General features: G+C 44.6%; 2 protein-coding genes across 3 annotated transcripts; one reads left to right on the forward strand and one right to left on the reverse strand.

The window, feature by feature from the left end:
• Positions 1 to 25,226: 25,226 nt before the first annotated feature.
• CCNE1 (cyclin E1) lies at positions 25,227 to 37,263 on the reverse strand. Of its 2 annotated transcripts, none has more exons than XM_063167696.1 (11): positions 37,197 to 37,263; positions 36,816 to 36,906; positions 36,531 to 36,599; positions 30,253 to 30,395; positions 30,042 to 30,177; positions 29,096 to 29,242; positions 28,231 to 28,326; positions 27,729 to 27,863; positions 27,535 to 27,646; positions 27,293 to 27,450; positions 25,227 to 26,428 (listed from the first exon to the last, which is right to left on the reverse strand). In XM_063167696.1, the coding sequence occupies exons 2-11, from the start codon at positions 36,849 to 36,851 to the stop codon at positions 26,306 to 26,308; spliced, it is 1,155 nt and encodes a 384-aa protein (XP_063023766.1). In that variant the 5' UTR covers positions 36,852 to 36,906; positions 37,197 to 37,263; the 3' UTR covers positions 25,227 to 26,305. The 2 variants fall into 2 exon arrangements, with proteins under 2 accessions (XP_063023766.1, XP_063023765.1); XM_063167695.1 differs by lacking the exon at positions 37,197 to 37,263 and adding an exon at positions 37,003 to 37,044.
• A 299-nt stretch (positions 37,264 to 37,562) lies between these two features.
• Positions 37,563 to 60,483, forward strand: LOC134424163 (uncharacterized protein F13E9.13, mitochondrial-like). Its single transcript, XM_063167698.1, has 7 exons — positions 37,563 to 37,591; positions 37,767 to 37,842; positions 38,962 to 39,044; positions 46,067 to 46,247; positions 50,837 to 50,987; positions 52,927 to 53,054; positions 58,354 to 60,483. Exons 2-7 carry the CDS (start codon positions 37,770 to 37,772, stop codon positions 58,542 to 58,544), a joined length of 807 nt encoding a protein of 268 aa, XP_063023768.1. The 5' UTR covers positions 37,563 to 37,591; positions 37,767 to 37,769; the 3' UTR covers positions 58,545 to 60,483.
• Positions 60,484 to 62,816: the final 2,333 nt, after the last annotated feature.

Here is a 62,816-nt window from a genome sequence, read left to right on the forward strand (position 1 = left end):
AGCACCAGTGAAATGGTGTGAAAATGGAAATATTTTGCATTACAGTTGTACCTTTTCAGGAACACGCTGACCTCTACCCCAGAAGTGTGTTTCTATCAAACTCATGCCTGCAGTGCACTGAGCTGTGGTCTGCTTGGCACTAACAGGGGGGAACCACCCTTTCATCTGCAGTGAAATCCATCCTCCCCATTTTCAACATCCAAGTAATAAAATTCACACAGCTAAATGAAAGATGTTGTTAATTATTTTATGGACTCGCTGCCAATTCATTCTCTGCCGTGTTCTGGTGAGGTCAGGTGCTGAGGTGTACAGTGAGGGGCTGCTGGGGGAGCACAAAGCTGCAGTTCCACACGTGCCACATGGAGAAAAATGGGCAAGAAGGTGTCCTGCTTCAAGCCAAACAAGGTAAGGCGTGTTTGCCAGTTGATTACTAAACCTAGGAAAGATCAAACGGCTCCACTGGAGGAGAACTGGGTACAGCAGCTCGTAGCAAGTGCTGTGGCTAATTCCAGACCAAAGGGGAAGCAGGATAAGAGGAAATTTATGAGTAAGCTCTTGAAGTAATGAAACGAAAGTAATGCTGATTGGCCTCATTTGCAGCAGTTCAAAAGCTGATCAGCATCGCTGAAGGAGTGAAGGATCACCTGACAATCATTGCCGTGCTGAGGAGCGGGGCTGACCCCGAGCACGGCACGGGGGTCCGGGCACGGGGCCGCAGCTGCTCCCAAATCCCCTCTCTGCATCCCCCGCACATCCTGCTGCTGGCCAGGGCAGCTTCCTTGGGGAACGGGGCATGCAGCGCTGCGTGGCGCCCGGAGCAGCTCACAGGGCGCTGTAAAATGGGGAGACAGAGCTGGAGAGTGGGGAGTGCCCGGAGACACCTGCCAGGAGTGAGCACCGAGCGTGGCAGGCACTGCCCCAGGGCAAAGAGGAACCTGTCACAGGTGGGCTTCACTAGGACAGGACATGGCTGAGGTCCTAGCAAGAGCTCCTGTCCTGTCCTCCTGCCGTCCGGGGGGACCATGGCCCCTGCAGCACATCATCTTCCCTGTGCACAACCACGGGAGCCAGGAACCCACAAATCCACATGGAAGCTGCTGGATCTTCAGCCGCCCTAGAGCCTGTATTTAGGATAACAAGAGTTCGTAGTGCGCTCGCTCAGAAATGGGGCGGGGAGGAAGAGTGGCACATTTGTTACTAATATACCTCTGCCTCAAGAGTGAGTCTGACCCGTGTCCCGGTCAGAGCGGTATGGGAATACATTATTTGTGAGCATGGAGCCATCTGGAACACGTGTGATTCCACTGGATTTGGAAAAAACCATCTGCCTATAGGTTGCAATGAAACGCTGATGGAACATGCAGTTTATGGAAATGTTTGTCTCTTCCTGGCTGATGTGCTGTATTATGACTAATTTTTGAAGGCCACATTGCATTAAGTCAGGATGTGCAGTGGAAACAACATGCCTGATAAAATCTTATGTGAGACAATGAATTGTAATATGTACATTTTAAGACTGTAGAGGAAAAAAAGGGCCTTTTTCATCTACATATTGAGTCAAGTCCTTGCGTAAGCACAAAATCACTGACCATAAACAAATACAGCCCAAACCATTGTGTTTCCACTAGTGTTTCACATACCTGGGAGGGAAAAAAAATATTAACCCCAAATTAGTAGAGTACTTTTGAGCTTTATATTTTGACAAGCGAGCTGGTATAGTTTAGTCACTGTAATGGGGAGAATACTAATCCACTCCTGCACCAGCAGTATCACAGTGGCTGTGCCTCAGTGAATTTCTTCCACACCAAACTTTATTCACGTGGATAACAAAATCCTCTAAGGGCCCAAAAGCCCCCGTGTGCCTGTGCTGGCCCTGCATGAGGCTCTAGGGCCGGGCTGCTCCGACAGAAATTCCCCGCACCAGGACCTTGTTCTTGTGGGGTGGGAGGGATGGAGCGGCGGGAGGATGGACGGGAGTCTGTGGGTGCTGTAAGGGGGTTCGGGATGCGGTACCACGGGGAGGATGCGGGGCTGTGGAAGGATGCGGTACCACAGGGAGGATGCAGGATGCAGTACCACGGGAGGATGCAGGATGAGGTACCGCAGGAGGATGCGGTATTGAGGGCCCGATGCGGTACCACAGGAGGGATGCAGCCCCGCCGGAGGATGCGGCACCGCGGGAGGATGCGAGGCCGTGCGGGGCTCGGCGGCGGGGCCGGGCGCGGCGCGGCCCACGAGGTGGCAGCAGACCCTTTGGAATGCGGCGGCGGGGCCGGCGGCGGGCGGGGGCTCCGCCGGGACTGCCCGGCCGCCTCCAGAGGGGTCGGTGTGACGGAGCGGCGGCACCGCCCGCCCCGGCGGGGCTCTGGCAGCGCTGGGCGGGGCGGGAGCACCCCCAGGCGGTACCTGGGAAGGAGGGGAGCATCCCCAGGCCGAACCGGAGCATCCCCAGGCCGTGCCGTACTGCAGCCCGAGGGGCAGAGGGCTCAGCCCCAAGAAGCGCTGCCCGGGCTCCAGCCCCCTCTGCCCTTCCCGCTGCCGGCACAGCGGCTGCGGGGCTGCCAGAACGAGAAGGAATTTAATGTTGTCGAGCTCTTTTAAACTCGCGACAGGAGGAAATTGTTCCTGGAATACCTGTGGTTCCCTCGGGGCAGTGGGGCTGCTGAGGACACGGCAGTGCTGGGGCTCACACGGCCCCTGGCCCACCCGGTGTGTCACAGGAGGAACCAGGTTCCTCTTTTCCTCTTTTTCTGCTTCATCTGCCTGCCGGGGCAAAATTGAGACCGAGCAGCCCTGCACTGTCACCCTGCTCCGGAGCCGCGTCGGGACGCGGGTGCTGGGTTTAACCACGGCTCCACGGCAAACCCAGACACGGCACCGTCAAAATCCAGCGGCTGCCAGCCGTGTCTGGGGACCTGCGGGGTGATGGCAGATGGCGGGAGGAGTTTCTTTATAAACTGAGAATGCAGACGTGGAATTGCTGTCCGCACTGATTTCCCCCCCTAAAGAGCTCGCTCACTGTTAGAGGCTGCTACACATCTCCGCAATTAAGCAGTCAAGACGTGCTGAATAATAAATGAGCGCAGGAAGGCCTGGGCTGCAGCTGGGGCCAGGTCCCCGTTGATGTGACAAGTGCAGCAGGCACACATCGAGCAGAGCGCTCCCAGCACGGCTGAGCTGGGGAAGCGCCCTGTGAGGAGAGCAGTGTTCCCATCAGCCCAGGGCCTTCTCCATCCCCTGTGTCAGCACGGCTTAACTGGGGAAGCTCCCTGTGAGGAGAGTGTTCCCACCAGCCCAGGGCCTTCTCCATCCCCTGTCAGCACAGTACAGCCAGGGAAGCTCCCTGTGAGGAGAGTGGTGTTCCCATCAGCCCAGGGCCTTCTCCATCCCCTGTGTCAGCACAGCTTAACTGGGGAAGCTCCCTGTGAGGAGAGCGGCACCAGCCCAGGGCCTTCTCCATCCCCTGTGTCAGCACGGCCTAGCTGGGGAAGTTCCCTGTGAGGAGAGTGTTCCCACCAGCCCAGGGCCTTCTCCATCCCCTGTCAGCACAGTACAGCCAGGGAAGCTCCCTGTGAGGAGAGCGGTGTTCCCATCAGCCCAGGGCCTTCTCCATCCCCTGTGTCAGCATGGCTGAGCTGGGGAAGCTCCCTGTGAGGAGAGCAGCGTTCTCAGGAAGCGCCCTCTGAGGAGAGCGGCACCAGCCCAGGGCCTTCTCCATCCCCTGTCAGCATGGCTGAGCTGGGGAAGCGCCCTGTGAAGAGAGCATTCTCACCAGCCCAGGGCCTTCTCCATCCCCTGTCAGCACGGTACAGCCAGGGAAGCTCCCTGTGAGGAGAGCGGCGTTCTCAGGAAGTGCTCTCTGAGGAGAGCATTCTCACCAGCTCAGGGCCTTCTCCATCCCCTGTGCTCCCCACCCAGCCCGGGTCCCACCCCAGCCCCACAGTTTCTGTCCCCACCCGTCCCCTCTCTGCTCATAGGGGGTTCCTGCCTCCCTCGCACCTCTGCTGCACAGCCCGCTGTAAATGAGCTGCGGAGGCAGGCTGTGTACACCTGAGAATAAAGGGAAAGGTAATTAAAAGACATGCCCTACATCAAGCGAGACCATCAAGCGCCTGTTACATTCAATGAGGTGGATGAATCCTCCATCCTGCCGAGTTTTAGCATTTATTTTTGGGCAAAGCGTTAGCACAATGGCATTTTACCTCCCCCTCCATACTTTGGGTGGCAATATACCTTTGTTTAAAAGACTGTAAGGAGCAGAGAAGTGAAAGGAATGGATGTAGTTTGAGGTTATTGCTTGAGTGGGCAGAAGAACATGAAAATTCAAAAACATCCCAGCAGCCTATAGATGTAGGCAAACTCCTGGCTGTTCAGGCAACTGATTGTTCAATAAATGCAAATGGACAAAGCAAAGCATCACTGAACTTGAGAGATAAAGGTCCCCTAACAATAGAGGCTTTTTACAGCATTGAGGACAATTTTTTTTTCCTGTTTGTATAAGTAAAACCCAATTTGAGCAACTGAAGCATCAGCTCTTTACAGTGAAAGATAATTTGTCTGGAGCAGCCAATAAGATAGTGTAAGATCCTCTAAAGAAAGCCCAAAATATGTATCCTCATTTCATTAATAAATGGCTTGAATCCAAGCATAAAAATGATGTGACTTTAATGGTTTTTCCAACTGGTAGCCACATTCCTTGTTAGCGAGAGATCCCATGTGGGAACATTAAAGTGAGACAACCCCACACAGGCTGGGAGTGATGAAACATGACCCAGCAGCTTCAGCATGCATCAGAGGATGGAGCTTGCTGATAAAATATTCAGATAAGCAATTCAGCCCTAAATGATGCTCACTGTCCAAATTTTGAAACTGGGGTTTAAAGAGCTTCATATTTTTGAAGTGCTAAGTTTCCATAAGTAAATGTGAATCTGAAAGTCAAAAGCTGGTAATTACGAACTGGTTGTGCCTGGATATCTGTCTGGTTAATTTAAACATGTGGTTTGGGTTAGTCCAGGAAAACTATCGAAATCTAGCATCTCTTTGTGAATAAATCTTTGTGAAGTTGGCATGCCACAGGTAGCAGAGGGCTCATGTGATATGGTATGTTCTCATTTTTTGCTTCAGTAGACTCATTTTTTATTGAATAGCAGAGTAAATATTTAAGCAAAACTAGTGTAAACTGCTGGCAGGTATGCCATGCTAAGTAGCAATCATTTACTTTTAAATAATTAAAAGTCAATATACAAGCATAGCATTCTTGTTGCAGTGCAGCACACGGTGCCACTGCTCTGCCTACATGTCACTTCAGAGCCTGGTTTACTAACAAAGCTTTTAGTTCAGCTCATTTGGAGGGGAAAAAGAAAAAATGAGGTTTTTAATAATCCACCTTCTCTGTTGTGTGTGCTTGCAGGTATTTTGGCTGTGCAGACCCCAGCTATTTCTGAGTAAGGCTGAGTCTGCATTACTTGTGGGGCTGGTGAGGAAAGCCCTGATTTCCTTTGCATTATGCATAGTGGAAGTGTCAGGATGGCTCTGATGGTGTTTAATTAAATATTTGGCAGTGTTTAATTAATTAAATATTTAAACATTAAATACTAAATAGGATGTGATGTCTGCTTAGTGGACATTATGTCTCAATAGCCATTAGTCATTAAATAGGACTCAAATTGGCCCTAGAAGACTCCCCTTAGCTAAGCAAGGTCTTAAGTACATGCACTTTTGGATCTTCATTAATAAGTAATAGAGGCCAATTCAGACTATGTAGCAACACAGAGCTCCCTATTAATGGAAACATTAATGTCTCTGTTTGAGACCAGGCTCTCAGTCTAGACAGCAGATGAGCTGCTGGGGGCAGAGGGCTGGCATGGGGCAGGGACAGCACACAGACCCCTCCGTGGCTGTGGGGTGCCTGCAGCCCCTTCCCTGGCCAGGACAGGGGTGCAGCCAGCTGTGCCTGCAGTCTGCCAGCACCACAGAGCCTCTGTGGGACAGTTTGGGTTAACTTTGGGGGATTTTAAATTCGTTACATGGTTTAGTGTTCACACACGCTTAGGCTTGCTGCAGGAGCCCTGCTCGCCCAGGGAGCCCTGTGCAGCCACCTCGGGGTGAACGAGAACCAGGCTCCTCACAGCCACCCTTGGCCACATTCCCACGAGTCTGGCCACAGGCTGATCCAGCCAAACGTCCCCACTGCCAGCTCTCTCAGCCTGTGCTGCTCCCACAGGCACAGCAGCTCTGCTGAAGTGGGGTCTGTAAAAGTGAAGGGGACTGATGTTTTAAAGATTTTTCTGTAATATAATTTCAGCAGGGAAACAACATTTTACAGGCCCATGCGGTTTTGAATTCGCTAATTTATTATTCTCTATTCCCCAGACAACCACTAGTGGCAAACACTTCATACTTTTCACCTCGGTGGTATTTTTGGTGAGATTTATTGGTTTTACCATCAGATCCAGCGCTGCACTCTAGCACACAGTGACACTGCCTTCCAGCACCACGCTGCTCAGCAGGGGCTGTGTAACCCACACAGGGGACTCAGACCCCTGGGGACAACAAACAACCCTGACACCCACCCTGCCAGGGATCTGGGGCTTTTCAGGGTGTGGCAAACTGATTGCAACTTGAAGCAAGTCTGAGATTGTTTTAATTGATGCTAAAGTCAAATTATTATCCAGCAGGGGGATCCCTAATTAACTCAAGGTTTTACTTCTTTTGGGAAATGTGGTAACAAGCCACATGCCATCAGTGGGATCCGGGCAGGCAGCCACTGCAAGGGGCCTGGTGTGCTCCTGTCCTGGTGCTCCTCTGTGGATTCAGCATCCATAGATCTCCCGTGCCTCCCAGGCTGCAAACACACTGCTAATCAGATTGTGCTTCTGCCTAGTAGTTCTTACTTGAAATATCATTGAGTTAGCTCTTGAGGGATTTGTGTCTGGTGACATATATATTGGTAGTGAAGTCAGAGGTCGCCTATTGCACAGATCATCTTGATAGGATGATTTTGAAAAAAGCCATGCTGGTTAGAAGACCCTCTAACTAGATTTGGCCATCTTCTTTCAGCATCACATTAGCGGATCCTGGTTTCTCTCTCAGTTTTAGTGATCCAATCTTTCTTCTCTTGAATTTCTCCCTTGGGAGCTTTCCACACAGACATTTTAATATATCACACTATTCTCTGCAGAAGTCATTTGCTTAATAAAGAGACTGGATATTTTTTAATTGTAATATTATCAGTGTTCAGGAGCAGCCGCGATACCCGCACCTACACCTGGCAGGGGCTGGGAAGGGCTGGTCCTGGGCCAGAGCCATCCCAGCAGAGAGTCAGTGCTTTCACCCTCACATTTCCACCAGGCACAGCTCCCAGGGCAGCTGGCACTGGCTCTGGAGGGATGGTGTGGCTGCTGGAGCAGTGCTCTGCACAAGGTGTTCCTCCACCATTTTGCTCCACGCAGACTACAGCTGAACCTTTTGCAGTTTTTAAGAAATTGTCAGAGATGGGATAGGCACTCTAAAGCAAGCACCCTATCAAATATTAAGCAGCACAGTCAGCTGCTGAATTACCAGCTAGCTGCCAAACACAGGGTTCTTTTTCAGTTTTAACACTTCTTGTTGCACAATGTCAAGCTGTCAGAAGACACTGTCTGCAGAACACAAAACAAATACCAGTGCCACGCTGCCTGGCAGCTCAGGCAGCCTGCTCAGCATCCCTGCCCACACCAGGTGGCACGAGGTGAGCCCACAGGAGCTGCAGGTGGGCTGTGCTGCTCCCCACACTCACTGCTCTCCCAGCGATTTCTCCTGGTAGCTTTGCATGCTTGTTGCGTGCTGTTAAAAGGCTTTTCATTTCCTGACAATGTATAAATATGTATTGGGCCTGAAGGATGAGGGTAAAGCAACTGCTGTTTCTTTTTTTAAAGAAAATTAAACATGACAAACTTAGTTATTCATGCAAACCATCCGCCTGTTATCTCTGATTATGCAGGATCCAAATGGTGAAGCTGAGTGAATGAGTGCATTCATCAAAGTAAACTGTCAGAGGCAGGAACACTGGCTTTAACCTACCCCTACCTATTCTCTTTTGTACTTATGTTTCATCATCCTCAACAAGGCAGTGCAGTTGCTTGGTATCAGGAGCACCTATTTCACTACCCTCTCTCTTTAAGGGGATTAATTAACCTCTAGAAAATAGGAGAGACCCTATGTGTAGTGCTCTCCTGCTTTAAAACATCACTTCACCAGGATATTTTGGCCAGATGATGTGGTATTTCAGGGGCAGAGGCTGGAGGCACAGTGCGCTGTGTCCCTGCCCTCACACAGAGTGAAAGGATCTGCAGTGTTTGGTTAAGCCTTAGCACTCGTGCATGTGCACACGTGTGTGGGAGAAATACATAGAAATAAACCTCACACACTAGGAAGTGACAGATTGACTCCCACCCATCCACCAACCTGTCCCACAGCAACAGAGAAAACCTGGGACATGTAAACATGGGAAAACAAGAAATATTGGATCATACTGTCTGAAATTTGTGGGAAGAGCCGCTGTTTACTGGTGTGCTTTAGTGCAGAGAAGCTGCTTCAGACACCAGCTCTGATACTCAGGAGCAGCTTTGATGTATCCTATGAGGAAGATGCCCCTTACCTGGCCTGGGAGGGTTGGATGGGGCCAGGTCCCTTCCTGAGGCCCCAGAATTACAGAATGAGCTGAAGGGTCCCACAGGGATCATGGAGTGCAGCTCCTGGTCTGCCCAGCACCATGCCCAGGAGTTACACCATGTGCCCAGTGCCACGTGTCCAAATGCCTCTCGACCCCTGACAGGCTCACAAACCATTCCTTCTTCTCCCCCACAACCATCACCAGTGCTCTGAATGGTACCTCCTACCTGGATGATGCCCAGGTGCCCACTGAGACCCCCTCTGTCCTGCACTCCCCTTCACTGTCAATTCTGCTCATTTTGGTGCAAGCCAGGGACAGAATTTGAAGCCCCATGGTGCTGAGCCACGCCAGGGGGGTTAAAGTGCCCAAGGATTTCTAGGGTGGGCCAGAGGGCAAGGAGGACTTCCTGCAGCTTGCAATACCTTCTGTGGTACAATAGAATGCAGGAAAAAGCCCCAGCACTCTCCCAGCATGATTTACACCCTGGCTGAGTCAGTGTGACAGCAGGACTACTTAACGCTCCCCTCCGCCCCCACTGTTACAGAGTTATGACTTTAAACGCCAAATATGAATCAAAAATCTCCTCTCCATTCAAGTCCTCCTTCTGCCCTTCTTATCTGACTCATTTCCAGGCTGCCCACTGACCTTCATGCTAATTGATCATCACTAATAGATAAGGGTAATGCAGCTTTTGAACTGTGCTTACTGTGTGCTTTGTGCCTCTTGATTGGCACCAGCGACATTTTTTGCCTAGACTGAAATTAAATCAGAAGCCAGTGGACAATGCCCCTGCCATGCTGCTACAGGCCTGAAATTACTGGAAAAGCCCAATTCCACCAGAGGTGGGCATTGGAAGGAGGCTGGGTCTCCTCTGACAGCCCCACAGAGCACACTTGGTGTCATCAAGCCCTCTTACACCACCAGGTACCTCCAGGGAGGGTGCTGAATTCACAGCACTCCCCAGCTGCCCTTTCCTGGGGGCTGAGGTTTTTCACAGGTGTTAGTGAGCTCAGGAAGTCACACAGCAACCCAGGGATCTGTGGAGCTGAGCCATGTGTGCCTGTGGATCCAGGGCACCAGGGAGCATTTAAGTGACTTGTCAGAGTTATCAGGAGAGCCCGAGGTGCAGCTCAGATCTCACCTGCTGCCTGCAGCCCCCTCTGCAGAGATCAGATAAAGGCAGCCCTCTGCACTGCACTGATGCTGGGGAGCATGTCTCATACTCAAATGGATTACTGCTGCAATCCTATGGATAAAGCCATTCATCTTCTGTGGCCCTTGGGAGTCTGAGAAGCTCACACACACCACAGCAATAGGACACGGAAAGAGACACATAGAGAGAAGCTCACACACACCACAGCAACAGGACACAGAAAGAGACACATAGAGAGAAGCTCACACACACCACAGCAACAGGACACAGAAAGCATGCAGCACAAAGACACCCTGAGCAGCACCTGCAGGAGTGCTGAAAGGGAGACAGGAACCAGGAGAGCAAATCTGCACGAGATACACAGATGTACACACAAACTTCACCAAAAATCCCAGATCTTCAAGCACTTTCAGGTGAAGCCTTCAGAAATGTCAACATGAGCTGAAAGCTTCAAACTCTTTTTGTTCAGCCACCAATTTTCTTGGCGAGACTGTCAGTGATAGCAGCAATTACCAGCCTTGTTCTCAGCCTTGCCCCTGCATGGGAGCCGTGCAGGTGGAGGCAGGTGCTGGTGGCAGGGACACCCCGCCTGCCCAGCCCAGGTGTTTGTACATCTGCCCCTTTATCCAACCCCTTTATCCAACCACGGCCACAAAAGTGAGAGCAGAAATCCCAACGCCCCATTTTCACCAGCTTAAACCGTGGTGATGAGCACTCTAAGAACCCATTTCAGGCAGAATAGAAAATTAATGAGGGAATAAAAGAGGTTGAGTCACACATCTTACATCTCAAATATGCCGCGCACAAATCGGCCGTGATGAATTGTTGTATGAAGTCTGGGCAAGGCTCCTCGCCGGCCAGAATACTGATAAAGCATGTGTGGGGCTTCTCACATGTTAAACAGAGCTCATTAAGGGAAAGATGCTGTTTATCCTTTTAATTCTGACCACATCATTCACTCGTCATCTTATTTAGGCCCTATTTTTCCCCAGACTGGCAGGTGATATGATTGCATTGGCCTCAATACAATCCCAGCTCACACTTTGCCTGACAATCCAGCAGCAGTGACCAGAGCTTTTGTGCTGGTGCAGCTGGGAGAGCCGGGTGCCTGCTCATGGACATCCCAGCCCAGGGCCAGCACGGGAACAAAACCAGGCAACTCTCAGGCCATGAATATACATCTCCTTCAGAGCAAAAAGGAGCCTCTCCAGCAGCAATGCCAAACGTGCAGATTAATGACAATGCTTTGCCTGTGAAAATGGCCTTGCTGAGTCCAAACACGTCCTCCCAAGATGCCAGTTTTTTTAAGTTAGCAAAAATGTTGAGCTGTCTGTTTGCTTTAAACAATTATGTCAGCTCTGCAAGTAAAATATGTTCCCTTGCCTGACCTCCCCATGCTGCTAGGTAGGGCAGCATTTGGCTGGCTCTTGCTTTAACACAGACATCAGGGGACAGCTGGAGATTTTCCCTGGGAGAAGGGCACAGCCAGAGAGGGGAGAGGTGGCAGGAGCAGCAGCACCAACAGGACCCTGCAGCAATGGGCGTTATCACCTGCTGCAGGCCCTAGTACCCCAACACAGGTAAAAACCCTGGTCAGGTGTGGGTTTAAGTCTTCAGCAACAAGTAAAAACAGACCTGCTTTCAGAAGGCAACTCTTTATTAAAAATACAGTCCTAAAGCAGACAATACAGAGGAGTCTGGTGTTGCTCCCACCTCTCTCCCCAAGGGAGAGCTGCTGCAGAAAGAGAGATTAAATGATTTATCCTAGGTCACAGTAGAAGTTAGTGGCAGAACTGGGAATTGCAGAAGCTCCCCCGGGTGCCCACGCAGTACATTAAGCACAAACTGAACCCTCTTGTCCTCAGCAGTGGGTGAGAGGCCAGGCCAGGCACTCCCTGCACTGGGACAGGCTGTCAGAGCCTGGCTGGGCTGCTGAGCAGGGAACACCCAGGGCAGAGCAGCAATATTTATATCAGAGCTAATGGAGGCAAACTCCCATTGCTTTCCTGTGATTTACACCCAGCACACCACGGCCAGGCTGAGCCACAGGAGCCCATCCTTCCAGTCCCTTTCCAAACCAGCACACCACAGCCAGGCTGAGCCACAAGAGCTCATCCTTCCAAACCTTCCCAAACCAGCACACCACGGCCAGGCTGAGCCACAGGAGCCCATCCTTCCAAAACCTTTCCAAACCAGCACACCACGGCCAGGCTGAGCCACAGGAGCCCATCCTTCCAAAACCTTCCCAAACCAGCACACCACAGCCAGGCTGAGCCACGGGAGCCCATCCTCCCAAAACCTTTCCAAACCAGCACACCACAGCCAGGCTGAGCCATGGGAGCCCATCCTTCCAAAACCTTCCCAAACCAGCATCCCAACCACTGGGACAGGCTGGGGCAGCCTGCAGGGCATTTCCTCATGGAGTAAACTCTCACTTGACAAACAAATGAGGCACACAAACACACTTACCCCAGGGCTGGCATTGGATGTGACACCACATGGGGCTCCCAGGCTGGAAAACAGTGCTTGGACAAACCTGGGCCAGATGGCACCAGCCTGGAGAGAACTGCAGTGGAAATAAAGCTAGAGGGCAACCTAGTGACAGTGCTCAAAAACACATCCCAAATATTTCATTACCAGTATCTCCAGAGCCCATCTAGGCAGCTTTCTGGTATGCAGAAAATCAGGTTTGGGAGAGCCAAAAAAAAAAAAATCCAGAATGGTACTGGGGGTTGTACTGGGATGGTTGGTTAGAACATGAGACATTTCTGAACACATGGAGGGGAAAAAAAAACAAACCCATGGGAAAAAAAAAAAAAAACATAGAAAACCCCCCCAAGAAAAATAAAGGGGTTGCTCAGTTGTGCAGTGCACTGCAGAGACTGTGGGGCAGCACATCTGGGAGTCCCTGGGCTCCTGGACACTCTGGTACCTCAGCCTGCTCCGTCTCTGCTCACACAGAGCTCCCTGGCCTGCACAGGGAACCTCCTGCACCTTTTAGCTGCTAATTCACAAAAATATCTTCTTGGGATGCAACTGCATACAAAGCCAATATTAATCTTGTCTCAAACACAGCAAAGAACTGTGTGAAAATACACAATTGAAGGGGCTTTCCATGCTATAATCATGTGACAATTCTTCAGAGAGAGCAGAACTGTGCAACAAATCCAAAAGCCATGACACTTCTGACTGTGATGATTTCACTTCCAAGCTAGCAGCAGGTGAGGACAACACAGTTTGCTCTTTCCAATATTCAAAGACAGTTTAGCATCAAAAAATCTTTCAGAGTGATCACAGTCCAGGAGAATACATCTAATTCCCTTTAAAATAATTTGGAGCTTCACTGGGTAGAAAATTGCTATTTCTGCTCCAATGCCAGAGAATTCCATTTTTAATTATAGAAATTTCTGTTATGCACAATTATAATATTCTTTCATATTCTCCCTCACTCTTAGCTCGAACACACTATTAGCTACTTAAACTGCTGCTCTGCATCAGGCAGACTCAGGTCACTCCTGTTGCACAGGAATGCTGGTGCTCCTGCCTCCACAATCAGCTCAGACCAAGAACAGAGGATGAAGAACATTTTTTTGGTATATTCCAGGACAAATTACCCTAACAATCAATGACTGTTTGGATGCAACCTTCAGTCAGATGCAATTAGAACATAAAAATATTAAATAGTTCTCCAGAGGGCAGATATATGGATTGATGACTTGTGGAATGCAAGCTAAGGACCAAATTCAGTGAGCAGAGTGAGAAATGCAATGAGAATCCACAGCAGCAGTCAGTGAAAACGTGCAGCCCCTTGCTACTGCCTGTGCCTGCAGGATCAGGAAATAGAGGGATAAATCCTCATGTCCCAAACCAATAAACACAAAATTATCTTTACACAACAATTAATCATCCTGTGGAATGAATCAGCTGAACCAAAAAATATCAACCTGTTTCTGAGGAGCTGTCAGGGGCAGCAGCTGGAGATGCACAGCTCAAACCTGTCCCAGTCAGACGAAAGGAGAGGACTCCGAGCACACAGGAGTGTGTGCAGACACACATCCCTGGGATTAGTGCTTGCAAAGGTGCAAAGATGATGAATGGGTTGCTTTAGTCTGTGGCTGCATTAAACAGATTGTCTCTGTGCATTTAGTACCTGCTTTTTCAGTTCCAGGGGGAATTTAGTACCTTGGCTGATCAGAATCGATAACTTTAATTGGTAGTTTAGAGCTAGGTGCAAGGTGCAGTGACACTAATGAAAATTAGTTGCTTAATTTGCCAGTGACACCAGGGAGCATGCTGGGGGAGGCAGGGGGAAAGGCAGCCCTGGAATGCTGCTCTGTGTGCCCCATTCCTTGGGATGGCGCAGAGGGAGGGATGGGAAGGGCATGGGACAGAGGGATGGATGGATGGATGGATGGATGGATGGATGGATGGATGGATGGATGGATGGATGGATGGATGGATGGATGGATGGATGGATGGATGGGAAGGGGATGGCACAGAGGGATGGATGGGAAGGGGCTGATGCAGCCAGGTGTGCAGGCAGCTGGCCAAGCTCTCCCAGGAGCCCAGTAATGGCCACATCCCTGCGTGGGTGGGCACAAAGCACAGAGCAGTGACTCAGGAGAGCCATGCTCCTCCTGCTGCCCAGGGAGCTCGGAGCAGACACCAGGTGCCCCCAGAGCCCAGGGAGGGGGGCTCCCCACACCACTGGCATGGGCAGGCTGCTCTGTAGCCTCGGGGCTTTCTGGGCACCCTGGATTCTCGAGGAGCAAAGCTCTCGTTGTTACCCAGTGAGCCCAGCAGGGCTTGAAGGGCAGCAGGGGAGGCAGGGCTGTGCCCTGGGCAGGGGGCTGTGCCCTGGGGCAGGGGGTTCCTGGTGCCAGCACAGCCACCCCACCATCACCTCTGGCCCCTGCTCACCATGAAGAGGCACAACGCCCAGGGTGTTGCAGTGAAGCTGTTTTGGTGAGGATCAGAGTGAAAGCACAGCTACCTTGCAGGCACGTTGGGAGCCCTCCCCAGCCAGCAATTGAAGGGCTCTGGCTGGCCCTGTTCCCTTTGAAGCATGCCTGCTGGCTGCAGGCTTCTCTCGTGCTCCCTCGCAATTACAGCACTTTTCAGCTTCTCTCTCTCCTTTTTTCTTTAATTTAAATAGATTGAGAGGAATTAAAAAACCCTCATCAATCAGATTTATCAAATAAAACTGTTGAGGTAGGGCCAGCTGCAGCTACATATGTCAAACTCAGCTGCAGATATGAAAGGAGAGGCTGTAATTCACAGGGTGCTCAGCTTTTTGAGGGTTTAGCAGCAAAGCTAATCCCATTGCTATATTCCTCAGCCTACACAGATGCCTCTAAGCTAGGCTAGGATCAGTCCCTGCACACACAGGTCTGTCTGGACTCTGCCCCCTGTGAAAGGAGGTGTCCATGCTGGGCACATTCCTTCACAAGCTGTTGCAATGTCCCCCTTCTCAGGGCTTGGGAAGGACTCAAGAGACCCTTGGCTTCTTTCCTTGTCCTTGTACCACGTGTGTGGCTGAACAAACTGGGTACATCATGTGTCTGAGACAGTGTGCACAGGTTACTCCACTTGTAAGAGCTCAGGTGAAAGAGAAGAGTAACAGCAAAACTTCTCATTGATTAATATGGGTCAGTATTTCCCCAGCTTTTGCAAATTTTGGTTCACAGAGGTACACTTTTGTTGAACGCTATTAGCTGAGTGACAAAGCAGCCAAAGAAACCCAAAAGCAGGGAACATCCCCAGACACCTGCACAAGGACCTTGAGGTGTGGGTGAGAGCATTCTCAGGGGCACAAGCTGAAAATGATGAGGAACAGATATCCTGGCAGTGGAGGAAGTCAGAGGTGGAGCAGTCTTTCCCCAGTCTGTTAAAAACACTGCTATTGCCATAATAACCCCCAAATAGCACTGCTCTGGGACACAAGGGATGGTTCTCCTGCAGATCCTGCTGGCTGCTGCTTTGTGCAAATCCCTGATCACAAATCCCTGCTTTTTGTCACCCTGATCACAACCTTCCTCCTTGTCACAGACATCTTTTCATTAAAAATCCTTCCTTAGGATTTTTCCTTCTGAGAAGCTGAGAGGCCTCAGAAACAAAATGTGAACAATAATTATCTGCTGCTGTGGAATGCAACAGGTGCATCTGTGATGGGGCTCATGTGGATGTTTGTAATTAATGGCCAATCACACTCAGACTCTCTGTCCGAGCCACAGACCTTTTGTTATTCATTCTTTTCTATTCTTAGCCAGCCTCCTGGTGAGAACTTTTCTTCTATTCTTTTTAGTATAGTTTTAATGTAATATATGTCTTAAATAATAAATCAAACCTTCTGTAGCATAGAGTCAGATCCACATCTCTTCCCTCATCCTAAGACCCCTGTGACCACCATCAGACCTTCTGTCATGGCAAAGTGTCAAGGGGAGCACTGAGAAACCATAGCATCCTCTCCTCTCCTCTGCTTTTCCACACTGCTGTGGAATGGCCAACTCTGTGCAAGGAGCATCCCAGCAAATGCTGACCACAAATAACACCCCAGGACACTCAGGGACAGACACGTGCAACAAGAGACACCCAGGCATGCAGAAGTGTGGAAGGACTTCATGGTTTTCCTCATGGTTACTTCAACAAAAAGAGAGTTTAAGAGCTGCTCTCTGCAGAGGTCGCTGCTGCAGCATCCTCCGCCTTCCTCAGCAGAGGAGTCCAGACCTCCCCTCTCAGGGCAGAGCCGAGCTGCTCCCCCAGGCTGCTGCCAGGCCCTGTGTCCTCCAGCAGACTCCATCTGCTGGATTTCCAGACAAGCAGCTCCTGCAAGGACAAAAATCTATCGAGTTAAATAATACACGCTTCATCTTCTGTTCCTCTCAGCAAAACTGAGCAATTTTTGGAGATATTTTGTAAATTCAGATTTATGATGATTATTTTTCATGCTATGGCTACCACAGTGACCACAGAGAATTTATGGAGGTAATAATGTATTTAAATAGCCAATTTTGAAAAAAACTGAGCCATTGCAATGGATTAACACTCAAACCATTAATATTCAAACATATTAAGTCACTTGAAGGATTTTTTTGTGTGTATGCATATTTTGGGGTATATTCTCCTCATAATACGTGGAGAGAAGATATGCTTTACTGTTGACATTTAACACATTTTCTTTATTGCTTTTCATTTCATTGTGAGTAAAAGCATTATTTGTCCACCCAGCCTTCCTTAGGACGAATGCCATCATTTCTGTTTGCAGAAGCAACCAAAAATTAAAGGAAATATTTTAGATGTCAACATTAAATGTCAAAAACTGATTTTAAGTAATTAGTAATACCCTGGCACATATGCATTTTATTCAAAAAATTCCTGTTAAAAATATTCATCGGGGGATATTCAAATTTATTATGTAGAACAACATGGCATTAACGTGCTGGCTTCTATTTAATGCTTTGGTTCATAGCAACAAAGATACCAATGGGAAATCATTAAACAAATATGAGATTTTTTGCAGCATAATGGGTCTATGTTTGGTATCACTCGAAAAAAAGAAGAAACCCCTCACCGAGCTCAAAGTGGCAGAAAAAAAATGCAATGATCAGGCAAAGTACAGCAACATTATAAATGTTAACAGATTCCAGAAAGTGATTTTATGTTAATTCCAGCGTTAAGGCTGTCCGGGGCTGCAGAAGGGAGCGAGGGGCTGCGGGAGGAGATGCACGGTGCCCGCAGGGAGCACAAAGGGCTGCCCTTGCTGGGGAGTGGGGGGCACTTTTATTAATTATATTTCCTTTAGAGCCCTAACAATAACATGTCAGTAATGCACACATTCTGTACTTAATTGACGTTAATGATTTGGCCGGCCGGGAGCCTCCCCGCGCCGTGAGAATCGCGTTGGCCCCGCGTTCCTCAGCCCGCGCCGCAGCCCCAATTAACTCAATGAGGAGCGTGGGGCCGCCAGCATCTCCTGCCGAGCATCCCCCGGGCTCCCACATCCCCGGATCCCGAGCATCCCCCGGATCCCGAGCATCCCCCGCCATGCCCAGGGCTCCCGCCTCCCTGCCCTCCCCCGGGCAGCCCTGCACAAAGGGACATTCACGCAGCACCCCAGCAGTGACCCACAGCACGCACGGCCACCCTGCCTGGTGGCAGCTCCTCTGGCTCCCCTCTGACACCACAGCCAGGGGAAGTCTGGGGTTTCTCTCTCGTGCAGGTGAGCAGCAGCTCCCACAGCCATCCATCCCAAAAAACCCAGCCGTCTCCAAAGGGCCCGGCCAAACCAAAGGGCCCGGCCAAACCAAAGGGCCCGGCCAAACCAAAGGGCCCGGCCAAACCAAAGGGCCCGGCCAAACCAAAGGGCCCAGCTGTCCCCAAAGGGCCCGGCCAAACCAAAGGGCCCGGCCAAACCAAAGGGCCCGGCCAAACCAAAGGGCCCGGCCAAACCAAAGGGCCCAGCTGTCCCCAAAGGGCCCGGCCAAACCAAAGGGCCCGGCCAAACCAAAGGGCCCGGCCAAACCAAAGGGCCCGGCCAAACCAAAAAACCCAGCTGTCCCCAAAGGGCCCGGCCAAACCAAAGGGCCCAGCTGTCCCCAAAGGGCCCGGCCAAACCAAAGGGCCCAAGCTGTCCCCAAAGGGCCCGGCCAAACCAAAGGGCCCGGCCAAACCAAAGGGCCCGGCCAAACCAAAGGGCCCGGCCAAACCAAAGGGCCCGGCCAAACCAAAGGGCCCGGCCAAACCAAAGGGCCCGGCCAAACCAAAGGGCCCGGCCGTCCACCCTCAGGCTCTCAGCCAAGTCAGACACACGGTTCCAGCAGGGAAGTGATGCCTCTCAAAGCAGCCCCTGCCTGGGTTGCTGTAGTAATTTCACCTGTGGTGACACTCAGCCAGCTCAGGGTGCCCCAGATTCCCTGGTTTACATCTCTGGATCAACCCTTTCTGTGACAGCAGCCCATGGAAGGGTGGTTTGTCTGTAGGCAGGCAGCTGGGGTGAAAGCCCAATGGGCAGCAGCAGGATCCAAACCCACTGCAGCAGCTGGCACTTCCAGAGCTTTTGCCAGTCCTTGGGAATGGCAGGAGAAGCCTGGAGTCCTGCCACAGTCCAGGAGCACGTGGAAGTTACAGCAACAGCAGCACCGGGTTGCTCTGCGCAGATGCAGGATGGTTTCCTGCTGTGCTGCACCAGTGCATGCCCTGCATCCTCCCACCACAATGGCATGCAAGGAACTCATGCAAATTCCTCCATGAGGGCCAGTAACAGACCTGCTTTTGTGTATGGCATTTCCTCCCATCTTGGGGCTGCTCTTAGGCTCATCCCAATTCAGTGCCAGATGAGCATCACACCTGCCAGTGATACAGCCCCAGTTCCTTCTTTTTCTCTTCCCATCTTGATCCTGCCAGCACAGAGCCTCCACCATCACTCCTCCAGGCTTTGGCCAAGCACAGAGAACAGTGGCTGAGCCTGTGCTGCTCCTTCACAGAGCATCAGTAGCTTGTCTGACTCCTTTTTCTTCTTACCTCCATTAGCAGAAGTCAGATCCTCCTTAAGTTGTCCAATGGAGGAAGCCAAGAGACAAGGGAAGTGGGGAGAGGAACCACAAAAAAAACCCCATGAGTCAAGATTTGGTAGAAAATCAAGTTAAAAAAACCAACCAACCCAGTCACTGCAAGCAAATACCATCCCCTGTTTAGGGGTTTCTAGAGCAGCCATCCCACAAGCAGCACCTCTCCCACTCCCAGCAGAACAGGGTGGCCCAGGCAGCAAAACATCCAACAAATTGTTCTGTTGCCACTTCTCAGGGGAAAACATTTGCTTAAAACCAGTGAGATGAATTTGGAATGATCTATAGGGCACTTTGTTATGTTAATGACTGTTACCAACTGTCTGTTCTTTATATTAAAGTGTTGACTCATTGTCAGTTGGGGCGAGACAAGACAGCTTGCTTGTGCCTTGCAGTCCTTTTGCACTCACCCAAACTACTCATGTGAAGACACTTTAATATGAAGAGACACTGTCTGTGGCTATTATTAATCTCCTGACTGAAGCCCAGAATACTAATAACACCATGCAGGATCAGCTAACCTTTCCTCAGAGCATTCTTCATTCTGCAGGATTTTGGCCAAAATGAAAACATTTTTCTCTGCTCTCACAAGGCTGACAACCAGACTTCCCAATCAGAGATGGAAAAAGGTTTTCATTTGCCCTCTCCTGTGCTCAAATAACATCCTCATCATCATCATTCTGGCAGAGGTAAGAGGGGTGCCTCCTGCAAGCCCAGAAACATCAGCTTTACCCACATCAGACAGCAGCATTTGGCAGGTCTGGCTGAGGTGAGAAAACAACTTCTTTATTCTCAGACTGATCTTAAACCCAAGTGTAACAACCACACCTCACTGTGAGCTGCACAGTCCAAAAATGACATTGGCAGCTGGTAAGAACTAGAAGATGGATTATGGGGTGAAAAGATAAAGGTTATCTTTTAAGTCTTGTAATGGTCAATAACTCTTGACACATAGAAAAATTGGGCTGAGGTGCAGAGGCTGGTGTCCTGATAGAGTGCCCCCCCTCAAAAATAATCCAAACACCTTGCACAGAACTGCAAAACAAAGCACCATATTACTCTTCTCCATCTGATGCTGCTGCTCTGGGATCCAATCCAAGACAGCTCAAACCATTTATCCTGGCTGCACACAGAGCACACCATAGGTGAGTTTGTGTAACTGGAGTCTGAACACGATAACCTGAGCAAGTCACAGCTGTCCCTACTTCTCCTTTTGCCTTGGGAGGAACCCAAACACATTCCTACACAGTTTCGTTTTTACTCTCTTCTTTCCAGCCAAGCCACTTATTTTTAGTTGTATGTGAGGCCTCTTCCATCCATACTTAAGAAAAAAGCAACAGTCCTAGACCCAGAGCAGTTCTGCTCCCTGCTCATGCACAGCAGCCACTCTCACCCTGTCAGCTTTAGAGGACTTCCCATCCTTTTGGCACCAACAGCTTCTTTCTAGAAACACATCTGTACAGAAGTTACTTTGGGCTCCTGACCCTACTGAAATAAAGGAATCTGCCCCCCAAAGGAAGAAAATAGACCCAGCTCTGCTTTTAGCACCAGGAAAAACAGCCACCCCACATACATGATAACTGCATGATTTTCCAGAAAATGTTTAGGCTTGTTGCTTTTCTCTGTCAGGAAAATTGTTTAGCTCTTGATTAAACCCCTTATTTCATTTCCAAGGAATGCTACTGTACACAGTTTGTGAGAGACCCAAACATTTGATGCTTTGATGTTGCCTTTATGGTATAAAAGTATAATATATGTCACCAAATACTGAGTTTTAAATGAAGAGTGACCACTTGTAGTACTGCCAGAAAGACATTAAATGCATTTAGATTTACAGAAGCATTTCCCCTCTCCCACCACTATCTATAAACAAAGTAACTTCTCTTTTTTCAGTAGTCATGGGAATTTAAGAAACAACAAAACTCTTACTTCTTTAGCCAAGGCAGAAGTTAACATTTGAGACTCATAACAGCACAGGCTGATAAAGGAAATCTTTTCCCCTCAAATAAAGACAGTTCTTGTTAGGCACCTGCCCTCCTCCACCCCAGGAGCAGGGCTGGGCACATCTGACAGAAAGGCACCAGGTGGGAGAAGCTCCACACAATTTTTCCTCATATCCCAGGCAAACATATATGCTGAGGCAAACATTTAGGCTTTCATATTTTTCCTCCTTGAATATTATTGCCATCATGCTGAAAATTTAAAAAAAATCAGTGTATTATAAAAACATTTGCTTTCTTACTATATGAGTTACATGAGAATATGTTTGGCTTGGTAAAACAAACCCAGTTTACAAGTAGATTTCCACCTCCAGTAGACATTCTGCTTCCCTGCATTGGCAGCATCTGTAGGAACAAGGCCCCTGGGATCAGAAAGGTTTTCCTTCCTTCCCTGATAGCCATCTCATCTAATTTGCCCTTTAAATACACCAGTGTGTGGAGTTTTGAAATCCCTGGTTTTATTCTGCCTACAAAGAATACTTTCTTTATTTTTCTAATGTGAAACTCACCTTTAACAGAAATAAAAAGCTTCATATACAAACCTACCCCGTTTAACATAAACTTCTTATTTCAAGAGATTGAAAGGAAATAGCTCACATAGCATTACAATATTCTGCAGTCTTAGTTAAACATTTGATTATATATAAGTTGTGGCAATAGTGGACTACTCAAAATTTGAGAGAAACATGTTTTGTACTTTAAAGCTGGTTTGCAGATAGTGTGGCTGAAAGGGCACAGGATCATCATCAAAATATTCACTGTTCATCAGCCCAAGCCAAGTGGGTGCTCTGCTGCAGGTTTAACTTCAAAGCAGAGAAGTGTCACAAATTGCTATAACAAGAAGAAATGGACACGAAAGTCTGCTCATATTTGTACATATTTTTCTTCTGCCATCTCACAGACACACAAAAAATAAAATACAACCCCAAAGCTCTCAGTTTGCCCACCTTGACTGGCCACCCCATGGCTGAGGCAAGGGCAGGATGACCAGAAGGGGAAGAGCCCCACAGGCAGCACAGGACAGAGCTACATCCCCTGTTTCAAATGCCAAACCTGAACAGAGACCACGGAGTCCAGGCCAAGCTGTTCTTAATCCCCAACAAATTCAAGGCTAGACAAAGATAACTTGTGTTATTTCACAGCATGTGCCAGTGTCACTCTTTTTTTGATGGTAGAAACTTGTGGAAGATGGGGTAAGAATAATCTGGTGTGTTAAATGTTGATAAATACCCAGAAGCAGCAGTTTTCTGAATTTCCAGAACAGAAGGTTCATGCCAACAAACAAGGGGCAGTGGGTACATCCAATGTCAACCTGCATGCACACTCACCTGCCCCCTGCTGCACTGCACACTGACCCCCAACTGCTCCACAAGGCTTTACCTTGCAGGTGTTACTCCAAATAAAGCCTGGAACAAAGCCCATTGCAGGCTATGGCAACTCCCAAGCTGAGGTTCAGGTTCCCTGACACTTCCCTCCAGGAGTGGATGCTGCTGTGAGCCTCAAACACTGGCACTGAGGTCTGAGCTGCCAGCCTGGCTGCAGAAGAGTGTCCCACCCCGGCAGCCTCCTGCACTCAGGCTGCTGTGCTGAGCTGTGTGGGCAGCAAACAGCACCCAGGAACAGACAGAACCCTGAGCCAGGCCTGAGGGCTGGTTCTTGCCTCCACCTTGTGCAAGCAGGGATGTAATAAACCCCTTGTGTTGTAATTCCTGAGAACCAAGAGGAGATGCTGACCTGAGACCTAGAAATAGAAGCAGAGAAACCACTCTCCTGCTTTAGGGCAGACAAGCTATGCACAGCTATTTCTGTGAACTATTTATACCAATAACTATTTCTGTAAGGTACCTACAGCATTTACAGGAGCTGAACATCTGGCTGGCTCAGTGGGGACCACCATGCCTCCATCCTTTCTGCTCATCACCAGCCCTGCTCCCCTCCACCCCAGCTCAAACTGCAGCCTCAGCTCACTCATTTGGGGCTGTTTCCTTCAATACACCCACAGCAACCCCCAACTTCCAATTTCACAGTAGCAGTAATGCAAAATTAGCACTGGATTCATTTCTGTTGTTCAGTTTCTCTGATGCCCCAGCTTTCAGACCAAGGTGAGGGTTTGATGCATTGTTATGACAAACCTTTCAGGAGGAGAAGATAATCATGCACCACCTGGGTTACTGCAAATTCAATTTGCTTTGCAGCATGCTTTATGCTGGTCTGGAGCTATTAAGGAGAGGCAGTTTCCAGCTGAGGAGTGTGCAGCACTGCACAGCCAAATGGCTTTGCCAGGCTGGCCCAGTGCTGCCCTCCTGCATCACCCTGGGGCTGTTATCCCCTGGAGGCCTCTCCCAATCTCTTGGGGTAACACACCTGAGGTCAGAGACTGCAGGAATGGAATACTTCATATTAGGCCATCTTCTTTGCACAAACTTCAGCCCAAACATCTCAAACTTATTTCTCTTACCTAGCCAGGCAGAGCTTACTTCCCCCACCAGACTGGGCCAGGATCAAAATTCAGAATAAGATCCACAAGCAGAGAAAAAGGGAGGAATATCCCTCTTAGAGGTGGTTGTCTTTTTTCTAATAGGGACACCTATGTTCCTTAAAATGACTTGTACTCCTTCTTTAAAAATCTTCTTTTCCCCTTGTAGTAACCAATGAAATTTTTTTCAAGCCACCCTAGAAAGAGAGCACCAGACGGACAACACAGTATCCATGTGTAGCAATAGAAAACCAGAAACAATTCTTTTAAAAGGTGAGAAAGTAAGAAAATAGCTCTCAAGATAAGTACCCCCAGCTGGGATGTAACAGCATTCCTACCTGGGGAGCTGCAGAGCCGCCATCTCCATGCTCTGAACACACTGCCTTCCATCAGAATAAAGGAGGCTGACCTTCCACAGAACAAATGGTCAAATTAACAGGATTACCATCTGAAGCAGAGATCACATTTGGAGAGAAGCCTGTTGTCTGAACAAGTTTAATTCACAGGTGGATCAGTCTCTCAGCTCCTGGTTTTCCCACACAGCCCAGAATCACATGGAACACCTACAGTCAGTCTTGCATAGGTATTAACTTTCAGTTTAAGCTGAATATTTAACTGTGGTCAAGAGTTTATCATATCTCTAATATTGCTGCAGGATATATTCTTGAACAGTTAAATACAATCCCCATTTTTAAGAGAGCAGTTAGAAATTAAAAAATGGAATGGTGGTTTTGCTGTGAAACATCTAAAAGGGACTAAGATCTGAAAATAAACACCAAGGGGCCTAGCACTGAAACATGGTTGCTGATTTAGAAATTAAATCTAGAGACTACCTTTCAGGAGGATTATTTTCCCTCATCCACTCCCATTTTGTGTTCTACATTTAAAGACAAAGCATCAAAATACATCTTGGCAAATCCTTCAATAATCAGCAAAAATTACATCCCCTTTGTCTAGGACATGCAATTCTCTGAGAAATTAAAAGGTCTCCAAACTGGCACCAGCAAACATGTTCAGCTCACATTTGCACTTGTTAACACAGAACTTATAACCATTCATTGCAAGGAAAGAAAGCCAGCAGCACCAAAGAACTTGCTTACCATTAATTACCATCGGGATTTTTATTACATTAAAGGTTTAACATTTATCAAAATACTGGGTCAGGGAAGAGGAAATAGCAGAATAACTTTAAAAAATAGCAAAAAGCAGCCTTGCTGGGAACTATTGTTTAAAAAAAATATCGAACCAACAACAGAATAGGAGCTCCCTGAAATATTAAATGTAGCATTTAAGTTATCTGCAGCAGGACATGAGGAACCCTGGTAGTCTCACAAAGGTTTTCAGTGTTATTGAACAGTCCTTCAAAATAAGCACCAAAAAATACACAAAAAACAAAGAACCATTTATTTCTGTGTTCTCCTCTCCAGAACCATCAGTTTCCAGAAAATGTCCCACTAGGACCTCTGTGATTCTCCAACATTGCAAAAGTCAAAGACTTTCCTGTAACAAGGCACACACCTCTCCAGAAATAAACTCTGCACACATGATTGTTTGTCAAACACTGTGCCAAACCCCCAATGTTCAAATGATTTTTTAGGAAGAGGTAGGCTTTTCCTACTGATCACCTCAGGGTAACAATCCAGACAACCTGATTCAAGAATATCCCAGTAAGCTGATCATTACAGAGTGTTAATTCCCCATGTACTTGTCATGTCTATTATCCCCTCCCCAGCCTCCTGCACCTGGCTAGAGGAAATCCAAGTTGCCCAACATGACAATTTTACCTTAGTATCCAAATAAAAAGTTTCCATGGATAAGCCAATAGTGGTAAATAAATAAAGCCATAGTTTCTACACTATTCATCCCCAACTCCCACACTTATTAATGGTCACAGTCTGAAAATCCTTAACTGATCATAGTTAAAAGAAATATAGAAATATACATAAAACCAGCTGTCTTAGACAGCATTTTTATTAAAAATGAATACACAGAGACATAGCAGCTTTTACAATAAAGAGTTTTTTAAAAGGCGCCAAGTTGTAAGCCAACCATTCAAAAAAGAGGCTTTGAAATGTTGTCTCCCACAGCACTTTTTGCCCATTTGTCAACAAGGGAGAGAAATCTGCAGATTACCCAAAGGACAAACAGGCACAGTAACTAATTTAAACTTCAAGCCCTTTTTCTGAACAGTTGATCAAGCATCACCCTCCGTAGCAGCATCTGGAGCACACTTCAGTGTTCTTTCAAGTGGCTGGTGTACTTGATCCATTTCTTTAAAATATTTTAACATTCAATAAAACTATTTCAAATAGAAAAACTTCTGTCAGATGAAAGTAAGGTTTCCTTTTCAGATTCCATGAAAGCTTATGAACTTCACTGGCAGCATTTCTGTAATGGAGCAGGAGCCAAAACCAGCAGAACAGGCACTTGAGCAAAACTGTCCACCAACAGTTCCTAAAGTCAGATTGATTGCAGTCCAGAAGACAGTTTCTTACTACTTTGTGGTGGTGTAAGGACACCAGTGGGGAAAGGTGAAGTCCTATTTTGCTCAGCCAACATGGCTTGTTTTGCTTGAGCTCTGTCCTGAAAGCACATGAAAAAGAGGGAAAAAAAAATCTTTACTTTGTGTTTATGCAACAGATCAAGAGAATTCAGTGTTTTATAATCTGATACTGTTAATCTGGAACTGCATTGCATATCCACATCTAACTCTCCTCACAGTAACTGATAAATCACATGGTTCACAGTAGTTACTTGTAGTACAACTCATAGATCAGTATTAGTTTTTGGAATCTGATGATTAGCATTAGGCATTCATAACACACAAGCGCCCCTGTACCTTCAAGAAAGCAAAACAGAGAAACAATTGAGCAGGAAGAACTTTAACTTCTACTTAGAATTCAATAACCTAAAGAGAAAAACTAACCCCAATAGCTTAAACCACAATTCTTTGAACAAGATTTTGATCCTCTGCAAGTTTCTCACACTAAAAACCACTCTTGCTCCACTGCTTGTCAGTGACCACTGTCACGTAACAATCCCACCACATCAGTCTCAAGTGATCAATCTTTGTTTTTCTCCAGATCAGACAAGACTGTATCAGTGGTATTTCCTAGAGAGAAAGGTCTAACACATGGTATTTGAAGTACCCCAAAGGGCAGAGAAATGCTTCTGATTTCTAGGGTAATTATATGCTTTTGATACAAGAGGCTGAAGGCACATCTTCTTAAATCATCTTTAAACAAAATACTGAACAAGTCAGTCCCAAGAAAAGTCATTGTCTCAAGAATTTTGTATCTGGACTACAACCTTATATCTTTTATCACCTAAATACCCTCAGTCTCAATCTGCTCATGCTTCTCTTAAGTTGACTGTATGTTCAAGCCAAAGAAACAACACTTCAGAGATTCCACAGACAGCTTTTTGGCTTCATTTGCACATACATACCAGCAAATCAAAGCTGTTGATGTGTGTCTGTATATTGTGCAAATCTTCAGGAGCTATCCCGCTAAAGTGTTTGAGTTTGGAGCTTCCTACTTCCCTCAGAGCCATGGCAAACGGGACCATCCATTTCACACAGTCCTCTATCTCACAGAACTCATAACCTGCAACACAAGGCACACTTATCTGCCTGAACCAAGACATAATATTTGTCAACACACAAGACTTAAGTTTATAAATGTCAATACCTGAAACTTTCTGCATCAGCTCAGATGAGGAGAAGTGATACAAAGCAGAAGCTGCAAGTATTCCATAGGTATATTCCAAGCAGCCAATATCCAGCACACAGAGATCCAAAAGCTGAAAGACAACAGATGTTGAGTAAGCCTGACAGAAAACCACTTTTCCAGGTAAAACAGCATTTGAAGGAAATGAGTCTCACCTCTGTTATTTGTACAAATATCTGCTGTGGATATTGTGGCAGCATTACTTCATAAAGATCATTTAAATATGCAACTTGCAGGTAAATGTTTAGCCACGATACAACTGTCAGTGGATTTAAGTTCCAATTAAGAGCCTGAAAGAACAGACAGACACAAGATTTCAGTGCCAATTTAAGTTCCTAACTTAAACCATGCAAGATGGTTAAACAATCACAAGTTCTAATCCCAGCTGGTTAAAGCATCTTTAGAACATGCAAATCAAATACTCTCTTGTAGCTCTTCCTATGGATACAGTCAGGGAACAGATTTTTTTAATACACACTTATTGTGTGGATTAAAGGTGGATGCTTTAGATCACTTATTACCTAAAGAAAACACTGCTTTCTAATTGGTAAGATAAATTGTGCCTCTTTAGCAGCACCTAAGATTAACTGAGAAGCTCTGCTTTTAGTCTGATTATGCTATACATTTCTAAAAACTAATTCCATTTGTAAATATTACCTTCATAATGATCAATTCCATACTGATGATTTCATCTTCTGTACAGGCTCCATCTGTAACATAGGCAAACTGGTGCAACTTTGGTGGATAAATCTCCTGAAAGATAAGGGATCAAGTATTTAATCTGTGGAATAGGATGCAACTAGTTTCATGTGTTACTTTTACAAAAAGTAAAGAAATGAAGAGAACAACCACTGCTTCAGCCTGCCAAAACAGAAAGGGGAGGGGGGGATAATTCCTTATTCCCCCATTCTAAATCCTGTGTTCTCTGCCTTTAATAGACACAGATTTCTTGTCCATCATGGATGAGTACAAACCTACATTGTTTGACTACAGCACCACTGTGACTGTATCACAACTGACATCAAGATTTTTTTAAGCATCCTAAAGAAAAGGCCTTTTATCTCTTAAGAACAGACTGAACATCAGTTCTTTTAAACAACTGAGAACTTAAAAAAGCACTGTGTATTTTAGTAGTTCAAATTCTTCCAGTAAATAATAGCCTAGACTATCATGCAGTAGGTACTCTATTGCAATGAAATTGCAACAAGTGGTGTCTGTATACAGCAGCCAGCCAAAAATTCACTTAACAACTGCAATTACAACTTTAGATTTATTCTAACACCGAATTCTCTAATGAGAAAACTAGATAACTTCACAGTATAATTTTACCCACTTCAAAAAAAACCCAGGAATGTTGAAAACAAAAAAAAAAAAAAACCAAAAAACATTTTTGTTCTGTCTTCCATTTGAAAAAAATCATAGCAAGGAACTCCATAAAGCTTTCCACAATATTTCCAGCATCCAAGAATTGTGCTGTGTGTCCATTCACATTTTTATGGCAAGTTGAGCTGCAGACACTTACCTCAAGCTTTGCTGCTATGAACAGAGAAGTGACACCAATAAGCTGCAATAGTGTTTTTACAACATCCTGTTGTGTGGCCATAAAACGATCAAAGAAATCTTGTGCTAAATAAAAAGTTTCTCTATGAAGTTTGTAGGCTTCACAAACCTGGAGAAACAACAGAGATTACAAAGGTCAAGAACAGTGTTAAAAAGTCAAAATTAGATGCTACATATGTATCAAAAAAACCCCATAAGATAGACATAAAGTTTATATTAGCTTTCTACTTCACTGCTATTGTGAAGTAACATGTTAACTAACTGCAAGAGTTAAACAGTTTCCTTTGACACAAGATGATTGTCATTACAGTAACTTTCAAGAAAAAAAAACATCACAGTGAAAACCCTTCTAGGAAATGCAAGCACATGTTCCAACAATGTCAGAATATCAGTTCCTCATTTTTTGCAAAGATCCATCATTCCAACGCCTCAAAAGAGAAAATTCTCACAAGCACTTTAAGAACAGGGACTATGCCACCAAGTCACCCAAAGAGTGAAACAGATTCAGACACAGGAGGAGCTGTAGCATATTCCACATGACAAAACCAGATAAAAAGGCTGGGAGATGGATCTGATCTCAGAGCTAACCACCTTCCTTCTTACAGTGACTCTTTTAATTATTTGTTCAGCCTTTGTCTGCAGTGTGATCTTAAAAGCTTACCCTGTGATAGGGACAAATTGATTATTGCCCACTATCAATCTCAACGAGTAACAGAATGTATTGACAGTCTGCAAATCATCAGTTCAGTACATCATATATTCTTTAAGTTTGGTGTCATTCATTGACAAAATTTAAGATGAAGACAAGTATCTGGAGCTAAACATGCTTCTGAAGTGCACTCATGACAGTTATTAGTGCACTTCAACAAAAGCACACTTGAGACACTCACAAGCACAGAAAAGCTTACCTCCATTAGCCAGTCTAGAAGGATGGTTCTCATCTTGGGCTGCAGCTGGGGGTGCCTTTGCATGTAGAATTTGTCTCTCACGTAGGTCTCTTCTTTGTTTATCATGTTTTTCCATACATCATCCTTGTTTGCCCAGCTAAAAGAGATCAAGGTTCAGTCTTGGCTCATGAGACAGGAGGAAGGCAGAGCAGCAGCAGCCCAGCACACTCACCCTAGAGCTGGCAGTGGGGTAGCTCTGGTGGGAACAACGCTCAGGTGGATAAAGCGCGAGTAATCGACACGGACGGGATCGTCGTCTTTGTCCGGAGTGGGAATCAGCATGTGGGCGTGCTCGTGGATGTTAGTCCAGGACTTCTGTCAAACCAAACACCACATTTCACACTGGGCTTTTTAAAGGAATCATTTTAGCTGTAGAGAGACAATACTCATAATTTCTGTCACAATTTCTTGCCAGTGTCCTATCTCTGAACTGCACAGAATCACAGAGCGGTAGAGGCTGGAAGGCACCTCTAGGTGCTTCCATCAAGCTCCCTGCTCACACAGGGCCACCAAGGGCCACCTGCCCAGGACCATGACCAGAAGGCTTTAGAGTATCTTCAAGGATGGAGACTCCAGAACTGTTTTGGACAACTTGCGCCATGTTTGCCTGCCCTCACAGTAAAAATTGTTCCAAGACATTAACAGGAAACCTCTTCTGCTTCAGTTTGTGTCCATCTCCCCTTGTCCCATCCCACTAAGAAGAGTTTAGCTCCATCTTCTTTACATCTTCCCTTCAAATAGTTATAAACCACTGACACAAATCACCAGAGACTTTCTCCAGGCTAAACAGCCCCAGCTTCCTCAGCCTTTCCTTATCAGCAAGATGCTTGGGTTCCTGAATTACCTCCATCGACCTTTCTGGACTCTTTCTTCTATGCTCAAGCCTCTTTTTTACTGGGGAGCCCACAGCTGGACACAACACTACAGATATGGCCTCACCTGGGCTGAGTAGAGAGGGTAGAGAAAGCAGAGAAAGCTTGGAACTAAAGCTGAAGAACATCCACCCTGCTCTTTGAAAGATCACAAGTGTTTCATGGAAGGATATCCAAGTCAGAACCTCCTACTCTCACACTATGTTTTGTTTTGACCAAAAATATACTTGCCCTCAAGTAAAGAACAAGCAGATGGAACTCAAAGACCCAAATATGAGGTCAGGATTTCTGGTCAGGAATATGTAGATAATATGCCTTGAAGCCATGCTTTCATGCAAAGCATCTCAGATGATGAGCACAGCAAAATAGTTTGTAGGATTTTGTACTCATTCGTTTAGCAGAGTTTAGATAAAAACCCCAAAGCACTTATGACCCAATTTTCAGAATATAGCCAAGCACATGTTAAGCAATTGCTACTTAACTATCAAGCTTTATATGTCAAATTCTGCCATGGTCCGCAAACATCAGCTATCCAAAACTTCACCTGGCATGTCCTTTCAACCTTTATTTGGACCAGAAATCTAGGTTTACTCTTCTACCATCTAACTCTTAAATAGAATCTTGTATACTTCACACAGTGCCCCAGGAAAACACTACTTGATTTGCAGCAGAATACAAAGCCAGCACCAAGTCATCATGCCCAAGCAAATTAAAATTTGGCATTTCTGTTTAATAATGAAGTCAGCCATCTTGCTGCAAATTCATGAGTTCTGCACCACTAAAAGGACAGAACTCCCTAATAGATTTCTAATATGATAAACAAAAAATAAATTAAAAGCAAGTTCAGAAGAATCATTAGGTGCTATCAAGTAAAACACTATGTGAAACTCTGCCTCTTGCAAAAAAGCTTCCACAGCTGATTTTTGCCATCTTTCTTACATATGACATCACTTTCCAGCAAAATGGCTTCTTCCTGCACTAGTTTCACAAACAGAAACCACTGACTTGATGAAACCAAAACCACATTTCACAGTTCTCTCACAGCTAAGACTGCTTTGCACTTTGAATTACTGACACATAGATCAAGTCTTTTTTCTTCTTGGGAGTTCTACATGCAAATACAGCATAGCTACATACCCAGCCATGCCAGGATTCAATTTGGGTGGGGAGGAGGCAAAATAAGGGAACAGTACCCTTATCTTAAAAATTACAGACTCCTTACAAACTGAAAGTTCAAATGAAAACATCGCATCAGCATTGCTTAAAGTTAATTTTTGTCCTTCCTCAAAACTAGACTTTAGTCACACTTTGTTCTCCAAACTGCACAGCAAGCCCAGCTGCCAACAGCCTTTGGAGAAGTGCTGTCTTATCAGTTAATCAGCAAACAGAAAAGCAGTAGATTATACAGTATCTATTTAAAGGTGCCTACTACACCAGCAGCTTCTGAAGGACGAGAGACTTGCTCACAAAGCTCTCAAAGCAGACGCATCACATGCAACAATACTAAAGATATTTCACCAGCCTCAATTTTCTATAAGGCAATAGAAATCAAAGTTCAAGAGCCTCTTAGGTGTTTTGAAAAGAAGGGAAAACAAAGTTTTTGACAACATAATGTCACTTAACAAGACACTGGGGAAAAAGATGTGAGCAACACTACAAGTACGCAGCTCAGCAAGAGACAAGAATGAAACTAATGTGCCAGGGCCTCAAAGGAAAACAGCCTATGGGGAAGGAGACAGGAATTAATTAGTGTGGGTGAGGGAGCACCATAACTCTGGCACAGATTTTGGTGGAGAGAATGAGCATATCAATCAGGCTCTTGAGTATTTAAATGCAAGACACTCAATCGAAAGCAAGAAACACTACCAAGAAACTGCATTACCTCACACTGCAACTGTAAGGAAATAGGAGCCACTACTGAAAAAAGAACAGTTTAAGGTGGGGAGGGTATGAGGAAACCATGAAGAACTTCCTTTGGGCTTGCACAGAGCTAATCCAAAAATAGAGACCTGTCAGAAAGCAACAGATGCTACCCAGAATCTGTGCAGCCTAACAGAGGAAACACTACAGTCCTGAGCTTACTTCTGACAAAAACAGGAGCTGAAGCAGTACACAAGCAAAAACATCAGTGGGGAGAACAGCCTCTTCAAATCTGTGTGGAGCCCAGCAAAAAAGCTTGGTGACTCCCACAGTAATGTTCCAGGTACAGGAGCAACTAATCAGATGCTGATCTCTATCTCAGACCTGAGAACAAAAGACTGATTGGAGAAAAAAAGCACCTGAGAAGGCTCATTAGGAGGAGAGGTACCAAGAGAGAAGGTAGGTGATAAACCCATTAGAGCACCAAAGCCCATCCAGCTCCAAACAAAGAAAACCCAGGAGTTCAGAGGTGGAGGTCTTAATAAAGCTCAAACATTAGCAGGCCTCATTTTCCTGCAGCATGTCACCATTCACCCATACACCAAATATTCATAGAAAATAATCTTTTTGAACAACGTTCAGGATATAGATCAGACACAAAACAGAGTACTGGGGTTATTGGTTACAGGCCAGGCAGGGCCTTCAGCAAAGAGCACCTAAAAATACAAACTGCTGAAACACTTGTGCACCTCAATGTGAGCTAGGAGCCACCAGAATGAGCTTCCACTGACAAGCAAGGCGTGCAGCAGGAGAAAGAGAATGACACAGGACTGCATGCAAACAGCAACATCAGAGGTTTTTCAGCATGGAAATCAATGGCAGGGGAGCAAGCCTGTTTGTCACCCTTAAAGCAGCCCCTTATACCACAGACAATGGTATCACTTCCAAGTCCACAGCCTTAGTCTGCCCATCAGAAATAGCAAGAACCTATAATTCTAGCCACTTTTCACTCATAGGATGCATGACTTTGAAGTACTGAATTTTTCTTTGCCATCAGAGGGAATTCCAGATTTAGCAAACAAGACAGAAAAGAGCAACTCACACTATTCAGTTGGTCCAATCCTTTTGGGATAGCATAGGAGCTTCTACTCCTTTGAAATAAGAGTCTAAATGTTCTAATCCAGATTAGAGCAAAGTCCATTCTCAACCTGTGTATAGTTTAGACTCCTTTTTTTGTGGGCTCTGTTTTGTTTTTTTTTAATTGAATCTTCAAAAGTTAATCTAGATTAGTAAAAGAAACTTTTGAGTTTTGAATTGAGGCTATTTTCAAAACACTTAGGTGGAACACTTCAACAATGCTAAAATCAGATTCTGGAAAACATCCAGTAAGAAATTGATCACAACTCCCTCCTGAGAGTTTACTCCACCTTTACATGTGAAAATATTAGCTAGTTTCAGCTAAAGAAACTAACTTACAGATTCCATTCTTCACTTTATATGGAGGTGACCATGCAACTTGCATCACAATTACACAGATTATTCTAATCTAGTTAGATGAATTTTGTTGTACATGGCGCCTCAGAAGTGTATTCATCCCCACACAGCAGCCAGAATTAGTATGAGAATTGCTAGCAGAATTACAGCAGTGCCAGTTCTCCAAAATCAAACAGAGAATTTATGCAATACTCTGCTGTCACAGACCTGATGATATAGCCACCCCTTCATCACATAAAGGGTAACGGCATCCTAATTAAGAACTGAGGCCTTATGTTCCACAGAAGAAAACTAATGAATTGACTATGAAGATGTCATAAAGTGGGATGTGTCTCTGATATTTTGCCTTGTGGATAAACTAGTGTCAGTAAACAATTTATTTAATGCAGAAGTCATGTGGTACAGGCTGCAGTGGATTTATAGCTGCCTGCATTTTAGAACTGCCGTGTCTCCACAGAATAAGTGTTGCCCTGGCTATCATTCCAGCCTCTATACTGCTGCTGGAACCGTAAACATATTCTCATTAGTGGTCCATGGCAATTTATATCACAGAATAGCTTGTGTCACACCATAGACTGAAGAGCTGCTGCTGTGCAGCCAAATGTTAGCTTTTTTAACCAGATCTGGAACAATCTGGCTACTTTGTAACAACAAAAATACCTGATCTATGTAGGGAAACATATACAGGCATGATATTATTTGTTGCTTATAGAATGAAGGGGTCAAATTCCACCAGTATCCTATAATGACCCTGAAAAATTCCCAAGAAAGATTTTTGATGCCTACTGCCTAAATTTTTTAAATTTTAGTTTACTTATCCATCCTGAAGTAACACTGAATGGCTACCAGGCCAAGAGCACAAACAAGAAGACAAAATTGGAAGTCTTTATCTGCTTTGAAAGTTGAAGGTCAACATATGCAAAAGACACCTCAAATTTCCTTCCACTGTATTACTGGAAGACAGTAAAATTGGGTCCCCATTGAGACTTTCTAACAAATCCTTGTTATTATGCAATAAACATGCACGAGAAGACCTTGCTCAGTTTGAACAGAATGAATCTTCTGGTGAAGGAGAAAGCTGCAGTGAAGGACAGGCAGCTCTTCCTTGTCAGAAGTGAGAAATTAGTTTAATATACTGTGCAAAAGAAAGACAGAAGGGAAGGAGAGATCCCCTCATTAAATGCTCACCATTTGAGCCCTGCTTAATATGTTGACTGATAACTAGTGTACGCAGTTGCAACAAGCAGAGGCCATTCCAAACAATGATGCCCATCTGTTATGGTAGCACTTCAGTCTTAGAACTTCCAGCTGCCACTTTGGGCTAGATGTGCCACATTATGCACAGCCTGGCCTCCCAAACGAGGACAGGCTGCACACCCTGCCCCTGACTTCTGCACCTTCAGCATCACCCTGGGTGCAGTGACAGGGACTGAGCAGGAGTGCACATGCCAAGGAAAAAAGGGGAATGCACCTATTCCAGAACACAGGCTACTCAAGGTACAAAGGCATTATGCTTTCAATGTCACACACCACACAGCATTCAACTTTTTCAGCTGGTTCATTCTACATGCCTTGCTGAGAAAGTCAGCAAGGGTCACTATCAACCTCCACTGCAGGGCTGATTTTCACAGGTAGAGCGACTTTATAGAAAAATTCCTTTGTTCTGCAGAGAAACAAAGCCTGTTTTACCATGGGCATCAAGTATACCCTTCCAAATTCTAATCAGGAATTACCCTTGTCAATGGGAATAGAGCTGATCTAGGAGAAAAAGGGATGCTTTCCTCTTTCCCAGATGACAGAGAAGTAGAGACATGACTACAAGAGGAACCACCTCAAGAGATGTGCATATCTGCATGCTTAAGGAGCACATGTACAAGGTACATAAGCACATGACTGTACTGCTGCACTTCTCCAGGTAGGTTTAAAGGCTTGACAGGTGCAGCCTTCAACTCAAGGACAGCTGAATTCATTTCAGCATTAACATAATGCTTCAGATCAACACAGGCCTTGTATCTAACAAAGGCTTCAAAACTACATATATGAACTGAATTGTTCTGCACACTCTATCATTAACCAGGGCCAAGAGTCCCTGTTGCCCACTGCTATGCAGCATGTGGCAGCAGCATACCTGTTTCACCATGCTGCCATAAATAATGAGGTACTGCAAAGTAAGCGCAGGGTTAAGTGAGATTACAATATTTACATATAAAACCGATTCAATTACCTGTTTTGCGCACGGCTTTTTTCTCGTCATCTCCATTTTGGCAATTTCTTCATCAGGATCCTGTAAGAACTACAGAAAGCGACATATGATTTCCGGAGCACAAACCGCGGGCCCAGCAGCTGTTGGCCGCAGTGACACCCGCCCGTTCCCGCAGGAGCACAGCCCCGCAGGCCCACCCAGCCCCCGGCCCACCGCGTGGGGCCCGCACCCCAACAAAGGCGGCGAGGCCGCGGGGGCCCAGCCCGGCGGTGGAGCCCAAGGGCACCGGGCCGGGCCCGCACTCACCGTGGCCACATCAGCTTTCCTCTTGCGGGCTCGCATGGCGTACTCGGCACGGGCGTCCCCCTTGGCAGGACCCTTGTCGTCCGCGCAGTCGCTGCGGAGAGAGGGGAAGCTGAGCGAGCGCCGGCGGGGAGGGTGCCGGGGTGCCCGGCCTGCAGGGCCCCAGGCCGGGCGGGCCCGGCGCACTCACCTCTCCCGGCGCATGGCACCGTCTTGGCCGGCAGGCCGAGCCGAGCGCGGGACGGGGCCGAGCGGGCCCGAGCCGCAGACCCCCCCACAAAGGCCGGCAGAGGCGCGCAACGGGCGGCCAGAGCGGCCCCACCGGCTCCCCCCGCCCCGCGGCCGCCCACCGCCCCCTGCCCGCCCGCGCTGCCGCTCACTCACCGCCGCACCGGCCCTCGCCGGCCGGGAGCGGGTGGTCGGCGGGTGCCGGGCCGGTGGGGCAGGGCGGGAGGCGGGCGGGTTCCGCCGGGCGCCTGCTGCCTCACGGCGCGGCCGCTCCCGTCCCTGCGCGCGGCGCGGGCCGCGCCCGGCGGGACATTTAAACGCGCGGCGGCGGCGCGGGGCCGCCTCCCCACCGCGCACGTGGGGCCGCGCGCGGGCCGGGGCGGGGCCGCCGGGGCGCGGGAGCCGCGCGGAGTCCCGCGCGCGGCAGGGGGCGGGGCCGGGGGCGGGGCCTGCGGATCCCGCGCGGAACGGGGCCCGAGGGGCGGGGCCGGAGGGGCGGGGCTCGGACGCGGAAGCGGCGGGAGCGGCTGTGGCACGTGGGACCGCGCCGGGTGAGCCGGGCCGAGCCGAACCGGGCCGAGCGGAGCCGAGGGACTGAGGATCCTCGGTCTCGGCCTTGGCTCCCGGCTCCGTCCCTGTCCTGGTCTCGGTCTGCGGCTGGAGGCGGGGCCGCCACCATGGCCCGCCCGGCCCGGCTCCGCTCACGCCCTCCTTCCCTCCCCGCAGGCCATGCAGCGGCCCGGGCTGTTCGGGCGGCTCAGAGCCGCGGTCATCGGGATGGTGCACGTGGGAGCGCTGCCAGGTAAGCGGCGGGCGGGGGGCACGGCCGGCGGGACCCGGACCGGGTCTGTGTCGCCGGTGTCACCCCTTAGCCGGCTGCCGTCCCCTGGAGGGCTGTCCCCTTACCGCCACCACGGGCCCCTCATGAGGCACCGTCAGTTTGGGCGCTCCCCGTTTCAGAGGTAAAAAAGGCGGGAAAGTTCCGCGCAGGGAGCCGGGCTGGGGAAACGAGGATTTGGGCTCGGTGCGCTCCGTGTTTCCAGCAGCGAGGGTCAGGGAGTTGCACCCATGGGCGGTGGGGTGGGATGGAGGTTGGGCAGAGCTCTCCCATGCCCTTGGAGGCAGCGGGAAGCTTGGGCAACAGGCGGAATCTGTTCCAGCCTGGCCTCCTGGTCCTTTCCAGGGGCTCGGGGTGGGCAGGGCTGCTCAGGACCGGCACCTTGCCCTCGGCAGGCTGATGCCCGGAGCTCAGGGTGCCCCAGAAGCAGCTCCAGGCAGCAGGGCCAGCTCACCCTGTGCTGGGAAATGCGGCCAGCCAACAGAGCTGGCACAGGGTGCAGCACAGTGCCCAGCACAGTGCCCGTCTTAGACTGCCACTGCCCGATCTTAAAGACCCAAATGTCAGAAGAGACTTTGGTCTTAAGGCAAATTAACTGAACTCAACAAACTCTGTATGTGTGTATTTCTGCCATGAAGATCAGAGACAATCACCCTTGCAGATTAAGGACAGCTTTAACTGGTTTTAAACTCACTGTTGTATGAGGTGTTCTATGCTGACACAGAGGTCGGTCTTGCCCCTGGGTTGTATTGTCTGGAGCATCACTAATGCAGAATAAATTACAAGTATGTGAATAGCAAGCTAAGAGCAGACCTAGTGCAACAGGGGATTATAGCAGACATTCCTCAAATTTGTGGATTAGATTTAGGAGCTGAATAGTTACAGCAGCTCTGCCAAGTTCAGCTGAGGAAAGAGATGTCACTAAGACATGTCACAAGGAGATAGGGCAGCCTCTGAACAATTTTGCCCTGTATGTCCCTGTTTCAGTGTGCAGTCCCCATGGATGTCCTGGCTAAAGCTGTTACTGTCCATGGGTTTGGTTTGTGCATGCCCTGGGGTAAGCAGCATTGTTCTTGCTTGTAGGGACACCAAGAAGTTCTCTCCCACTGACCCAGATCATTGATCAAGCCTGTCAAGAGGCAGGAGTTTACAAGGATGCTGGAGTTGTAAGTTTTGGTTTCTTGCTTCCCATGACAGCCATTACACAAAACCACTTCTGCATAGCCAGAATTTTAAATTAAGCTCATAGTTAAAAGCATCAAAAGCATCTTGAAGCTCATAGATTAGAGATGCTTAAATCCATGTTGTTTATTTCAACAGAGGAAGTAGGCCTTCTAGATTACAAAAAAAAAAAAAAAAAAAAAAATCCCAAGTATCTTGCACCTAAAACAATTGAAAAAACTTAGATTCAAATAGTACAGTTCAAGTTGTTTTAGTTGGATGAATCAAGTCAATTTAAGGAGTTAAAAAAAAAAAAAAAGTGGTCAGAAATACAGACTGTTGCTGGCATTCAAGGTCTGTAGAATGCTTCATCAATCTAGTCTGACAAGCCACTGTATTTTTAGCGGTGTGCAAGCCTCTGGTTTCCTGAGGTCGTGGAGGTGTGCCATGTGCACAGCTGATACACTGCATGCACACCTCAGGAACCTGGAGGGTGCAGGATCACCCCACAGCTGTGTTTGCAACAAAACAGCCCAGATAATTCAGGATCTAAAAAAAAATGTGGCTCAAGCCCTTTTCTGCCCTCTCTAAGCCTCTCTCCAGGCCCCTGGCAGCAAACATCTCTGCTCTGCAGGTCCAGAAGAGCAGGCCCAAAAGGCCATTCTCAGCCAGAGGCAAGAGGAGACTGCTGTCAGAATTGCTGTTGGACCTGAAGTGGTGTAGTAATCTTCATAGGTCAGTACATTTTAACAGGGTGTATGTCCTTTTGAAAGGTCAGGTATGTTTTAAACATTTCATTACACCTTGTCTTGGGGTGTTGATGTGCTTTTTCTTTCACCTGCCCACAGCATTATGAACATTTTCTGGTGGACTACTAATGTCCAAGGTTTGAAAATGTCTTCAGTGAACAAGCAGTCACTGCTCTGAACTGCTGTTTCCAGAAAAACTTTATTAACAAGCAGGTTGAAGCATTTTTAATCTATAAATTAGAATGATACTGTACAGAGAGAGCAAAATTGGATGCCGTAGAAGATCAAGGTCAAAATGCAAGACAAGTCACACAAGGCAGGTTATGGGCAGAGCCCTGGTAAGGCTAAACTAGGAGAGAATGCTGAGAATAGAATCATTGAAAGGATAAACAGCACTGGGGTAAAATGATGGTAGCAAAATAGGTAAATGATGGGGTAAAAAGCCTAGTGGGGTTCAGTACCCATGAACCAGATGAACATGTGTGAGATGTCCACCCAGTTAGAATAGTCCAGTTTGAATGCAATTGACCAGAACAAGGAAGTTTTCTTCCTTTTCATTCCTCCTGAAAGAACAGGTGTGCAATAACTCTCTATTCTGTACTGTGCCTTTACATTTTGCTGTTGCAGTATCACCATGAGGTATAATGTGATTTGATCTACATCAGAACAGTGACAAACACTAATCTCTGCCTTCCTGTGCCAGAGGAAGTGCTTGCACAGATAATCTGTAACTCATAAAGCCATTGCTCCACACTGCAGTGCCTGTTTGTCCATTTCCTTACAAAATAATTGCACTCTGAAACCTTCAGCAGCAGGGGGAAGACACCAAATACTCCTGAAAGTGAAGGAAGGTACAGAAGCAGTCACTTCCTGCTGGCATGCACTAAGCTGGAGCAGCTTTGAGATAAGCTTTAAAATCAGTGCTAACAAAAAGTTTTAATTTGGCTTTTATACTTTGTCTTTTCAACAGTAGTACTGAATTCTGCAGTTCCTGCTCTAACTGGTTTGCCTTTTCTGCAAGTGCATTGCAGTCCCTGAACTTGAATAAACCTACCTGTCAGGAGACACCTGAGGTGAATGCAGTAATTTCTGTACACATGTGGACAAATTCAGGACTTAGAGTTGTAATTAACCCATTTTCCTATAGAAGTCACAGGAACATCAATATACTTCCACACCAGTCTTCATTTTAAAGGTCTGCACAGTGCTAGAGAACAGAACAGAACAGGGTTAGAGCAATATAAGAAACAAATATTTTATTAAGGAGATAAGTCTCAGAGATAATCAGGAGAGCCTGCATAAATACCATTAGGATTGTTTAACACTTTCTGCAATTCAATTCTTTAGTTCTTTGTGTTACTTAAAGAGAAATGCAAGTTTTCATGAGAGATGCTTTTAGGAGCTTCCTAGCTTTTACACAGAGGTTACTACTGCCAAACTATTCTGGAATGGGGATCTATTCGGGTTTCTTGCTCAGTATTCCAAAGGAGCTGCTAAGCTGTCTATTTTTCTTGTGGAAGAAGAACCAGGAAAGGGTTTTTTCCCCGTGGATGTTTGTACTGACGTGTGGAGGGATAGAATGTAAGAGAATGGTGCAGAAGGTAATCTCACCTGAGGAGCTGCAGCTGTGCTAATTACCAGTTAGGAACAGGCCTGCCCTTAACAGGCCACAGCTGTGTCCAGTGAGGGTGAGGGCTATAAAAGAGTTGGTTAGCTGGGTGTGGAGAGAGCTGGAGTTTGTTGACTGTGCTGAAGAAGGAGTCAGTGCTGTGAGGAGCTGCCCAGGGAAATCACCAAGAAGGTACAGAACTTTTACAATAAGATGACAACACTGACAGTGTTCCCAAGTGCTGCCCACAGTAGTCCTTAAGAGGATATGTAACCATTTGCTGTTATTTAGATGTTTACATATTGTCTGAAATTGTTCAAATAGGTGTTAGCATTTAAAAATAAAGTATATGGACTTGCTCATTCCATCTGTGTTGCACTTGGAAGTAAATCCTGGTATATTCAGAGTAAGGTGACTTGTCTGGCACATTCACAGCTTCACATAATAAATATGAAAGATTTGTGATATTAGAGCATAGTAATGAAAACAAGTGAGTGCTCAGTTAGGAAGCCATCTGTGCTCAAAATGTATATGCTTTGTACTTGTGTGTTGCTAAACAATGAAATTCCCTAGACAAGATTTTATAAGCAGCAGGCTATGAGCCATTATAATCCCTCCAATTTGTACCTGCTTTTCTTTAACGGGCAAAATGTATCTATTCATGTTAACTTTTATTCATTCCATTCAGCCTGGCTGACATTTGTTTTGGAGCTAAAAAATGGAGCACAGGTTCCCACTTGACTGTTAGTTACTGTTCCTGACTGTAGCTACTGGAGTAGCTGGCATTAAAAACAGTTACTAGTATATGTTTTACATTGATGTTTCTAAAAAATAAGAGTGGTAAGCCTATTACTGTTATAACTGCGGTGATAACTGGAATTCACAACACTTAGAATTTAATAACAGTGGAGACATAATAAAGTAGTATTTCTGCATAGAAACGTGTTGGTAGCTTTCACTTGGATTACAGAGTTTAACATTTCAAATCTCAGCTGTATTACAGGAAAATAAAATAGCAGACAGCCTGCCCACAGCTACTACCTCTGGCATGTGCAGGAGAACATGAGATAGCAGCTTACTTCAGTTAAGGCAGCAATCTGCTCTGGAGGTGAGTGTTTAAAGGAGTTGCTAAGAGCTGTGCTTACAAGCAGCAATTAAATGCTCTGCAAAGGCACCTGATTTCCTTTGTAAGGGGCACATGAGGGGTGTGGGGTGATTGCTGCCATTGTTTTAGCCCCCACCTGAGCCTGTATAATAACAGGGATGGTGCCAGCCCTGCTCCCTTTCTGGAGGAAGGAATAGAGGTGCTGAGCTTGGAGAGGTTTGTACTGAGGTGCACATGTTTGCAGGTAAAACCTTTCTCTGGGGAAAAACACTGGGGTAAAGTTGCCCTGGGAAAGAGTTGTGTTAGGCATATGCTGAGTTAAAACTTGTGCAATTGTTACCTCAGTTGTGGTTTGTTACTGTTTTGAGGCTTTCCTGCTGTAATGTGTGTGAGGCTGAAGTGTTTTAAGAGGTTATTTCTGTAAGCAGAATATAGCTGAGGAAATTATTTTTCATATAGTTAGAGAGCTAATTAAAGGACCTATTTTTCAGTAGCTAACTGTGATACAAAGGGCACTTCATGTGTAGCACTTCAGAAGTCTTTCAAAGTAAAAAGGAAATACATTGCTTGAAAATTACTTATAATAAGGCTATTGCATATAAGCAACACTTAAATTATCTTCCCTTATTCAATGGAGAAGGAGCACAGAAGGCACTTGCAAGAGTTTTATCTCATACTGTCTATGTAAATCCTGCTTTGGAGGATATAATGCAGAAGCTGTTTCTGTAGGCTTCTACACCATAAGCTTAAGTTCCAAGAACTTTAATTTAGCATAAATGTTTTCTTTCCCCCATTTTAATTAGCTGTCTGATAGTACTGAAGTTTGTTTCCTATACATATCAAGTCAGTAAACACAAATCTGTGGTGTTATATTTTTATATAAAATATGAAAGAAAGCTCTGACTTGATGCATCTGTAATTCAGCTTTCTGTATTGCAGAACATATGTTGTTCTCTTTTTAATTAAACAAAGCATAATATGCAAAAGAACAGTCGGATGGTACCAAAAGAATAACACATTATTAAAGTTCTACCAAAAATATTCACTGTAACTGTGGACCTTGAGGCTATAGGAAGAGGCAGTTGCTGCAAAGTGAATATAGTAAATTTAAAGCAGGAGAGAGAACTGTTGCAATCCTCCCATATGCCTGCATTTTGAGTTAGAATTTAATGAGACACTTTTTATGTGTAGTACTATGGCTAGGGGTTTTTATAACTTATTAAATGAATTAATTCATTAATGCAGCTAATGGAATAATTTGCTTTATGCAAATCCATAGCGGTCAAAGTAGTAGCAAGTTGTGAAAAGCTCAGTTTCACTGTGGAATTCTGCCAGCCCATTCTCTTGATTTTTTTGGCTACTGGTGTGGCTCTTCAGGAGCTGAGCATTTTGAAGCCCCATTCCCAGTTGCCTTTCTCCCTGTTGAGATTGATTCTTGACTGCCTGGAAGCCTGGGGATGCTGTTTTGCAGATCATGCTTCCTGGCCTTTGTGATAAGCTTGGAGTTTCCCTAATACCCAGATTTTGCTGTAATCTGCCAAGTAGAGCATTTCTGAGCCAAAGGCTCCCAGGCTTTTTGGCCTCAAGGAATTACCTGGTTTTGATGGCTTGTTGCATTTTTTGGATTTGCTTTGTTAAGGTATTTTAGTTCTACATTAGTCCTTTTGCCACATGCAACTACTGACCAAGTTTGCATTCTTGCTGAGACTGACTTAATATGTAGTGAGGAAAAGAGGCTACAGGGTTTCTCTTTCTGTTGGTACCACAAGGGATTCAGTAGCTGTGCCTCAGATACCAAGACCATTTGGTCAGTTCAGGTTTGTTGGAGCAGTCCTAACCTCATTCCAGAAAAAATGGTTAAAAACTGTGGGGTTTTTTGTGGTTTTCTTAGGTCAGGTTGTCATCTTGGTCATATGGCTATGTCCCATCATAGGTACAGAAGTGTGGATGTTCTGTATGGAACTGGACACACAAACAAAGTCAAGTGCAGATGTTTTGATTGGTTCCTATACCTGCTGCTCTTTTGCCTAATTCAGGTTTTCCTGGGCTGGAATTATGTAATTAAATATGTTGGTGAATGGCATCACAGTGCAAAGGTCTGATGAGGAGTGTCGTCATATCAGGTCACCTTTTCCATTAACAGGTCACATCTCATTGCTTTTTAGGTAGCATGTCCTTTGTGTATTTAAACACTGAGCTGTGAGTGATTTGGAGAAGGCAGCTGTGCCCTGGTGCATTGAATGTTTGCAGGTTCTGTGCCTGGACTGACCATGTTGCTCCACTGGATTATTTCCTTCTCACTTTTCCTCACCCTCTGTGTTGGGTGTTCATTTATGATGCCTGTGCCCTTGCCTGTAATTCAGCCATTAAATATTGACACTATTTTATATCCTGTCTTGTCTTTTACTGCCAGAAGGGCTTCCACACTACAACAAAGATAGAGAAGTGTCACATATAAAAGATTTCTTAAAAGGAAACCTTTTTTTTTGTTTCCCCCTTCCTGATTTTCTGTGTTATTAAGAACCAAGCTGCTATGTTTAATCTCTAATTGTATTTTTTCCCAAAAAAATGTTCCTCCTATTCTTGTTCAGCTACCATCTCTGTGAAAGTAAAGCTCTTATTTTAAAGGATTAAGATGTGTGATAGAACTCCAGAGAGAGCAGAATTTATTTGCTATATATACAATTAGTTTGTCTATTAAACTTTTTGCATTTTTAGAATTAAGCTGATGAGAAATATCTGGGTTTTTTTTCATCTTCTTACTGCTACTGCAAAATACCAGGCATGGAATAAGTTTCAAGGCTCTAGTTTTACTCTTGTTATTAATCCTTAAGAAAATTATGTATTATCTGCAGTTGTTGCAAACTTTTTTGTGTAGTCTATGCAATGATTAGAAATGTGTGTGGCATCAAGTAATGTACAAATTGTATCAGCAGAGTGTTTTATCATCACTCCATTGTTTGCTAAGTGTATGTCCATGTGGATGGAGAGGTATAATAGACAATAAGTAGCAATATCTTCTTTCCAGTAGTTCTGATTACAGAATGGGGGAAATATCACTAGTTCATATTATGGCATTTGGCAGAATAACAGTCAAACAAAAAATTCCTTTATTTATCCAAAGTAACACTTTTTTTCAGACATTAATTGAATTGAAAATTGCCCTGATTATCTCAGAGTCCTCTGTTATCCGAGCATACTCAATATCCTGTATTCCCCTTGGATAATTGAAGTTTGACTTTACACTATTTTTAATGAGGTATAAGATTTAACTCATTTGCCTATAGTTCACATTTCAAGATGGATCAAAGGAACCCAAATTGATGAATGTATAATTAAAATCACATTTATTTCTCTCCATGATTTCACTGCAAATACCACGCTGTTGATGAAAACACTTTTATAAGTGGTTGTGCGCATCAAATGCATCAGCACAACTTGCTGCAGCTAATCCTCCCTCTGAAGGAAAAACCTCTACACTTGTGTGTCTCAGTGCACAGTAAATAATGGTGAGCTGGCCACGTTTGTACAGTGCAGTGATGTTTTTTGTCGTTCTTTGCCCAGGATGGGTTGATCCTGGAGAACATGCACGACGTGCCGTACACGGTGAGCCCGGGCCCGGAGGTCACCGCAGCCATGGCCGTGATCGGTGCTGCTGTGAGACAGAGCTGTCCCCACGTCCCTCTGGGTGTGCAGGTGCTCTGTGCTGCCAACCAGCAGGCAATAGCCATTGCTCTGGCTGCAGGTAATGCAAAGGGCTCCTCAGGTACTGCTGCTGTTGCTGTGGCATTCGCTCTCCACAAGCTGGCGTGGATACCGTGGAAAGCTGAGTGTGCCCTGAAACAGCAGCAGTTGGGTACTGAGAATGATGCCTGCTTGCTTAGAGTGGGTGATGCTTGTGCACTGCTTCAGCTGGAGCCTGCTAAAGGCTGCCACCACGGCTTTCTGGGTGAAACCTGTCTAAATGTAATCATTAGTTTAAATCTGCTGGTGTCTAAAAACCCCCTTTGGTGTAACTCTTATTTCAATTATATGTTATATATATTCATATGTTATATATATATATATATATATATATATATATTTCAGTTATATTATATATAATATATGTAGTTTATATATATATTTAACCCATGGGGGTTAAGCATCCTGTTTCAGCATCTCTTTATATGTTGTTGCTGCTACTGTTGTCCATGAAAATGTAAGTTTTCGTTGTCTGTGAATGAGTAGAATGAAACTTTTGATATAATGATAAAAATTGAGTGTATAGATAGCCAAAGTACTTAAAATTAAATTGCCTTTGGGGGAATTAAATATAAATTAATCTATCTTTATTACATGAATCCAAGACTTGGCTAAACTTCCTGCTCTTACTGTTTGCTGAAGCAATTTTAGTTTTTCATATGTAACCCTCCCTGATGTAAAGGTATAGGCTGGCTTAATATGGAAAGCCTGTGCTTCCTAAATTCACAAAATGAGGGTTAATGCATGTTTTTGCCCAAATTGACTGTCATTATGGTAAGGCTGTACATTTTTGCATGTACAAATTTCACAGAACCAGCTAGAAGATGCTGGTGTTCAGTGAAAGCCATACTTCAGGTACAACCATGCAGGCTAACCTATCTGCAGTGGCAGTTTAAATTATGCCTAATATGTTCCAAAAGCTTTAAATTCTTGTTAATAGATGTCTTTTGAACTGGCATTTGTTTGGTGAGCTTTAAAATCAGATGTTGCCATTTTCAAAGTATCTAGCCACTTGACAAATTGGGAAAACCTAATTTTTATTGTTGCATTTGAACCTATATGAAAATCTCAAATAAAAATGGTAACAGAAACCAGTTTTAGTTTTTAGAGATTACTGCATGTGGGCCATTTGAGGTGCATTGGTATTTAAAAAAATAGCACATGCCCTATTTTTAAAAGCAATCCTTTGAGGAGCAAAAAATCATCACTAAATAAGGGATATGGTCTGGGAACAATGAATTTCTCTTCTTTGCAATTATTAATGAAAAGGAGAATTCCTGGAGGGCTTGGGTTTTGCTCAGCTCCACTCCTGTTCTGCACTATTTCCTCTGTAACTGTGGAACACCAACCAGGAAGGGCCTGTGTTTAATGCATTTCATTGCACTTCTCTCAAAATTATTGTCTCAAGTTCACTGAACAGGGAAGCAAAAAGAAAATCACTTTAAGCAAAACCATAGTAAAATGGGTGCTACTTTGTAGGTAGCAAATCTTTAAACAGCTTTTCTGTAGCAACTTAGTGGTGGCTTTAATGTCAATATAATTTTGATAGGTAATTATTAACAAGGCAAATCCTGTATGCTCTCACTACAAAAATAATTTGTTGAAGGTGTTCTAGCTAAAAACCATATGTAGCATCCTCTGCCTGCTATACAGTAATTTCATTTTCCCTGTGGAGATCTTTTGTAGGAATAACTGTTCTTAAGAGAACCACACAGGGAATTCATAACTGGTCTCTAGGAGAAGGTAATGATTTTATTTGATAAAGGGTGGAGGGAAATCCACAGGTCTGCAGTGTGAGGAGGAGCTCAGCTAGCTTGAGCAAGGACTGGAGGGTCCTGTGCCTGGCTGAGCCTGGGGCACTCACCATGAATAAAGGCTCAATTCTTAAGTTTACCTTATCTCATATATTTAGAAAACAGTGGTTCAGTTGGAAGGGACTTTAAACAGTCATCTGGTCCAAGTGCCCTCTGTGCCTGAAGCTGCCCTTTTCCCTTTAAGAATCAATTATTGAAATTCCAGTTCTGGATCAGCCTTCATCAATGATGATGACACAGTTGATAGCTGATAAATGAGGAGATATCCCAGATCTCTCCTTGTCTTTTGCAAACGCAGCTTTGCTGTCTGAGCCCATTCCTCTCCCTCCTGCACCAGCAGAGTGGGAATTCACTTGCTGTCACCCATGACCCTGTTTAGGGTGAGACAGAATCAGGCAGAGCTGTGTGCTGTGGTTTTTGCTGCCCTTTTTAAGTGCCACCATATTAATGCAGTGGTGAGGGGAGGCAGCTCAGCTGAGAACTGCAGCAGGAGCACCCAGAGGTGCTGTGAGAGGCAGGGAGTGCTGTGGATCCTACTGGGAGAGCTCCTGTGCCTGCAGCCCATCCTGAGCACAGCAGGAGCTGCTGCAAGGCAGTGTCCTGAGAAGTATTTTTGCAGCACAGACACATTGTGCCTCCAGTGTCAGCAGCAAAGTCAGTGCTCCTCTAAGAGTTCTATTTATTAGTTTTCATTGGATATTGCCTATCCTTGTTTTCCAGTGAAACTACAAAATGTGTTGTCTCCATATAAGTCAGAAATGGGACTGCCTATTAACTATTCAATGGCTATTACTTTTCAACTTTCAAATGAGAAAGTAAGCACTAGTATCGTTCTCACAATTTTATGAGCATAAAAATGAATTCATTAGCAGAATCTGATTATGGCTTCATAAAACAGAAGGGTAATGATATGGTGCCTGCACCTATTACACTTGGTTAAAAATTGTGTTTTCATGGCCTCCAAAAACCCTGATTGAGAGTGCAGCCTTGTTAAACTAAGTACAATCCAATGTTTAGCAGAAAGTCTGATATTACTGCACTAAGGAAACACAAACCAAACAGCAACAAACAAGGTGGCTTCAATGAATAGCTCCTGTCCCAAGTTAAACCTTGATTGCTCTGAAAGTGTCTCTAGGCTCACCCACAGTTTTATGATTAGAGAAATAATTGTTCTTCTGTAACTCTGGATTTTACTGTAAGCTTGGGTGATGTAATTAGAAGCTGTAGGCTTTGTTCCTAGATGTAGAAATCTCAGTCTAGCTGTTTGCACTGTGTTTATCACCCAGTGTCTACAAGCACCTGCAGTGGTACTTGTGGCACACTCTTGTCTTGGATCCTGGGAATACTCTGTGCTTTGCACTCATCTCAAGGCAAGGACAGCTTGCATTTGATTTGGCATCCATCTGTGATGTTTCTTGTGAGCTGGAGTCTGTGTTGCTAAGCAATGCAGGCTCTTCTCTAGCAGGCGTGAGCTTCTGTTTCTGCAACTTCAGGGCTTTTGGAATGAAACTAGAATTTTAAAATAAACAGACACCTTGTCATTTGGTAAATAAATTTTCAAGATCAGCTATGTTTATAGTTGGAATGTGCTAAGGTAATGCCTCTGTTGCCTAATCAGTTGTGGGTAGGATTGCATTCTTGTTGACTGTTTCCACATGCATTGCTTTCCTCTGAGTGATGTCAGCTCTAATTAAATGTGCATCTGACTCCAAAGCTGGAGCAGTAGCAGAGCTTCAGAAGGGCTTGGAAGACACCTCCAAAGCAAACTGGAAGAGCAGCAAAACTGCACAAGATGAGTGCAGAGCTTTTACAAAAATGTGTGAAACAGGCAGGTTTTAAGTGACAGTTCAAGGCTATGAAAGCCAGGGGAGAAGTGGGGATTGCAATAAGGGAGTCAGAATTAAATCTTGTGCCTCACTGCTGTGGGCTTATTGCTCTGTGGTCCAAGGCTTCAGTCTTACAGCAGAGATATTCCAAGGCTGTGGAGGGGGGCCCTGAATGTCAATGACTGGCCCCCACGAAGTAATTACAATTCATAATCTTCCTCTTCAGTATCCATCCCACAAAACCTTCCTAGTGACAAACCTTAATGAATATGGTGGAACCTGTGTTACTAAAGCATGGCAGAATTGATGGTTGGAGTAGAATGGCAAATGTTTGACACTTCCTAAGTCTCTGGCACAGCTCTAGAAGCAATTTGTTGATGTGGTGCTGTGTAGGAAACACAAGCTATGTTCAGATGGAGTCACATGGGCTGCATGTAACATGCTTCAGGCTATGTTTTCTTGCCTAATTTCCTAAAGGAGATGACAATGCTATTCCTCTGTGTCTGTAGCCTGGAAGGGGGGAAGAGATGCAAGTTAGTGACCCTTTTTGGAGAGAAAACATGTAATTAGAATAATAGAGCTGTGTTTTCACCCACCTACTCCTCTGCATGGCACATGATGGCAGCAGGCAGGGCAGGGTGTGCAGCTGTCTGAGCCACGCAGGGACAGACTGAGGGGACAGAAGGGGACCAGGGGCTGGGGGAACACTGGTGGGGTCAGTGGGAGAGATGGGAGTGGAAGCAATGAGATGGGAAGAAGTCAGAAAGAATAGGGGCAAAAATAAAGAATGAAAAAGTGAGGTGGGTTAGTCCTAGAGTGGGTTCCTCCATGAAACAATTTGTGTTGGGATCAAATAGGAAGGGCAGTAAGGTGAATTTTCATTTGTTTTTAGTGTTTTTCTTTTAATGTTCTCAGTTTCAGGCTAAAATGTTGCTTTTGACTTTTTTCAGGTCTTGATTTTATCCGGGCTGAAGGGTTTGTGTTTTCTCATGTGGCTGATGAAGGGATTATAAATGCCTGTGCAGGTGACCTGCTACGATACAGAAAACACATTGGAGCAGACAACATTCAGATTTTTGCTGATATTAAAAAGAAGCATAGGTAAATACAAGCTAAATTTTATGTAAATATGAATGCAATAACGATCTTATATTTTTTCCATTTTCTGGGGTTTTTTTTAATGTCAATTTTCTTCCAGGAAAGTTAATCATATGGGGAGAAATTTTTAAGCACAGACTTGCAGTGCTGTAAGGGTATAAATTTAAAAATAAGTTTGCAGCTGCAAGTTGCTTTATCTGTGATGTTTGTAGTTATTTAACCTTCAGGTTTTCAGTATGCCAGCTATGAAAGCCTTGCATCTGGTATTGAGACTTTATATGCATGTGTAAATGTCTATTATGTTTAAAGAAGTTTTGTTTCTGAAAGTTAGGTATCCAAGGTATTATTTTTTAGTTATGAGGGCAGTTGCCATATAAAAGCATCCAAGTGATCGTAGTTTGGCATTTTAAGAAGCTCTTCTCTTTCTTCTCTTTCCTGCCAATAATTCTGATTCCTGCTACTTAAATCAGTGCTGTCTATGTAAGGGTTATGTTCTGTGATTATCAAACAGAAGGAACTTATGACAGATAAATCCAGTTTCTTTTCTGCTTATACTTTATCTTACCTGTCACATGGTACTTTCAGCTATTTAGATGTCACTCTTTGCATTTGTTGTTTTTTTCCCCCCACAGAAGAACTGCTCAAGTGCTATGTATTATACATGCTAAATAACCTAATTAAAATGTTTGTGTGTAGTATGTGAGTAATCATGAGAATAATCAAGTTTGGAAGATCTTAAATATGTAATAAGCAGGTAATAAATTTCAAAAGAGAAAGGAAACAATGCAATGTGGTGGCCAGATGAAGCTTTTCAGGTCCTTTCAGAGCAGTTTCTTTCTGATAATTTTTAACATATATATACAAATGCAAATACGCTGCATTAGACTTTCTGTAAGTGAAATTGCATCATGTCCTTTTTATTTTTAGCCTTGACAATTGATGAATTGATATTTGGATTATACTTCCCATTTTTCAAAGAGTTGGCATTTAAGAAAGGCAAAGAAGTTTTTGTTTCAGGCAGAAACATAAAAGGAAATGCTGAAGGACTTCTTGGTTGAGCTTTTTAATGTAGAAAAGTGCAGCTGCCACTGAGAGCTGCTATGCTCCTGTTCTTTAAATGAGGAGAAACTGTTCTTGTGCCATCAGCACTCAGCAGTGCAACATGTTTGCCATAGCTGTTGTTTTCTGTTTAAATACAGAAAATCCAACAGTGTTGGATGTTCAACCAGCAATGGCTGGAGTTCCTTCCAAGTTTGGGGCCACATAAATTAATAGTTACTATTGCAATAGATTTCAGACCAGGTGTGTCACCCATACATCAAAGCCTGCTGCTGAACAGCTGGGATGCAGGTGTAATTGATGTTTGTAATTGCTGTGCAAGATGATTCCTGTGGTTATATCCTAGGTATTAACTATACTTTCTGTTATTGGACTTGTGGAGGTTGTTGATTCTGCCCTAAGCAACAGGATCTGATTTATGAATGAGGGCACATCCACAACTCCCACTTGAAGTCAGAGAGCTCTGTGTGCTCAACACTTGTGAAATACAGGTGCTTGACATGTAAGCAGCTGTCTCAATTGACACTTGGTGGTTCACACTTAGCACTCACTCTCTAGAACCAGGAGCAATGACAGATCAACGAAGGGAAAGGTTGGTTTTTCACTCGTGCTCAGGTGGCAGTGTCACCTGCTGGCAGTGTCACCTGCTGGCAGTGTGAAGGTGCACACTGCTAAAGCAGCCCCTGGGGGTTCTGGCAGCAGGAGGGTGGGGGCACAGGGTGTGTGTCCCTGGGCGTGTGTGACGGGCCGTGTGTCCCTGGCGTGTGTGACAGGCCGTGTCCCTGGTGTGTCCCTGGCGTGTGTGACAGGCCGTGTCCCTGGTGTGTCCCTGGGGTGTGACGGGCCGTGTGTCCCTGGCATGTGACAGGCTGTGTCCCTGCAGTGCTCACGCCCTCACGGCCGATGTCAGCGTGGCGCAGACGGCGAGCGCGGCCCAGCTGTTCCTGGCCGACGGCGTGGTGCTCACTGGCACGGCCACCGGGCACCCCACGGACCCCCAGCAGCTGCAAGGTGAGCCTGGGCACCAGGGAGGGGGCAGGAGCCAGGTGAGCCAGGGCAGCACAGACAGGGCAGCTGCCAGGTGAGCTGGGGCACCCAGCTGGGCACCAGGGAGGGGAGATGCTAGGGTCAAGGAACTCTCTGTGGTATCACCAAAGGGATATCAGGACAGACAAAGGTGATACAGAGGCTCCATCATCTGAAGGCATGAAAAAGGCACTTTATTATTTGAAATGCACAGTTCTTACAGAAACAAGAGCTGTTTCTGGTGGAGCTAAGATTGGCCTTTAGGAATCTTCTCTCACCTATTGGTCAAGAAGGGACAGCTCCTTCTTGTAAACATCTTTGCCAAACAGAGATTGCCTGCCAGGTGCGAAGATTGAGATAATAATTGTTTTAATTCTTTCTCTGAGCTTTCTCACAGCTTCCCACAGGAAAATCCTGGGAGAGCTATGCCTCTCTCTGTTCAGAGGTTATGTGATACCACACTGTGGGGTTTGATTTGATCAGAATGGTCATATTTGAGGTGTTACTTAGATGGGCTGTGGCATGTTTCTATACAACAGTTTGGCAGGGCAAAAATGATAATTATTCCAAGCTTTTATAATGCTGAGTGATGCTGAGGCTGAAAGAAAATACTATTTCATTTGTAAAAAGCCCTAATATAAGAAAAAGTCCCTTTATAACCCTAGAAAACTAGCTATACTAGAACTAGCCATATTAAACTAACTAGCTAACCATAAATCTTTCCATTGAAGAGCTCAGTGTTTTTATCTTTCACAGTGAAAATGGAATTCCTTCAAGAAAGGGGGCATTTTGATAAGGCAGCATTCCAAACATTAATACCAGGGAAAGTAGTACTTGGAAGATTTTCAGAAAGAATACAAATTCTTTGGTAGACAGGAAGATATTAACATCAAAATAATTTTTAAATAGTGTGGACTTGTGTCAAGGGAGACTCATTTGACCTATGAGTTCTGACCTTTGCAGAAGTGCTGTGATTCTTGATATTTTTATATTAGCATCAGTTTGGGCTGTGTTCATGAAACAGTATTGCTCCCATGCTAGAATTAAAGTTCTGTCATGGGGGCATTTAGTTTTCATCACTAGTTTTAATTTAGATCAATGGCTTGAATTTGAATGTCTCACCACATAAAATAGAATGTGTATTTTTTAGGTTTTACTTTACCTAAAATGTTGTAACTTGGCATGTTTTGTAGTTCCAGTGCACTGTATTGTATTCAACTTAAGTTAGGAGATCAGCATGAAAAACATATTTTACCTGTCAGAGATAACCTGGACCTCAGCAGGTTGTATTTGTATCTTTTGAAACAACATAAAATCATTGTGTTTTCAGAGCTTTATGTATATCACACATGCTTAAGAGCGTTTAAAATGAATGTTGAACTTGTCAAAATGGTTCTTATTTCATACATAATAAACTTTTTGCTAAAAAAATTACAAATTGCTATGCCTCAGTCACCAATGCTAAAAAGAAAATGATGGCTTGGTGTGAACACTGAGCCTCTTGAATTAGCTGGGTCTTTTGGTACAGCAAATCAGAAATTATACAGGTGGAACAGGTGATACTGGAAGCTATCTATGCCTGCTTTAGAGACTACAAAATTTTCTTAATCTAGAGATCCATCCCTGTTTGCACTTAATGTCTCCACTGTTATTAATGCAGATCAAATAACTTTAAAAAAATATTTGATATGTCTGGGAAAAATCCTAGGTTAAATTCTGCTTCATGTATGCACATGCAGCCTCCATTGATTTACAGCATCAGGGAGCAAAACCTGACCTGTAGGCCCAGAGGTTTTTTGTCACAGGACCCCAACCAGACAGAACCATAGCTTCTGCTTTTCTTTCATGTGAACAAACTTGTCAGTCCCTGTCTCTTTCTCTTTCTGGGTCCAAAGAACAAAATGAATCAGAGTTGGCAGCTGTAATGAAGTACACATTAATTCTGTGTTTGGATTTGTGTTATGAAAGCAGGAGTGTGCAGATCATGGGTTTATTGTACTTAGATCACAGCATTTTGGATGTTAGCAGGCCCTCTCACGAGAAAGATGTCTTAAAACAGGTAAGAGAAGAACTTAAAAATTCCACAGTATAAAAAAATGACAAATTAGGCATATCTATGTCAGAAAAATCTTAAAAGGGATCAGATCTACGGTCTACAAAGTTGGTGTTGATGTGAGTGAGATTTTGCATTTGAGGAATTTATGCAGCCCTGGCAGTGCTGTATTACAGTGATACAATTGGGCACCTTTCATCACACTGCAAAGCAGCTCTTGAAAGCAAAGCTGAGACAGATGAGATTTTTGTCATGTCTCTTTTTCAGCTTTGTTGTGCAGTAATATAGAAGTGGTTTTGTCTTTGTGTGGAATTGATTGATTTGTGATGGGCTGTGGGAAGTGTTTCCCTGTCAAGGCAGAGGTGTGTGTTCAGTCAGGTTTTGTTTGCTGTTTGTGTTGCTGCCTTCTGAGGCTGGCAGGCCCTGCTGGGCACTCAGGGCACCAGAGGCTGAGGGAGTATGAGGGCTGAAAAATCAGGATTCATGTTGTTAAGGAGCAGGAACTATAGCTGAGCATTTTGAATTCATTAATAAACCATCTTTTCATCTGAGAGGTTATAGAAGTTCCAGTTTGCTGCCTTGTGGAATATGCTTTGGTTGGATGTGTCATGTGTGAACCCATCAGGTTTTTTCTTGGGCTATAACTGCTGAACTACCTGCTTTGCATTCAGTTTGTATTTTGAGTGACCAAAGCTTTGCATAATGACTGCTCAGTTATCTCTTTGAGCAAAACAAAGTGTCTCAGCTGAGTGACCTGTGGAAAACAGGTACATAATGAAATCCAACAGCTGGCTGTGACTGTCACCTCCTTAATTACTGTTCATAAAAGGGGCCTCAAGACAGCACCCCTCTCATCTTTTGATGGCCAAAATAGAGAGTGCTGCCTGTGTAGTACCCTGAGAGACAGAAAAAGTACTGATCACTCGCATCTCCTGTTTAAGCCCTAAATTTAATGACAGAGAAAAAGTCCTTTGAATTAAAAACCTAAAATGTATTAAGAGGGGAGCATTACCATAAACATAGTGTTCTGTATGGTACAGTGATCACTGCAATGAGAAAGCTGTTAGAGAAGAGTAGTCAAGCAAGTTATTGGCACAGTGGTGCTTATTTTTACACCACTCTTTGCCATTGTTTTCAAGCTAGGAGCACTTGGCCTTTATTTCATGAAACTTGTGCATACCATAGTTCAAATGCTTTCATTGTGCTTTGCAACCAAGCACAATTTTATTAAAGACCTGTGTGCAGCTGTGCTGCCACAAGAAAGAGCACAGTGCCCTCTAGTTACAGTCCATGGAACAGAGAAATCTGTGTAAACTTCGGCATCTTGTTACTGTAACATCACAAAACTGTCTCCTTTTTCTCACTGTGTCAAAAAAAAAGGAAAAAAGAATGCCAGGAAAACAGATTTGAAGGAGAGCTCAGTGTTTAGAGATATTTTGACAGTGACTGAACATTGCCACCCAAAATCACATCTCACTGCTGCTGCTTTATTTTCTTTTACAGGTTAGAATTTGTATTAGCACAGCCAATAGACAAATCACCTTCTACTAATCAACTTTAGGCCCTGATGTGCTTGGAAAGGACTTAAAAGTAGCATCTGTAGCATACTTAATGAGGTAACACATCTCAGTGCACACTGAGCACTCCCTTTGCCATTCTTCACATTGTCATTCTGGATGGATCTGCAGCCCAGGAGATGTGAGTGCAGTCTGTGTGCCACGTGTAGAGCACAGCAGCATTTCATACCTTCCCACTTTGGAGGGCTTTGGCTTGTTCTGGAGTTTCTCATCAGTCTCAGGCTTCACTGGGTTTTTCCCTTTGCCCAGCAGGGCAGAGCTGTTGTTTCAGACCCATATGAACTTGCTCTGTTTAATTATTTGGCTCTTTGTTTTTCCTGCTGATGTAAAATAATTAGGAAGCACCTCCCTGCTAATGTGCTTTACACACTTTTAAGGACAAATATTGACTTGGAGCCTGGTTCCTCTGGGGATTCAGTCAGGTACTGTCACAAATCTGTGGTCAGATGCACCTTAATTGTGTGCTGGTAGTGATGTAAAGCAGATAGGATAATCCTAAGAGCATATAGATATTATATCAATAAAAATAAAATTTAAAGTAAATATTCTCTTTTTTTAGAACAGAATATTTGTAATAATGCTGTAAGTAACTAGAAATTAATTATTTTGTTGTTGTAAGCAGAATGACTAAGAATATCAAATATGCATAGAAATATGTTTTAATCATATATGCATGAGCCATTTGATTTGTTATATATTTTCAGGAAGGGCTGTGTTGAATGGTTTTATTTCTGTGTTAAAATCTTTTTAAGAGGGAGTTATTGTTCCTAGATGGAATAAATGGTAGAGCATGTGACCTAAAAAGAGATTCAAGAACATTTTAATTGATCCCCTTTCTTCAGTGAAGTAGGAAGGTGATAAATAATTAGTCTTCCCTGAAGCATAATTAATAAGTTAGGCTTCTGATGAAACTTCATTTAAACAGTGTTTTGAAGCAGACTTTTATTTGTTGCATGTGTGCTTTCCCAAGTTACCTCAAGCTATAACTACCTTGCCATCAGCTTATCACTAATTAAGCCAATTTATATGTTTTTAAAGGTCAGAAATAATGGCTTACAACATTCCTCTAAGGGATGAAGCTTCCAGTCCTATGAGTCACTCTTTGGATGGTCAGTTTGACATAAAATGATGAGAAGGCTGCTTAAGGAATTCTTGAACTAGGTTTTTTTTTCCTCCTCCCAAAGCTAGTACTGCATTTTGAGCTTTGTTTTTGTCTGTTTCTCCTCTTGAAACCAGGTAAAAGATCAGATGATTAAGTAACACTGTATATAGGAAAAATAAGAGGCTTTTTTATTCCATTGTCATTCCTCATGCTGATAAAAGACCACTTCTCTTTCTGGCTTTTACTTTCTGGCAAAACTAGCTGAGCTGTCAGTGGTGCCTGTATGAACCCTGCTCTCTTTCATAGAAGCAAATATAGGAAGTATTCCAGACTACAGAATGTAAAAAGTAAGATTTTTTTTTTTTCTCTTTAGAGCTAGAGATGGTTTTTTCTAGAGAACCTGTTTCATTCTACAGTAGAAATAATAAATACCAGAGTCACAAATTTCTCGATACATTTGTTTTTCTATTGAAAAAATAGGGGAATTAGAGTCTTTATGGAGAGAGTTTCAAAGGCAGGAATTAACCCTGATTTTGGTTTTCTTCTCCTCAGAGGTGAAGCAAGCTGTGAAGATTCCTGTGCTGGTTGGGTCTGGAGTGACTCTGGAGAATGTGAGGAATTACTTGGATGCAGATGCTCTAATAATTGGTTCCTATTTCAAGAAAGAAGGATATTGGGCAAATGCTGTTGATCCTGACCGAGTCAAGAAATTCATGGAACACATAAGTAAACTGAGAGAATGAGTTTGTCAGCAAACACTGTTTGTTTGTGTTTGTTTGTAGAAATGCAGTGTGGCAAGTCCTACAGAATTAAAGCACAGATGTGTGGCCGAATGGCAAATAATACTAATAAAAATGCACATCCTCTCCATAACTAGCTGGGAAGCTTGGTGACATACTGCACAATAACCTGCTGCCCTGATGTTTGCTTCTAGGCAGCACATTTCTGTGGTGCTCAAAGCCACCATCAATGCAAAGCCAACTCTGAAATCTTGTGTGAGATATTCTCTCCGTAAGTTAAATGCTTACGGAGTTTAAGAATTTTTAGAAAATGTTCATCACAGGTGAGCTGAGTTCTGTTTTGCCTTTAAGTACAGTAGGATGCCCTAAGTTTACAGCTGAAAGTGTTGTAAATTGGACAAGTTAACTAGCCTTTCAGTTTCCCCATCTGTAAAATGATGATAATAGCACCTACATCACACAGGGGCCATAAGACATAATGAAGGAAAGAATGTACAGCACTTTCATCTCTCTAAATGAAGGGCTCTTTTAAAGTTCAAGATCATTATTTTTTCATTAGAATTGTGCACTTATACAATTGCTACATTTTTGTAATACCACACAAAAATTTAAGATAATTGGGGTATTGATTTACTTACAATACTTATTAGAGAATAAATGTAAATATTTAATTACATTTAAATAGATTTGGAAGGTAGTCAAAATGCTTTTGCAAAAACTGGAAATTTTAATAAAGGTTTATTATTTTTCAGCAAGCACCTGCAGCTTTGTACCTTTCTAGAATAGTAATAGTGATGTAAAAAACTTTCTTGGAATACACAAGGTATAATTACAATAGAAACCTTTCTACCAAAGCCACAGGTAAACATAGATTTTTCTTTTTCATGTGAAATGTAGAGGAAAAATATTACAGTCTTGCGGTGTCTGTTGTAAGAGAATCCCCTTGAATTTGATCCTTTAGCTCTAAGGAATCTTAGAAGAACACAAGGAATACCTGTTATGTCATGGCTGCACAAAATGTGGGCATTTATTTTCATTCCTTGGGACTGGGAGCTCAGTTTGTCCTCTGGGATCTCTCTTTTTCCTTGACATGTACACATCAGGCTTGTGCTGATGCCAAAGAAAGTGAAATTGTGGATATAAAAGCAAATACACAAACATGGGTATTGTGGCAGCTGGCAGAGCACCCATGCTCCTCTGAACAAGATGCATCCTCCTTCCAAAGACAAGAAGATGTTCAAGATACTGAGTTTTGTTAACATAATGGTGATTCCAGAACATCACAGTATGAGACTGTCTTCTCAGGTTTCTTTTTTTTGCACTAGTCTGTTTCCCACATGACTCCCACCAAAAGCCATGACAAGTCTTTGCTGTATTGCCCTGCTGGAAAAGATGTTGTTTAGGCCCTGTGGCAACCATGGCTTTTCCCCTTTTTCTCCTAAATGCAGTGACACAGCTTCAATGCACAGGAATCCTTTCAGGTGCCTATTTGTTTGGCTGGCACTGCTTTGTCAGAGTTCACATTTAGACAGGCACTTTAAACCTGTGTCATGGTGCTTCCCTCAGAACCAACAGTTGTGTCCCAACCCCATCCCTGTGGCCTTAGAGGACTCAGGATTCTGGCTGGAACCTAACCCAGCCTGCACCAGCCACACTCAGGGGCTGGGGAAAGGAGAATTGATGTTCATCTTCCTCAGTCCTTGCATCTGCAGCTCACCAGGCTCTTGGTAGAGGCAGTTAAGGATCATGAAGATGCTTTTTGGATTTTTATTCCACACAGCCACAGCATCTTTGCCAGGTAAAGCAATGATCTGGTTTAGTCTTACAATTCTTAGCCTGAGTAATGAATGTTATTTTATGTCCTCTGTATTATGAAAAATGCCATATTAAATTAAGCTAAATTCACTTAAATACCAGTAAAATCAGTCTGCTTAAATCAGTACATATCTTTGGTCTTTGTGCATTTAGGGCTGTTTTGTGTGTGTTTCCATACAGCATTGCACAGGAGATGCAGTGAAGGTTGTCCCCAACAGGTGTGCACTAATACAATTGTTAGCAGCTTTGGGAGTTATTTTCAGTAAACCTGTGAGCATGAAAGGCTGACATGCAAGCAGTGAGCACTGGTGCTCCAGTGCCACAGGGGTAAACATCTTCAGTCAGCCTGAAACTACAACAGGTATGCTGATAGGGATTGTTCAGTGGTGATAGTTGTTTTCAAAGAAACTGGTGCCTGTTGTCAAAAGTCACATTCACCACTGTGAGTATAGGAATTTTGTGTTTGCCACAGTGTTTCTTGAATTGATTTCTACTTCCATCCTAAAAACTCAAAAGTGCCTGAAACTCAAATGGGTTTTCATCTGAATCAAAGGAGGGGGTAAGTGAGAACTTCCTCAGTGCTGCATGCAAGGTCCAAAGGCAATGATGTTATACACAGTAGTTGTTTAAGACACAGGTTGTTAAATCCAGAAGTTGTTTAAGACAGAAGCCTCAATGAGCTGGTGTAATACTCATAATAATGCAGTGAATACTGTAGACAGCCCTTTCACTGCCAGGATTTCATGTACACGCTGTGTGAGGAACACCAGCACCTGTGGAAGGAACAGGTCATAATTTGGGTCTGTGTTGTTACAAATGAAAGGTAAGTGCAGAATTTAGGGAACAGAAGTAAAGGAGAGCTGATTTTCAAGCCTGAAAATGTGACTGATCACCAGCTCTATATCATTCTTTGTGCCAAAAGTATTTGTCTAGCAGCATTAAGCATCTGCTTGCCTGTTTCACACAGATGCTGTAAGTAGAATTTGACCTTTTGTTCAGCAAGTGTTTGAATATTTAACGTGAAAATATGAAGTTATCAGAAAGGCTGACTTTTGGGAAGACTGTTAAATTTTTATACAGTCCAAGTTGTTAAAGTACTTTGGAGCATGAACAACTTCAGAGCAGAACAAAGCAGCCAGTGCTAATGTGTAGAAACTCCAGAAGTAAATAACAGCTGTTCAAGAAGACTTCTATTAAATATGTATTAATTAACTTGAAGTGCATCACTTAAATATGTGAAGAGATTATCTTGTGTTAATTTACATTAAAACACACAGCACTTGTTAGCCTCATTACACCACCCTAAGTATATCCTAAGCTATCACCTCATCTTACACTGAGCATTTTGTTGGGTGTTGATTGCTTTCGATTTGCCCTTTTCAAATGTCAGATAGTGGCCTCCATTTCTTGTTGGATCTCTTCTTTCTCTCAGGTTTTGCTCTTGCACTGTAGCTGTTCTTACTTGTGCCTGTTCTGTGCTGAGCAGAAAGAAAAATAACAATAGGTTGTGAAAATATAATAGTAATTGCCCACCCAGACTTCACAGGTGGGTCCTGCTCTTAACCTATGAACCAGCAGAGAATGTAAGTGTCCATTTGTATGGGAAAATTGTTTTATTTGAAGATTCAGTATCACCTTTGGACCAAGAAAGATAAATAGTGAAATGGAGTCTTTTTAGTGAACTTATAGATTAATAAAAGGCAGTGTTAATAATAGTGGTCTAAATCAATGTGTCAGTTTTCATAAACTCTCATTCCATCCATAAAACAAGTATTTAGGTGGACATAAGTAAAAACCCATCTTTCTATTTTGGTGCTGAAAATATATAAACTTACAAGATTTTATTTAGTGCCATTTTAGCAGCAGATCCAGCTGCTGGGCTGTTCCTTGATCCATTATTTTGATTCCACAGACTCCCTGATAACAAGTTGGAGTCCAGTTCTTGTTTCTCACACCTATCCCGGCACACTCCTCACTAGGGGGAGACTGAGGAATGTGAGAACTCACAGGCAGGCCCTGGCACAGCAGGAAGGGCAAAAGAAACCAAAATATTTGGCTTGAGCAGAACCTTGAAGTCCTGGGAAAGTTGCTCCATTGCATGGCTCTCCTGGGAGAAGTGAGTGGGGTTGTTTGCTCTACTTTCAGGCTGTTTGCAGCCTCTTCAGTTAAGACTCTGGATTTGCACCTAGGCTGTGTTTCCAAGATTCTCTTTGCTGTGTTGGTGCGTAGGGTGACATTTCTTCCTAAGTGAAAGCTGGATTTGCAAAGTAATTATGGCAATATGGGACGTGCTACCTGTAGAGAAACCCAGGCTTGGAATTCATACCCCTTTGGTTCAAGAGCAGATTTAGATTCATGTATCTTCAAAAAAAAAACCTTTAAAGATGACTTGAATTAAACCTTCACAGTGCCCTGACATCCAGGCAGTGTTTGCTGTGCTGAGGAAGTTGAGTTTAGGAA

The sequence above is a fragment of the Melospiza melodia genome, chromosome 13 (assembly GCF_035770615.1).
Source record: "Melospiza melodia melodia isolate bMelMel2 chromosome 13, bMelMel2.pri, whole genome shotgun sequence".
Classification (NCBI taxonomy): Eukaryota; Metazoa; Chordata; class Aves; order Passeriformes; family Passerellidae; genus Melospiza; species Melospiza melodia.

Coding starts and splice junctions, on each gene's coding strand:
- CCNE1 (XM_063167695.1), bottom strand. Junction 28,327..29,095: donor TCATAGCAGCAAAGCTTGAG/GTAAGTGTCTGC, acceptor CTTATCTTTCAG/GAGATTTATCCACCAAAGTT. Junction 27,864..28,230: donor TGGAATTGATCATTATGAAG/GTAATATTTACA, acceptor CTGTTCTTTCAG/GCTCTTAATTGGAACTTAAA.
- LOC134424163 (XM_063167698.1), top strand. CDS start 37,770: ATGCAGCGGCCCGGGCTGTTCGGGCGGCTCAGAGCCGCGGTCATCGGG. Junction 46,248..50,836: donor AGCCATTGCTCTGGCTGCAG/GTAATGCAAAGG, acceptor GACTTTTTTCAG/GTCTTGATTTTATCCGGGCT. Junction 53,055..58,353: donor GGACCCCCAGCAGCTGCAAG/GTGAGCCTGGGC, acceptor TCTTCTCCTCAG/AGGTGAAGCAAGCTGTGAAG.